A 57,465-nucleotide genomic window follows, 5' to 3' on the forward strand; every position below is an offset into this window, starting at 1 on the left:
GTATAACATTAGCATTAAAACAAATATCTGTACAAAACTCTTTCAAAAAATGTTGGTTAAAAATTTGGATAGTAAGTAAATTGTCCAATAGAAAATTTATTAATTGCTATAAAATTGGTGACAGCTTATCTTGACAAAGTTATAAAGTTTTGGTGATTTGTTATCTTAACCTGATGACAATTTAGCCTTCAATTTATAAACATGTTTAATTTTACAACATTAAGTCTATAAAAAATAAAAAAGTTTTGTGAGGTAACTTAGTAGTTTGTTGATATAGCTGGGTATCTAGAATCGAACTATGGAAAACATAAGGGTAAAATTATGGATAATGTTAGATGTGTTGTAATTAAGGGATCAATATTTAACAGTACAAAATTGAGGTAGTACAAAAATTTAAAAAAATCTGATATGGACACCATATGACTTCCTTTTATGCTTTTTAAATTACATACACACATTTTTTAAAATGAAAAGTAGATAAAATTTTATTTCATTAATAGATTCTGATATTTTTCATATTTTTTTTTTTTATTGTTTATTGAATTACTATTTATTGTAATTTTTTTACAACCAGAGGTTAATAGTTATTAATAAATCAATATATTTAAATTACAAAAAAAAAGTTAAAAAAAATGAGATTAAGTCTAATTCGAACCAATGTGCCTGCCCCTTGTAACATCCAAATATTTCATTAATTAAAATTTTATTTGGCTATAACGCTGGAACTAATGAAAGTAACTACCACCTACAATATATCGTTGAAAAGCTCTCAATGAGGGTTTACTAATGCATTTAAGAAAAAGTCAAAATCCAACTTTTGGGCTTTTTTGGACACTTTTGGTTCATTCGATTGCAATCAAAAGGGGAGGTGTGTGCACCTCCCCTATGGGCACCTAAATCCATAATTTCAATATCATACATCTAATCGTTTTTGAGTTATGCGAGGTGCATACGTACGTTCATACAAAGTCACGCCGAAATTAGTCAAAATGGATTCAGGGACAGTCAAAATTTATATTTCCCTTGAAATCTCAAAACCGAAATTTTTTGCGATCACAATACTTCATACTAGGAAGTAAATATATGAGTGTATGAAGTCCTACACAAACAAAATTAATAAAAAGCATCAAAGCTTTTTGAAGAGACATATAGTATAATAAAGAAAAACAATATTCAGTTATATTTAGCTTTAATTTTATTACTTTTGTTGGAAAACGCCAAGTTACATATACTTTCTTTTTCCTTTTTAGCCTCCGGTAATTACCGTTCATTTAATACTTCAGAGGATGATAAGTATGAGTGTAAATGAAGTGTAGTCTTGCACAGTCTCAGTTCGACCATTCCTGAGATGTATTTCTAATTGAACCCCTAAGTTACATATACTGAGAACGTAATTTTTATACATTTTTTTAAATCGCGCTGAGTGAAGACCAAAAAGGCGACTAGTTTAGTTGAGCTCTTGGTGGAACGTCAACACAGAATAAATTAAGAAGGCCGAATGGGAAACATAACCACAAACGTAAACAGTTTTGATTTATCTTCGTGTCTTAAGGACGTTGAGTGGTTCACGTTGTCGTTCTTTTTTAGAAGAAAAAATGTTGAAAGCCATAATTTTAATCGGAGGACCATTAAAAGGTTAGTTTAACTATCATAAATTTACTGGATTAGGGAATATTTGTTTTCTTAATCTTTAGCGTTAAATTCAAAGCAAGCTTGATGTAGATTTTATATTTTTAATGTATTAACTTTAAGACTACTTAATAATCAGTTACACAGTCGTTTCATTTGTGCGAAAAAGCGAAGGGTGTTTGTAAAAACTAGGGAACAGCATTATGTATATCTTATGTAAATAAATGAGATAAAGTATTACTTTATGTTAACATACATTTGTGTGTTCTGGTAATTAATTATTGGCTGACTCTTGGTTAAATTGGCATTTTGCTTGGTAGGATGAGAGATGATGAATATTCACATATCTTATAATGTTTGAATGGTTAAAATGATTTTTTTGTGTATGTATACAGTGTCAAGGTTGCTGTCTGATGAATATGTGATTTTCATTTGTGAATTAGTTAGCAAATGTGGAACCTGTGCTGTTATTGAGTGTTTTTATGTATTTGTTTGACATTACATTTTGTTTTCATAATACAGCAATGTGGAATGCTCTGACTAGTTTATTTATTAAAAACCTTTAATGTTTGATGATTGTGTTATCTACGTATTGGTGTTTAATATTTTGTTCTGGACATAATTTTTATTTCGAACTGGCATTGGAGAAAAATCACAAAATATACAAATAAATTTTAATTATGTTTCTTCCAAACTCAAAGGAAAAAAAAGCTTAACCTAAAGTGCAAATCAGCAGAGCTGTTGTCTCTGAAGATGATCTCAAGAATAATTAAAGATATTATGATCTCGGTTAATAAAATAATCATTTGCATAAATTTATTTTGGTGTAAGTCATGAAAAATTAATTATTTGTGATTATAATCCAATTAATACAACTGTCAATTTTTTGTTTTGTTTTTTAAATATTGTACAAATGCATATTTATAATTATATAATTGTATTTGGAAAATTTATTGTATTTTTTCTTTTTTTTTTTTTTGTCTTCAGTCATTTGACTGGTTTAATGCAGCTCTCCAAGATTCCCTATCTAGTGCTAGTTGTTCCATTTCAGTATACCCTCTACATCCTACATCCCAGAAAATCAATTTTGATGCCTTGAAATAAAAGTAATATGTGGATTTTCTTCTGTCCAGAAATGTTTGTTATAGAAATAGTTTATTTCATTGCAAGTAAATGATGCCTCATCTCTAAATAAAATGTTAAATAAAAACAGGTTTATGGACATGGTGGTTCATTAGCCAGTGACAAAAATCAATCCTACTTAAGAAGTTGGCCAGAAAGAGAGCCAACTTCTGGCCTTGATCATGCTGAGGGTGATATGGATACAGCAATTGATTAAGAAGAATATTCCATATGACATAGTGTCTGAGAATATGTTTCTGATAAATGGTTCTTTTGGATGATAATCCTGTAGGATCCTCCATGTGCCTCTTCAGTTTTGCCCAACATCTAATCTCATGTTTGAAGACAAATTTCAATCTACCATAAACATCTATCAGCATTTCACATTTATCAGTCAGATACAACTGGTGAATTTTAATGAAACGTTTTACTGGATGACTGTCTACAGTTTGGATAAACTTTGAGGTAAAGAGGGGCTCTTCTGTAGCAGATATACTTTTCAGATATTACTTTTCTGTGCATCAAATGCATGGTAACCATTTCATAATTTATTTGCAAACTGTAGGAAAGTAGTAATACTTCTAAAATATTTCATTTCAAAAATAAAATTTGTCAGCAATGATTTTGTTACATGATCAATATTTACTGAATTTTACATATTTTTGTGCACTGATTTTGGATATGAATTCAGAATTTCCAGATATCAGACTCATTTTTTTTACAATTGCCATTCTTACTTTCCAGTAAGTAATATATATTATTTATTTATTTTATTTTTGTAGCAGTTAAGTTGTTAAATAAACTATAATTTATTTGAGTTGATAAATAAGAAAAAAAAGTAATACTGTGAAAAATAAACTGTATCATCCTGTCCAAGAAAAATCTCAACTATAGCAGTCAAATGCATGCTTTATGTGTGTTACATTTAATTGTGCAGCTACTTTTCCTACCAATTTATGATTTTATTTTTCCCTATAAAGTCAGTGTATGTACTACATTAACATGTGTGTAAACTGTTCAAGTTTTGTAATTTCTGTTTGTGAGTACCATAATTTGTAAGACTTTATAAAATACAAATACAGAACTTTACTTAATTGGTCAGAATTAAATGATGTCATTTGTGATGAAAATTTATCTAAGAATCAAGCAGAATTTCTCGCATCACAACTGAAAGGATGGAATTTTTTACAATACAATATTAAAATAAGTACTTTCCATGACAGCAGTATGAATTTGAATGTTTCTTCTTCCTGTAGCAGGATTTAGTTTATTGTAATTATCTGTAATATTTACTAGTAGCTTTGGGGCCTATGCAGCTTATCGACAAATGGTGTCTTTTTTATAGACTCCTCAAAGCAGTTTAAAAGCACTCCTTCATGTTGGAAATAATATCCCATCAATCTCTTTAGCTTATGCAGCTCACATGGAGTCATATTAAAATATGAAACTTGTGATAGATATGATTCAGTATTAAAAACATTTATGGCATATTTATGAAGATGTGAAAGTAGTAGCACTTTTACTTGGTGTACTACTTAGATATACTAAATTTTTTTGCTTCTTGTGTGAGTGGGATGGAAGAGATAGAAAGAATCATTTTGTTAAATCCGGTCCAGTTGCAAACCATTGTGATGAGACTGGATTTCACTTCCTAAAAAACAAGTTCCCTAATAAGAGATGCTAAGATAAAGGGAGGTATATTTTTTGGACCATAAATAAGAAAACTAATGAATGATGTACAATTTGAAGATAATTGGAATGACTGTAAGGTTGCTACATGGAAATCTTTTAAAAAGGTTGTAAACAACTTCCTTTTAAATCATAGAACAGGTAACTTACAAAGCTTAACATACTTATAACTGAGGTTAAAAACTAAAGCACTTTGATCTAATATTTCATTAAAGATCTACTTCTTAGATTCTCATCTGGATTTTTTTTTTCTACCAATCTTGTTGGTGTGAGTGATGAACATGGAGGATGCTTTCACTAGAAAATATCTACTATGATGGAAACATGCAACCAAGGAAAGTAGAACCAAAGAATGCTGGCTGACTACTGCTGGAATCCCAAAATTGATTGGTGTACATACATTAAACTAAAACAGAAAAATCCAAAAGAAGCAGATTTTAGGCATGTAGAAATTGCATTATATTATTGTTATACTACCATCATAATACTTTTTTTTATAACAAAAAATTGTAATTACAATTATAATTGTAAAAAAAAATTATGCCTGTTAGAAAGAAACCATTTTCATATTTGAAATCAGCGTCAAAAAGATTAAAGATTCATCCATTAACATTCTTGTAACAAACAAAAAATGAAATTTTGTTGTCCAGTGTAATTATAACAATGTCTTTTTCAGTGTGTTGTTATCCTTTTAAGATCCAAGATCAGGAGTTGTTAAAATTTTTAAATCTGCAAAACAGCTGATTGGAGAATTTTTGATTAATTTTCAGTTAATATGTTTGATTAAATTGAGGACATGACATCACTGGTTTAGTGATATTTGACCAATATCAGTTATTTGGTGGTATTGATTTCTATTATCAAAGTGGAATAGTTAAAAACTGGCACAAATTTATTTTGTAACTTTAAGAACAGGCTAAACATTTTCCATTATAACCCAGCTATTGAAATGTTATTTGCAAAATAACATGTCATCCTGTTCATAACAAAATGTTTAAAATTTTAGCTAATAATAATTACTTTTTAACTATTTATTAAGCTATTCAAGAGTGACAAATAAAAATGGCAGCAATTTTTTAATTTAAAATCATAAAATTTACAAATTTGTTTATTTTTAAAATTATATTAGTTTAAAAAACATGTCAAATTTACGCAAAAATAACTCATTCCATTCTGGAGTTACACATTTCCTTTTAAAAAACACAAAATGGCTAAGATAAAAAATGTTTTTAGACCTACATATATAGTAGTTTTTTCTTGGGAATACACTATCATATTATTGAATTATTTGCGCGTGCGCGCACAATAGTTTTATTTGTGTTTATCATATTTTGGTTTAATAATTTATTTGAAGTACTTAATTTGTAACAATTTGATTGGTAATATTTTTTTTTATGAAATTAACTTTGTTATTTTCTAGGTACTAGGTTTCGGCCTTTATCCTTAGATATTCCAAAACCTCTGTTTCGGGTTGCTGGATTACCTATGATACAACATCATATTGAAGCATTGGTCAATGTTGCTGGCTTAAAAGAAATTCTTATTCTTGGTTATTATCCAACTAGAGATCTAGAGGATTTTGTAACTGAAATGATTCAAGAATATAAAATAAATATAAGGTTATTTTATACATTTTTTAATATTTGTTTGAAATATTAATTAATAAATAATTTGAAATGATTATTAACTATTGTCATTATCTTACTCATAAGCTAAAAATTTAATTTTGTTTTTATCAAACCTAAATCATATTCAATCTCATTTCTTTGTTTATCATTGTATTTTCTTCATAAAAACTTTATTATGTAATAGCTGTTAAAAACACCACCTACTAAACAGAGAACTAAACAAAAGCTGACATCAAAGGGAATTAAATAAAAAGTTGAACTCCTAAAAAAAATGCCTTGAAAAAAGTTAGAATGTCAGACAAAACTTGCAGAATGTGACCCATTACCTGGAGCTTCTCAGGATAGTATTGGTAGTTTAATTTTGGTAATATATCCCACATATCGTCCATGAAAATGATCAGTGTGTCAGATGGTCACAATAGCTGCCAAATAGGAGAGAAACGAGATGAAAGAAGAAAATGTTGAATAACAACTTCCAAGAGTGCAGCATTTCAAGAAAGAAGGAAAAACTAACATTAGAAAATTTAAGAAAAGAGAAAGAGAAAACAGAAGAAGGAGAAAAATGTAGAGCTGGGTTATTCTAAGATAGCTTTTCTGGCTAAGTGAAAATATATTGGTAAATATGTTTCTATTGTTTTTAAAAAATTTTGTTAAAGGGTTTAGAAACTCTGGGATAGTTTTAACTTAACTTCTAAATAAGATATCTTAATGATTCTTTTTGCAAATTGTACAAAATTTCTGGATCTATGATTTGAGAGTATTTTAAAATGCTTAGTATGAAAAGCGTTAAAGAGTGAAATATCAATAAAGAAGAAAATTTTTAACAATTTTTAGATGTAATTTTATTATGAGACTTTGAAAACAAGCAAATAAAAACCCTCTTTACAAATCATAGTGCAGAATTTTCTGTTTCTGAGAAATATATATTTTGAAAAATAAATAGTTTTTGAGAAATATTCGTCCCCATGAATCACTATTTTTTAATCCTCAACCTGTTTTTAGGATTTGTAATGAATTTATATGCATAATAAAAATTATGCATATTTCTGTATGATAATCTAAATTTATATATTAATTATTGTTAGATGTAAAACAGCAGAATATCTGCAAAACAAAAGAAATTCTTTTTTTGGGTTGAATATCCCTTTACTTGGTTTATTCCTTTTTCCCTTAAATTAGTTTTCTTCTTTATGTTGGCTCTTCATGTTTGTCAATAATTTATTCACTTGGGGAATACTGACTTCTTTCCTGGTTGCATGACAATATTGCTCTGATATACTCTTTCAGCTCTTTTTTTTTTCTTCCATGACCTAAGGAACTAGATTTTTCAAAAAACACTATATATAATGTGTTCTGACATTACTAACGTGTATTAGCGAATTTACCAACAATTGTTTGTTTACCATATTTTCTCATATTCTTAACCTCTACTGGATGACATGATAAAATTGATAAATTTAAAGTACAGTAGTTCCCGTGATGGACACAAATAGTCTGGTGGCAGAACTACTGACTTGGTAGGGGGATGCTATTATACAACTGATAGGATGATACGTGCATGGTTGAAGCAAAAACCAAGATGTTCTAAGCTTTAAGATGTAACAACCATACTAAGTTTTCCAGATTGGAAGGCTACAACTATCTAGACATAGTGTATGTTCATTCACATCAAAATTATATGATACTAAGTTTAGGCACTAGATACTTCTAGTGCCTAAACTACTTCTAGTTGCAGATTCTACTTCTTATACACTTTAACCATTGAAGCATCTTTCTGAAAATGTGAATCTATAATTTATAATCAGTATATTCTCGATTATTAAAATATATACTTGACTGCCTTTAAACCTGACTAGAATGTCTGTAATAAAGTCTCATTATCATGTATTAGTTTTTGTTTTAGAGGTTCTAGAAACTGTTCCACACATCGATTAAATTTTTTTAACTTGTAATGGATATCCACATCTCCAACATGGGAAATCATATATAAGAAACTTTAAAATGTTGATTTCAATATCTTGTTATTTAATTCCATTATATGCTGTTTAAACAAGAAATGCCATTGATATTTTTCTGTAGTTGGTATTTTCAGAGAGTGTCCACCTTAATGAAACTTGTAAAGAACCTAACAAAGAGAGGATTTATTATCAAAAAAACAGTTATCAGCCTGCATATTGGAGAGTATATTAATTTTCTTCATTTAGTAATGGCTAAAACATCAAAATTTCTCTTTTATGACCAAATGGCATTATCAAAACATTGGTTGATTATTACAGGTGACATTATAATTGCTTTGTCAAGCAACTGTCATTCTGTGATGCTACACAATTCTGGACCTTGATTCCAATTTAGTTAAAAATAATTATTGTAACCTAAATTTCAACCGCTTTGTAGTCAGTTTACTTTAAGCTATTGGAATCCAGTTAAGAAAATTATGTTGGGAATAGTTAGATATTATTGTACAGACAACTTAGATGTTGGTAATCTCAAAATAAATAAATAACATAATAACAAAATCATCACCTTTGTGTAATTCCATATCAACCATCTCTGACACAATTTGCATTATTTGTTGTTTGATTACACGTTCTGAGTCATTATAAATTAGGTGGTTCTCCATTCAATAATTGTTCATATATTATTAAATCCGTTAGAAATACAAAGTACCTCAGTACTAAATATCCATCTATTGGTTTCATTTAAAAATCAATATACACAATATTATATAATATTAACAATGTTAACAATATTTTATAACATTTATTTATTTTTTCTAAATCTTACAATATTTAGAAAATTAAAAACTGATTATTTCATTTTTAGGGCGTTCATATTTTTTTGAGTGGCTATTTTACATAAGTTTGTCGAACAGTTTAGCACATTTTAAATATTGGCAGAAACTTTAGTAAGATTAACAATCAAGTTTATGATAAAAGTTTACCTATAAATAACTCCAAAGAACACTCCATTTTGAAAAAAACTACATGCTGCATTAGAAATGTTACATAATGCAACCATTCACTCTACTGAAAATCCCCCACCAAGGCCTGAATCAAGTTAGGGGAAGTGTCAAGGTGGATAGCTTCATGTTCAAATTTGATGTTTGCTTCAGTTTCTGCAGATTTAGACATGAAGTCAGGTCTCGGAAAAACTGTTTAAACAATAATTATGTATATCTATGCAAAATATTTATTTTAATTTATTTATAGCAAGTTTAATATTAAGACTCATCATTATTTATTGATATTTGTGTATTAACAAGAACTTAAAAAAAAAACGTGGAAAAAAATAAAATGCCTAAAAATATAATAAACCCTATTTTCAACTCTCAATGTGGTAAGACTGATAGAAAGTAAAAAAAGAATTTTACGACCACGTCTTTTGGTGGCTGATATAGATTAACCCTCATCTAAAAATTTTATATAATGCAGAAAAGGAAAGTTCTAAAAATAAATAAAATAGAATATTAAACATTTTTAAGAAATTTAAAATAATGAAAAAATTTGTGTAAATATGGATGTAGTAGAAATGCTTTGTTTTTCTTATGAGTAGTCAGAATATCTCCTCACCTCCTTTTTGGCCTTTCTGTTCTCCTATTTTTAGTGAATGTAATTTATAATGGTAAATGTATGATTTCAGACATAATTATACTGTACTTAAATTTTTTTTTTGAATTGGTTGCAATATAATGGAATTAATGAATTATTGAATCAGTAATATAATCAGTTGTAGGCAGACAAATATTCGGCCAGATTTTTTGTATTATTGTTTTTATTGAAAATACAGCTCACTTATTCTTGTGGAATATTTTCTGTTGACCTTTTTTCAAAAATTTATTCTGAGTTAAATAACTATAAGATCTGTAGAAAAAATTTAACAATTTTTAGAATATTTGTAATTTTTCATATAATTCCAAAAAGTAATGAAATTATCTGAACTAAAAACAAAGACATCTTGAACTTACGTACCTAATGTGTTGAAAAAGAAAAAACTACATTGTTATACAACAATAAATATCATGATTTTCTAGTCTATTAGAATTTTTTATTTGCATAATTAGATTGTAAATCTATACTAGCCATTCAGAAAGTAAAGTGTTCGTGTAGGTGACCTTTTGTGAATGAGTAGCCATTTATTTCACCCATCTTAGGCAAAAGTTAGGGTGGAATATTCACAGTGAAAGTTGTTGACAATTCTTTGTTATGATAGAAGAACTGAGACAAACAATTGTAAAATTTGTAGGGATAAAAAATTTACTGTTGTTGGATTCTTATTTCCTCAGATTTCAAGATCTTCCCATGAATTGTTTGTGAACATCTTTGACACTAAAAGAATTGAGCTACATGGGTTGTTGGATTTTGTCTGACAGAGACAAGAAAAAAAAATTCCATTTGATCTTCACATTTTTTTAAAAATATGAGCAAGAGATGATGAATGGATCTGCCATATAATGACTAAAAAAAAGTCAGTCAATAGTAAATGGCATCATAGGAACTTCTTCAGAATAAAAGAAAATTAAGCAAGCTTTAAGCAAAAATGTAAAGTAATACAAGCATTTTATGAAATTAGAAAGGCTTTTTTCTCATTCCTTTGGTGGAAAGATGAACAAAAATAAATTGATATGTTTTCTGTGAAACACTTAACTAGTTCTATTTCATAATATAAAACAAATGATGTGATCTGTTGTCAGTCAGCATTTTGTTTTGTTGCATAATGAAGATTATGCTTTTTTAAATAATAACCAGAAAATAGTGATTTACAATAACAGATCTTTTTGATAAACTGTAAAAATCTAGACTGTCAGATACCATTAAAGATTCATCTTTCTTCTACAGTCTCATTTCAACTTTTCTCTGCAAATTTGGGTTATTAAATTTTTATCAGTCTTTTTTACTAAAACTGTGTAATTAGTTAGATGTTACTGAATCCGACCATGATGGGTGTTTCAAAGAGTCATAAATAAAGAAGAATGTATTTTTTTAGTTCAGTAAACTCCAATTTATAAAATTTAAAAGTATAAATTTTTATATAATATTAACATTTTAACTCCTACCTTTAAAATCTAGTAAATACTGATTATTATATCATGTATGGGTAGTGAGTTATACTAGTTACATTGAACAGTATAATATTTAGATTTTTTAAAATTTGCATTTATAGTTAGGATCATAATTAAAATATTAAAAAAAACTGAACGATAAAGGCAATTTTTTTTTAGATTCAACTTAGAAAAGAAAGAAACATTCACTTATTTATGTCTCTGTTCTGAAGAAAATTAAATTTGTAGTTAATATAATGATGAAAGAATCTTCTTGTAAATGTCTACTCGTCTTTTGCATGGTGGCATCTGTATATTTTGTCACATAACGTGTGTCTTTTTTCATTGGGTTACTTCTCTCAAAATTTATATTTTGATACTTGTATATATCTCTTTATGGATATTTCTTATATATTAAAATTATCAATTTGAGAAGTAATATTTTTCAAACTTTTTCTAAAAAAAGAAGGATTATGAAAGCAAAGAAAAGAGAATGTTCTATTTGATGATTGATTGTTGATTTATTCTATGATATTCATTTGTTAAATAGATAATTGAAATCAGTCTAATAAATTTATTAATTTTTAAAATATGATTTATTTTCATTTCTTTTCAGATATTTACAAGAATTCACTGCTCTGGGAACCGCTGGTGGAATGTATCATTTTCGTGATCAGATTCGTAGTGGTAATCCTGAGGCATTTTTTGTATTAAATGGTGATGTGTGTGCTGATTTTCCCTTAGAAGAGATGCTTACATTCCATCGATCTTGTGGTGAACAAGCTCTTATAACAGTTTTAGCTACTGAAGCAACTAGACAGCAAGCATGTAATTATGGTTGTATTGTTCGTGATAAATTAACTAATCAGATTACACATTATGTTGAAAAACCCTCTACTTTTGTTTCAACTCTAGTCAGTTGTGGTGTTTTTGTTTGTTCGCTAGAAATATTTCAGACTATGGCAGCTGTATTTAATCAGAAGAATCAAGAATATTACACGTAAGTTTTAAAATCATAATGAATGATTTCATCCCATTTAAAAATATTGCTAAGAAATTATGCAAGAAATATAATGTTACCATGTATTTGTATATAGTTTACAATATAAAATATAAAGAAATCGCAATGAATTATAAGTATTCAATGAATCTTAAAATTTGCTTGACAATCAAAAGGAAGTGATTGACACATTTATTCATATACATATGTGGTATATGAATTCATACCACAACTCTCCAGATATCTAGTGTAATTTTGTTGATAGAGTGCCTTTATATATCTGTATTCATTGTTTGTTTATGAATTTTATTACAAATTTGGATTTCTAGGTGAGATATGTGTTGATTAGAAACCAACATTCAAGAATTAGTCAGGTGATATGTCATGAGCTAATAGGATTAAATTATAACTTAGCTGGGATTCAAACTACCTATCCTGCTTAGCAAGGCAAGTGCTAACCCTTTTTGCCAATTTGACATACATCAAAAGGAATTAATATTCTGCAGCTAGAGATAAAATTCCTTGGTTGAGGATAAAATGAGTTTTATGATAGTATCTGAAAATTAACACACAATTAATAGTTTTTTAACTTATATTGAATAGAAAGTGTTTTGTGTTTTAACTGTGTTGTACAATTTTCACCACCTTTAACAGCATTCTGCAATTGTAGTGTACTGCTTCTTTACTGAAAATTAATGAACTAATTAATCTGCTTAAGATCACAAATTAATGAACTAATGTCAGTCAGTACAAAAATTTGTTTTCATGCAGGATGTCTGTAAATATATGAGAATGTTTAAAAAAAAACATGAAATATTGAATAGGGGATATGTCAAAAACTGTTGAACCAGTTTCTAAGGTTTAGCATCATATTATTATGTTCAGTGCTTGGATTCTCTTTAGGAAAAATGTAGAGCTTATTTTATAATTTTATTTACAAAATCTGTAAATATTCTGATGATTGTGGTAGGCTGTGAATTATATAATTAGATAGAAAACAAAATGGTTCTCCTTTTGTCTTTTTCCATCATATGGCGGGAATGAGATCATCTTTAGAAAAGAAGAAAGTTTGAATTTGAAATTAAGAATTATTATTTATGTTTACTTAAATTTGTAAATCTTTTTTTTTGTAATTCTTCTTTTATGTAATGTTCAGTAATAATTGTGGTGGTGGTGATGATGGTTTAAATGGAAATAGTAAAGAATCTGCATTGATACAACTTGAACAAGAAGTGTTGAGTCCACTTGCTGATACTGGTCGTGCTTTTGTTATGACGACAACGAATTGGTGGTCACAGCTGAAATCAGCCGGTTCTGCTATTTATGCTAATAGACATTATCTTCAGTTATATCGTACTAAAAAACCAGAACGCCTAGAAAATCATACCAAAGCTTTTATCATTCCTAATGTATCTATTCATCCAACTGCTACTGTTCATCCTACTGCTGTGGTGTGTATTATACTATAAATTATGTATTTTTAGATTTAAATTGATAAAATTGCATCTTTTCTTCTAAATAACTCAATAAAATAACAAAAATTATAACAATTAAAGCGTGGCTAAAGATTATTTAACATTATGTGGTTTTACATAAAATAAAATTCCACCTTAATGAAAGCTATTGATAATAACTGTAGTTGCTGCTGTCTAAACTGAATATGAATGTTTAATTTATCTAGTGTGTAATAAGTACATAATTTTGATCTCTTCTTCGGACATTTTTTTAAATGAAAGTCAAATTACAGTTCTTGTATTTTGAAAATATATGAATGTTAATGTTTTAAGTATTTAGTGTGTACCAATCTTTATTCTATTATTGCCAGAAAATGTCTAAATTTACATTTAGAGATAATCTAATTTACCTCTTTTATAGAAAAGAAGGAAGTTAGATTGTGCAGTATGACATGAATTTTTTTTGTTGAGTTTTTGATGTATGATCACTTTTTGTCTTCAGTCATTTGACTGGTTTGATGCACCTCTTCAAGATTCCCTATCTACTGCCAGTCATTTCATTTCAGTATACCCCCTTCATCCTAGATCCCTAACAATTTGTTTTACACATTCCAAATGTTGCCTGCCTGCAGAATTTTTCCCATCTACCTGTCCTTCCAATATCAAAGCGACTATTCCAGGGTGCCTTAAGTTGTGGCCTATAAGTCTATCTCTTCTTTTAACTATATTTTTCCAAATGCTTCTTTCTTCATCGATTTGCCAAAGCACCTCTTCATTTATCACTTCATCCACTTATCTGATTTTTAACATTGTCCTGTAGCACCACATTTCAAAAGCTTCTAATCTTTTCTTCTCAGGTACTCCGATCGTACAAGTTTCACTTCCATATAAAACTATGCTCCAAACTTATACTTTCAAAAATAATTTCCTGATGTTTATATTAATTTTTGATATTCATCAAAAATTAATATAAGCAAATTATATTTCTGACTGAAAGGTCATTTTGCCTGTGCTATTTGGCATTTTACATCACTCGTACTTCGTCCATCTTTAGTAATTCTACTTCCCAAATAACAGAATTCTTCTACTTCCATAGTCTTTTCTTGTCCTATTATTATATTCAGTGGTCCATGTATTTTATTTCTACTATATTTCATTACTTTCATTATGTTATTGTTTTTTTTCATGCGGTAGTTCTTGCATAGGACTTCATCCATGTCATTCATTGTTTCTTATAAATCTTTTTTACTCGGCTAGAATTACTTTATCATCAGCAAATCATAGCATCTTTATTTTTTCACCTTGCACTGTTACTCCGGATCTAAATTATTCTTTAACGTCATTAACTACTAGTTCTCAGTAAAGGTTAAAAATAAACAGGGATAGGGAAAATCCTTGTCAGATTTTGTTTTTTATTACTGCTTCTTTCTTATGCTGTTCGATTATTACTGTTGCAGTTTGGTTCCTGTAAATGTTAGCAATTGTTTTTCTATCTCTATACTTCAACCCTAAATTTTTTAACATGCTGAACATTTTATTCCAGTCTACTTTATCAAATGCCTTTTCTAAGTCTATAAATGCCATGTATGTTGGTTTGTTTTTCTTTAATCTTCCTTCTACTATTAATCTGAGAGCTAAAATTGCTTCCCTTGTTCCTATACTTTCCCTGAAACCAAATTGGTCTTCTAACACTTTTTCCACTCTCCTCTCAATTCTTCTGTACAGGATTCTACTTAAGATTTTTTATGCATGAGTAGTTAAGCTAATTGTTCTGTATTCTTCACATTTACCTGTTCCTGCTTTCTTTGGTATCATCATAATAACATTCTTTTTGTAGTCTGACGTAAGTTCTCCTTTCTTATAAATATTACACACCAGTTTGTGTAATCTATCTATTGTTTCCTCACCTGCACTGCGCAGTAATTCTGCAGGTATCCTGTTTATCCTAGAAGCCTTTCTGCCATTCAAATCCTTTAAATTCAGATCTCTGTATTTATCTCCCATTTCATCTTCTTTGACTTTCTTTTCTTCCTCTATAACACCAGTTTCTAATTCATTTCCTCTGTATAACTCTTTAATATATTCCACCAACCTATCAGCCTTTTCTTTCATATTATAAATTTGTGTACTATCTTTATTTAACACATTAGATTTTAACTTATGTACCAATAAATTCTCATTTACATTCCTGTATTCTCCATCTATTTTGCCAATGATCTTTTCTCTTTCCACCTCTGAACACTTTTCTGTAATCCACTCTTCTTTTGCTAATTCTAATATCTTTTTTATAGTATTTCGTAATTGTTGATAGTTCCTTTTACTTTCTTCATCACTAGCATTCTTATACTTTCTATGTTCATCTATCAGCTGCAATATATCCTCTAATATCCAAGGTTTTCTACCAGTTCTCTTTGTTCCGCCTAAGTTCGCTTCTGCTGATTTAAGAATTTCCTTTTTAACATCCTTCTATATTTTCTACCTTATCTTTTCTACTCAGCCTTCTTGCGATGTTCTCCTCAAAAATCTTTACTTTACTTCCTCTTCTTCAAGCTTCACTAAATCCCACCAATTCATCTGACACCTTTTCTTCAGGTTTTTAAACCCCAATCTACACTTCATTATCACTAAGTTAGGGTTGCTATCAATATCTGCTTCATGATATGCTTTGCAGTCAAGTTGATTTCTAAATCTTTGTTTAACCTTGATATAATCTATCTGATACCTTGCAGTTTGACCAGGCATTTACATGTGTATATTCTTCTATTATGACTTTTAAGTTGGTTGTTGGCAATTACTAAATTATACTTCATGCAAAACTCAATAAGTCGGTCTCCTCTTTCATTCCTTTTTCCTTTTGCCCAACACATATTCACCCACAATATTTACTTCCTTGCCTTTTCCAATGCTTGTTTTCCAATCTCTAACTATTATTAAATTTTCATCCCCTTTTATGTGTTTAATTGCTTCATCAATTTCTTCGTATACTCACTCTACCTCATCATCATCATCATAATCATCATGGGTACTTGTAGGTAAGCAGACGTTAACAATCGTTGTTGGTTTAGGTTTCGACATTATTTAAAAAAAAAAAATGTAAGGCACTTGTAACAAGATGATCAATAACCTTATTATTGTATTACTATAAGACAAACGTATAATAAAGGGCAAGAATAAGTAAGAGTAAAGTACTTGTACAGGAAACAGATGTCATATATTTTGACCACGACTGAATTCTGGATTCATATTTTTTTACCTCACATAATGTGTTGCCCTACTGAGTGGAGAAAGTTGTTTAATACATTGTTTCCCAAAGGGAAAGATTTATTTGTTGTTTTACGCTATTTATCAGTCGTAGTCTTTCTTATGATTGCGATCCATAGTAAGTATCTGAAGTACAAGTGGAACTAATCAGAATTGGTTTCTCTAAGAGAAATGATGTTCATTATATAGCCAGATCGTATAGTGAAAGATTGGAGCTGCCATAGGGTTGAATATTACCTGCATTTCAGTGAGCTTGACATGCTGATATGGATTAATATAATCAGCTCATAGAAGAAGAGAATGGAAAACCACTTCTTACCTCTCCTTTCCCTTTCTTTGTCTGGCATGGGATGTTGTTATTCTTGGGTATAGCTATGCCATTTTTGGGAGTACAGTGGCGAACAAATTATTCTAAACACAGAATTTTTAACAAAAAATTTTATTTTTAAAAGAAAAAATGTTTAGTAGCCAAATTTTTTATTTCTTCATATCGAAACCAAACCTGTATCACTGAACTAATAAGGTCAGTTTTTGTGCTGCTATTCATTTTCCCAAGTCTTCTTTTTAGTATCGACTATAAATTTTCAATGGAATTCAGGTCGGGGGAATTCCATGTTTACGAGAGCACTCGAATTATTTGATTTTTGAAGAATTCGTTTGTTTTCTTTAACGTGTGACATAATGCAAGTTTGTGTCGGAAAATGAGTTCTGGTTTCTTCTGCATAAGTGGGACTATTTTGCTTTGGCATATTTTAATGTATTGGTCTGGTTTTGTCATCCATTCCACAGACATAAGTGCTTCTGGTCCTTCATGTGTAAAACATCCCCTAAACATCTTTTTGGCTGGATGTTTGGGAGCTTGTTACAGGTGTGCCGGCATAGTAGTCTTCTCATCTGCTGACTTACAAATGTAGACTACTCTCTCCTGTTGGACAAAGAAATGAGTCTCGTCTGAAAAAAATAATTTTTTTCCACATCTCAATAGTCCATTCTTTATGTTCCTTGGCCCATTGAAGTCGTTTTGTCTTCATAACCTGTGTCAGTAACTGCTTCTTTTTAGGTTTCCAAGCAATCCTTCCCACTGCTAACAGTCTTCTACGAACTGTCATATCAGAAACATTAGTCTCACTAGCTCTCAAGTCCCAATTAAGGTCAACAGCTGACGACAATCGTGAGTTAATTTTGCCTTTTCTTATTAGTAATTTATCCTGTGTAGGCGTGGTTTTCTTTTTCCATCCACATTTTCCTTTTCTTTTTGAAGAGACGGAAGCTGTTTTCCTAAACCTTTTCACGATTTCATTTACAGTACCTAACCCTACACTAGACTCACTGGCAATCTGTCTTTGAGTCATTAGTATGTGTTGTGACAGATCTACAATTTTTTACTGCTTTTGTGGGGTTATATCCATTATATTAACTAGAAACAAATAAAAAACTTATAACAGAAACTCATAAGGTCACCAAAAACTAATTGACAATGAATTGTAAAACCACCAATTCTGTTTGTATATGAACTAACAACATAATCTGAAACACCAAACATCAAGAAGTCTGCCACAGAATGAAAATTCCCTACAGCAGAACTAAAATTCCCTTTGGTTAGATTAATTTGTTCGGTGCTGTATATTGCCTTGTATAACCACTGTGATTATGGAGCCAAATGTGCTTGCAATATGTTACTGATACTTGACTTCTTATAGAGAACAGGGGTTCTATACTCCTTCAGTCAAAACTAATTTTTGTTTAATTACTAGCTAAGGATGCATTTTTATAAGAAAATTTTAAGAAAATAAAATAAAAGCTAACAAGCTAACAAAATATTTTTAAACATCTTGCATAATGAATTTTTTTTTTATTTCAAATGGTAGTTCCTCCTATCTGTACGAAAACTTTCATGTTTTTCTTAACCATGTGGTAATTCTATTTCAGCAAAAAATCTGAGAAAAAGAATTAAAGCAAAAAAAAATTTAACAATATTTTTACAGTTTGAGATAATTTTCATACTCTAATTTATTTATTTTTTTATTTTCATCATGAGTCATAACCAAATAATATCTTGTTTCACTATACCATTTTCAGCCAGTAGTGTTTTTTCTTTGAATTTGGGTGCAGTTGTGATGGTCGCTAGTAAAAAGGAGTCTTGCATTTATATATTTTACTTGCAAGATGTCTTTAAAAATATAAAAATCAAATGTAATATATTCTTTCTGCTAATTAGATGGAAAGTAAATTATGTTTAAAAGAAGTGTTGTTAATTTTATGACAATTTCTTTGAGTATTTCCTTTAATAATAACTCAAGAATGGTAGTTAGCTATCATGGAAAACCTAGCAAGGTCAGACAAGCACTTGCAGAACTGAAAAAAAAGGATTAAGGATAAGGAAAGTGATGATTGATGAAAAAGGATAACTTATCTTTGAGATCATAGTATACCATGATCTACCCAGACAATCTGTGGTAGAAAAGGTTGATTTTTGTTTCTTGTTGATAATATTAAGAGTTATGCAATTTTAAATGAGCCTTAATTTTATAAAAATGTAGCATATAATAAAGTAAAAAAAAATTGGCGTAATTTGAATGGAATTTAAATAAATGTAATTTTTAATGGTCAGGCAGTGTAGTTACCTTAATATAATGAAATATGATAACAATTAGAATGTTGAAGTTAAGAAATCCATTTATAGAAAATCCTTGTGTTGCAAGCTCAACACAAGATGCATTTAATAAATGTTTGTTATTAAATGCATCTTTATAAAATGTAAAAACGGAATACTTATTATTAAAAAAAATGAAGAAGAAAAACAAAATATTTATGATTGTGAAATTATCTTAGCTGGAATCCCTTTAGGAATTTCACAGATCTTAAATAATATCTTGAAAGTATTTTAAAATTTGGTTTTTAAATTCAACTAGTATCCACTGTTATTCACAAGATTCTCAAAAAGAGCCAAAAATACATGCTTCTGATGGTTATATATATATATATTTTTTTTTTACTGTTCTGTTTGTAATAATACAGGAAAATTCAAAGTTTTTAAAATTTGTTAAAATGGACATTTTTAACTGAGCAATAACAGAAGGAAATTCTCAGACTCATATGGTACTTTTTTCTTGTTCATAACTTGCTCTTCAAATTGATCAATTTTGAAGATCCTTTTTTATTTTATAGTGGGAATTACTCTGGTGATCCTATTATAAATTTTCCCTTGTAACAAATGGAGAATCCTTTAAGCAAAAGCTTGTCTGCACATACAAAATTAAGTTAATTAAATGTTTATGTCATAATATTGATTTGCATTGATGATTACATAAAAATTTAATTAATAATTAATTTTATATAAAAGTTTAATTATTGTAATACTGTAAAGATCTATAACATGGTGTTATTTTGTACTACTCTGGTATTTAAAGTGTTATCTTGTCAAAAATTGAAAAAAGTTAGCTGGAAGTATGGTTAAAAAATCTGATGTGGACACCACATGACTTCCTTATTGAATTACATATACACATTTTTTTTTTTTAACTAAAAATTACATAAAATTTTATTTTATTAATAATTTCTAAATATATATATATATATATAGTTATTGAATTATTATTTATTTTAATTATTAATAAATCAATATATTTAAATTAAAAAAAAGAAAGTTAAAAAAAAGGAGATGAAGTCTGATTTGAACCAATGTACCTCTTTTAAGATCCAAATATTTTATTAATTAATATTCTATTTGACTATAACTCTGGAACCAGTAAAAATAAGTATCACTTATGATATATCATTGAAAAGCTCTTAATGAGGACTTATTACTGCAGTTAAGAAAAAGTCCAAAATTAAAATTTTTGGGGATTTTGTGCTTTTTTGGACACCTTTGGACCAGTTGATTGCAATCAAAAGGGGAGGTGCACAACTAGATGTTACAACAGTCCTAAATCCAAAATTTCAACATCCTACGGCTAATTGTTTTTGAGTTATGTGAGATATATATGTATATACAGATGTCACGCCGATCTAGTCAAAATGGATTCAGGGATGGTCAAAACGGATATTTCTGTTGAAATCTGAAAACTGAAATTTTTCATGATCACAATACTTCTTTTACTTTATATAAGGAAGTTACTTCCTTATACGAAGTAAAGGAAGTAAAAAATACATATTTCTGCATTTCAGGAAGTCTTTTCAAGTATGGTTAAAAAAAGTAGTACATATTCTGTATACCAGGAAGCATTTTCAGTAGTCTTTAAGTTTTTTTTTATCTTCACTTTGGTTTCTCATATTGCATTTCTTACGAATAGATTTTGCATATTGGAAATTGTTTTTTTTTGTGGCTCTATTTATATTTTAAATTAAAAAAAATTTTTTTGTCAACTTAAAAAAAAATAGTACAAAATAAAACTAGCTTAAAAAAGCCTTAACAAAAAGAGAGAAGTAATACTTTTTAAATTCTTCTTAAATTTCAGCTTTTTGATGTTTGTGCAAAATCAAGGGTTAGTAATTTGTCAGTTGTTATATTTAGCTTGGGACAGATTTATAATCAAAAATAATATTTAAGAACTAATTGAAAAGCTATGTGTTTTTTCTCGATTTCTAGTGAGGATTATTTTGAAGTAGGTTTTATTATGTTTTTCTTCAAAAGACAACTCTCTTGTGTTTGTGTCAGTTTTAAACTAAATTTTTGAAGGATTTATGATAACTGAGTTAATATTTTAATACCTTTTTAGAAATATCTCTATGGTTATGTCTACTAATTATTACTTTTTTTAAGTTGTATGTGGATTTTTTTCTATATATGATATTTTATATATATTTATGATATCATCTGCACAAGCACTTTTATTTGATATCTAACCCCTTAAATTTCAAACAGTTGTGGTTTTTTAGTTTGGGAAGAATAACATTATTCCCTACATTGAATCATTTGCTACACATTTGATAAAATTTATTTTGCTATCCTGTATTGCAATATTATGAACATACATATAGATTTTTCAACCATACTACTCTCCTTCTATAATAAAAATATAATAAAAAAACTGAGTACTGTTTTTTTTTCAGTAGATGTGAGTAGTAAGTAGAAGCATCTGCTTCAGCTTAAACCTACATGTATAGATTTTTGCATGTTTATTATCATGTGTTTTAAAATTTTTTGTTTTAGCTTGGACCTAATGTGAGTGTTTCTGCAAATGCAGTCATTGGACCTGGAGTTCGAATTAGGGAATCCATTGTTCTACAAGGGGCTGTTGTAGGTGATCATACTCTTGTATTACATAGTATCATAGGGCGACAGGTTCATATTGGGAGGTGGACAAGAGTTGAAGGTACACCATGTGATCCAAATCCAAATAAACCATTTGCAAAAATGGAAAATCTTCCCCTCTTTAATTCAACTGGAAGACTTAACCCATCTATTACTATATTGGGTTAGTAAAATTAGTATTTATGTATTTATATATTCTTTATAATTTTATTATTATTACTTGACATTAGCAAAATTCCAAAAAACTTATGTGTTATCCTAATTATTTGTCTGACTTACCAGTGATCAGTAGTTAATTAGTTCTGTTATTAAGCTCTATTAGCACTAAGTACCAGCAATTTTTGTGAATTTCCTAGAGATTTATAAAAGTTGATTGTTTCATTCCCATATGTGTTTAAATTTAGTTTTCTGTGAATCTTTATTTTTGTTTTATCCTTGTACATCTTGTGGTTACCTGATGTCAGTTTGGTAAGAATTTAAGCGTACTATGAAATCAAATATGGAAGGATGTGTTATTGCATTGAAATGAGAATAAATGATTCATATGTATTTGTTTTCTGTCTATTGGACGTTTAGGTTGCCCTTAAGAGGAAAGAGGAAACCCCAACTTTATCAGAGGTTAGGTACATCAAACTAAAGATTTAGTATTGCCATTTTCCTTTAAGGGATTTCCTAACTTTAAATTTTCATATAAGACTAAATTGTTGAATTTTTCTTTACTACAATTTGTTAAGTGATACCTGCAAAGAATATGTTTAAGCTAAATGTTATTAAATTTTTCTTCACAATTTTGACGCACTCTGTGCATCTTTCTTTCATATAATTATTTATTTTTATTAGGGAGCAAATAAACAACTAACGGTACATAATGACTGTTCTTACTATTGTGAAGTGTGAATAGTTATAAAAAAAATATGTGGGTTGTAAGTAAATGTTCTGTCCTCATATACTGTATGTCATTAAACTAACAGAAGTAGATTGATGGAAGAGGTAAAGATTATTCTTTCACTAGCATCATTATAGTTGTAGAACAAAATTTTTACCCGGTTTTTTTTTCATGTCTAATTGCCTTATGAGTTCTACCTAGTTATTAATTTAGAGTAGTTGCAACGCTTTATGTTGTACATATTTCTTTTAATGTATGACAAAATCATTCTGGTTGAGAGAACTGCAATCTGTTTTGACCAACTGTTTTATATCCCAGCAAAATTTAATCATAAAAAATTCTTGTATTGGTGCAATTTACAAAGAGTTCATTTCTGATTTTTTCTTTCTTTTTTTTTTAAGAATAAATTGTTTTTTAGATGTTAAGAAATAAAAATTTAATAAAATTTAATTTTGTACTAAGCGTTTCAAAAATATAACTGAAGTTGTTATAAAAACCGTGTGACAGTAAATGCATATTGTGCATTCTCACTTACTAGTCAATTCTTTCAGTTATAGAATAATTTTTTCTTTTGTTTACTATTAAACAGATAATAATGGTATTACTTATGATGTGACAGGTAATTGCTTGAACATATAATTATTATTATATTGAAACAAACCAGATTCATTTGTAGTTCATTAATTGTAGTAATTGTTGTTTGGTTGGCAGTTTTCATTTTCTCTTATGCTGAGATTTCACCCTGTTATTTAATTTTTTCGTAAGCATTAATAATTTTGAATACCTACATTAAGCAGAAGATATCTGCATTTTATAATGTGTGGTTCAGGAGACCAAAAAAAATAGATAACATTTTCAAACAGTGGAAGATTTCTATACGTTATTATTATAAGAATGAAATTAAAATAATAATATGGCAACACTAATGATTTTTCTATACAGTAATATAACTAACAAATTTTCTCCTGATACACTAATCAGAATCAGAATTTTATTTGTTAATTAACTTTCTTTCAGAAAGTTTTCCAAAACTTGGTGAAAGATGTATTTACATAATGTGTTAGGGGTTATCACTGTGTGATGGATGGATGGACGAATGGAATCAGCTACTGTTAATTATTGCATAAAAACAAATCAAACATGTTACAAAGATATTAACCACAACCAGAATATAATATATGTAGCACATTAGAGCCACAAATTCAACATAGAGAGCAGTTTGATATTTTAAAACACTAATTTGACAAGACAACATATTAAACGAATGAACTCAATGCAGATCAAACATTTTATTTGATTGCATAACATTATCACTGGTAACTCAGCTGATGATAGAGTTGTGTAAAAGCTCATACAATAGTAGTCAATAGGAGTTAAAAAACATTGCTCAGCAAAGTTCTTGAATTATAAGTCCTTGTATTTTAAGGCAACTTATTTTGTATGAAAAAGAGTAATAATAAAAAATAATAATTATAATATAATGCTAACAAATAATTATATAATAATAACAATAACATACTAATTTTATAATATATTAATTTTTTTAATAATTTTCTATACAAGGTTGTCTTTATTTTACAGGTTGCAGCGTAACTGTGCCTTCTGAAGTTGTTGTTCTAAATTCAATTGTGTTGCCTTATAAAGAATTGAATAGGAGTTTTAAAAATGAAATCATCTTATGAATTGATGTAGTAAGTATGCTTGTATTCATATAATCTCTCGTTTGTACTAATTATATATATATATATATATATAGTACTGTTATTAGATCAGCCAAAGGACAGAATAAATAAAGTAGGATGGCACCTTATTCCACTATATATGCAGGAGCGCTTTTGCAATTTACTCGCATCATCAGCTGCCTTATATATTCATCTCAAATTACATTACACACTTTTGTAAAATATAATAATATATCATGCATTTATTTAAAATTTAAAACGTTTAATCTTTTTATTTAAACATTTATTCAGTTAAATTAAAAATTAAAATTATATTTAAAATTAATTTAAATTAACATTACGAATTAAATGTAAAAAAATGATGTCAAGGCATAAAATAAAATTAAAATTTCAAATTAAAATCAAATAAAAATAATTTTAAGTAAAGCAGTTATGCATGTTGTTCCATTTAACTGAACATACTTTACCATAGTGATTGAAATATATTAAATTATACATCACTATCAAAATAGATGGTGGTGTCATCTGCTGCAGCTTTCAAAGTGCTATCATCCTTATATCTGTCTGAAGGCATATTAAATTTATCTTTATTTATATATATATATATATATATATATACAGAGTGTCCCATATAAAACGCAATCCAACAATCACTCATCCATGAAATTTCAAAACTCAAGCTTACTCCCCTACTCTTTACTGAAATGGACTCGTCCAACATCTGAACATCGCGGCGACGCAGTAGAACACTACCGATACTACCGATAGTAACAACAATACAATCATAACATTCAGTGTATTGCTAGAGACAAGATGGTATTTTCGCTAGATGAACGTGTTTTCATTGTTGAGTCGTACTTCAGTACGAAATCAGTAGTTGCAGTGCAAGATTTGTTTCGCCATAAGTACCCAGATAAACCAGCTCCTAACAAAACATCAGTATTAAGGTTAGTTGCTAAATTTAGAGACTGGTTCTGTTAATAACAAGGAACACAAAAGATCTGCGTCAGTGTTGAATACAGATACAGTCACTGAAATCAAAGACCGATTACTCGCCTCGCCAAATAAATTGATCAGACGTTTGTGTGCAAACAATTACAATTATGACCTTATCGCATTCAAACAGTTCATCAACTTCTTGAGCCCGACAAAGAAAAACAACTACAATATTGTCAATGGTTCCGTCGATTTCTGCGTGAGGGAATTAATGTTATGGATTCGTTATTTTTCACAGATGAAGCACAGTTTCATTTGGATGGCTACGTAAACAGCCAAAACAGTAGAATTTGGAGTGCTGAAAATCCCCACGTTTATCACAAAAACAATTACACCTGCAGAAGTTGGGCGTGTGGTGCGCGATATCGTGGAAGAAAATAATCGGTCCTATTTTTTTCGAGTACACCATTAATGCAGAACGATATCAGGATATTTTATTTCAGTTCATTGCACTCTTGGAAGAGGAAGACAGACACAGCTGGCTACAACATGACGGTGCGACATCGCACTACGCAGGTTCAACTTCTGATTTCGTTGAGGAATTCTTTGGTAATCGTGTTATCGGTCGAGGCTTGTGGCCACCAAGATCTCCAGATTTGACTGCGGCGGATTTTATTCTACAGGGTTACCTCAAAGAAAAAGCCTACAGCAACAAACCACAAACACTTGAACAATTGAAAGTCAATATTGAACAAGCTATATTAAATATCCAGCCACAAACTTTGAAAAAAGTTGCAAGAAACGCTGTAAAAAGAATTGAAGCTTGTATTCAAGAAGATGACGGACACTTCCAACATTTACTCTAAATGTAAGGTAATGGATGGTAATAATAAAAATTACATTTACATTTACACATGCCTTTTTATTATTTCAATACCTACCAATATAAGGTTGGGTTGCGTTTTATATGGGACACCCTGTAGTATCTTTCTAAAATGTCTAATCTCTTAATATTTGTATTCATATAATATTTTTTAATTTCTAGTATTTTTAAATTTCTCCTCGTATCACTTATTGTATGTTTATTCTTAATCAGATGATCACATACATTACAGAAACCCAGTTTACCTTTTTTATGATTTCTAAAGTGTTCCAAGAATCTAGCCTTAAAGGATCTAGTGTTCTTTCCTACATAAATATGGTCACAATCATTACATACAAATTTATAAATACCACTCAAATTATATAAAACAGATGAATCATTATGTTTATTAGTTATTAGGTGTTTTATTATGTGGTTGTTTGTTTGGTACACGGATTTAAATTTATTATTATCATAAACCTTTGTAATATGTTTAACTATTTTATCAGTATATACATATTTTAAATATACGTTGTCAACTTTTTGTGTGCTGTTTAATGATGTTAAATGTGTATTATTTTTAATTTTTTACATTTGTTTATTATATATATATATATATATTACCTACTAAAGAATTATCATAACCATTATATATGGGAATTTATTTTATAAGACCTATTTCTTAATTTACTTTTATTTTCATTATACTTTGTATAATTAATTGCTCTATTTACCATGTTTTTGTAAGTACTAATTTTGTGTGACCACAGGTGATTTGAATATCTAAGTATGGTGGTTTTATTAGATGTGGGTTTCCTATATACTAAGTTATACATTGATTATTTTGATTATTAATTTCAATATTAGCATCTACATAATTTTTTTTTTTATTATCAATTTCAAAGGTAAATTTCAATCCACTATTGTAGGAATTTAATTTGTTCAAAATTATTAAATGCTCATTACATATAACTGGATTATAGATTACAAAAATATCTTCAACATATCTAGTCAATAATAAAATATGTGTCTGAGTTATCCCGTAAACAACTTTACTTTCAAACTCCTGTAAATAAACCTCAGATAAATGGATGACAAAGGAAAACCAATAAAGAGCCCAAAAATGAAGTAGAGAGTTCCGATATCTTTGTGATTTGTTGAAAATATTCATTTATTCATTAAGAATGGGATGGCTGATTTAGGTGATAAATTGTAAATTTATTTAAGGTTTTAACCTCTCATTATTTTGTCTTGTATTCAATTATGATGCTATATTGCAATATAGTGGTGCATTTATTTGCTAAGGCTTACTTATAATAATAATTTTAATTTGAAGGTTAATAGTTTTTTTAACTTAAATCCTTCTTTTTTAGTTTAATTAAAAAATTATTATTATTGGAATTCCTATTAGGTTTAAGATGATTGGGATAATTGATTATTTTTTCGTTATTTTTTTTATTTTTGATTTGGTTATTGTAGGGATTATTATGTTTAAGTATTATGTTGACATGATTGATGAAACTAGTATAGTTAATGGAATTGTTGGGGCTGTTCAAATTGTTGATTTTATAATTATTCATTTTATTAAAAATCCTGTATTTGGGGGTATACCTCTTATTGATAATGATGAGATTATGAGAGATATTTTTGTTAAGTTTGTTTGAGTATTAATTTGATTTAAAAAGTTAATATTATTTTTTTTAAATGTGTTTATTATGGTCAGGTTAATTATAGTGTATATTATTAATAGTAGGATGAATTGTTGTTTTGAAATTATTAATGAAAAGATTATTACTGGTGAGTTTGTAATTGAAGAATATGCTATTAATTTTTTTAGTGATGTTTGTTTTATTCCTGAGATTGGTGCTATAATTATTGATATGATTATTGATATTATTATTAGTTTAATGCTAGTTATTTGGGTTGCAATAATTGTAGGAATGATTTTTTGTAAGGTTATTATTATTATACATATATTTCATCTTATTATTTGTATAATTCTTGGTACTCATACCTATTTTTATTAAAATTCTCATTATTATTAAAATTCTTTCATTAATGGGGCAGTTAATGATAGCATTAATAATTATTGAGGTTATTATAATTGATGATGATATTCTTTGAATAATTAAATATTTTATAGATTGTTCATTTATTTTATTTATTTTTTTTTAAAGTGGTAAAAAAGAAATCAAATTAATTTCTATAGATATTCATGAGAATATTATTCTGTTAGAGGATATTATGATAATTCTTATGGTTATTGTTAGGATAAATATTGTTTTTGATAAATTTATTTTAATTAAAAAGAGCATTTATTCATCGATGGGGTATGAACCCATAAGCTTAATTTAGCTTATCTTTTTGTAAAAGGATGTGTGATGCATTAAGAATTTTGATTTCTTTAGTTTCAGTTTAATTCTGGATTTTACAATTTAGCATGAGTGAGCTTTCACTTAATTTACTTCATCAAAGTAATCCTTTAATCAGGCATCTTGCTTAAGTATGAAAATCCATTATTTTTTTCCTTTTTTTTATATCATTTTTTTTACGGTAAATTATTTTATTTATTCAATTTTTTTGCAATTTTTGAGTTTAATTTTTCAACAAAAATTTTTTCGTTATAATAAGATATTTATATTATATCATTCAATTGATTAATTATTATATTACAAAAAAGAAAAAAAGATAGTTATATTATAATATAACTTAATACTATACTATACTATACTATACTATAATATATATATACTATAATACTATACTATATTATATACTATAATATAATATTTCTTTCACTTAGTGTTTTCCTGGGTGTAATATTTGTCATCAAATTTAAAATAATTCTGTTTGCATGTATTTCTTATAACAATAATATTTTTAAAAAATAAGGGACTTCATGATTTTATATTAATTTTTTTCTATCATACTAATAATTTTTTCTATGGGTATATTAGGATACATATTACAAATATCATAGTTAACCATCCTAGTTTTTTCACTAATTTTTAAGTCTTTAATTTATTTACTAATTCGTATCCTTTTTTTTATTATATCTGTAACCTAAATTTATTTTGTTTCTAAGTATTTTATCAATTATTTATTATTTGGAGCAGTGTAAGAAGGTGCAGTTTTGAGGTTAATTAAAGGTTACGTATGTAATATTTTCAAGATTTTATTACTGCTATAGTTTATTATAAATTATGAAGAAAAATTTATGTTAATTATTTTTATCATATATTTTTACAGGTAGTTTAATATAAAAATCTGTGGAAGAAGTTGATGAAGGTAACACATCGAATGTTTTCCATTTGTAAATATATACCTGTACAAAGGTATGGTATTTCTTGTATATATATATAAAACTAAAAGAAAACTAATTTCCATATTGACATATTTTTAAGATTCTGAAAATTAATGACAACATGCTAAAGACATTTTATTTTTTTTTGTGCAGAAAGATATTTTAAAATATAATGACTAAATCACTCTCATAAACTAAAATATTGTGATAAGATAAATGATGGCTATTTGAAAATACACATTATTGTTACTTTGTGGCAAACGGGCAGATTTAAATTAATTCCCTTTGGGCTGCAGCAAGGCCATTTGATAAGAGTGACCTAGATTCTCTAAGTTTTAATGAGATTTGCTGATAATTTTTTTTTTTACCTCGCTAGGACAAATAGATTTTATAGTTCTTTGTAAATATGTATAAAATCTATTTATTAGTTTATATTTTATTACACAAGTGAGATACTTTTGCATATAACAATGTCTTTTTAAGTTTATTTAGATTTAATTTTATAGAGTACAATTTTAAAAGCACTAAAAACAAGTAAAAATTACCTTAAAAACTGTTGTTAATTTTAAAAACATATTTTTATGAGATACATGCATTGTGTGGTTACAACTCACTTTTTCTACTTAAAAACTTATGCTTGTTTATAGTTTTACTTACGAACGAAGTTACATATTAGTTTTAGATAGCAATATTTTGCTATATTAGCAAGAATATTATTAGATGGGTCTGTCCACCTTCTACTTGCTGGCACCACATGAATTCTGAAATAAAGCTACCTATACAGTGTCCTGCTATAACACAATGAATTTCATTTTTCCATTTCAATGAACCCTTTATACTTTCAATAGTCTTTGAATTTACCACAGAATTTGGGTCTGTAAAATTCTATTGTTGGTTAATTTGAAGTGGTGGCTAATAAAAAGCCTTCCCATTTCAATTCTGACAACTGATGTTCCCACCACAAATCAGAACACATATTATACCTGTCATAATGTTATTTGTAATTTTTTGTAAAAAATATTCATGAAAAAATTATTCAGTACTTCACTAAAAAGCACTGCTTTATCTCACAACAAACAATTCCTACCATCCACTATTGGAGGTTAACATGCCCAGGATTTTATTTTCTCCCACTTATTTTTTTCCTGCTAAGGAGTAGTGTCTTGAATGGCTTAGACATGTATTTCTCACAAGTAGTTGTCTAATCTGTAATAGTATATACTGTTGGACATTTGCACCATTCAGAAGATAAGAATTTGAGTCTGTTCAAAAACAAACCAATTCTAGTCAACTACAGCAGACTTGTGAAACTTGCATACAGTTACAGACATGCATACAAACTTTCTAGTGAGCACATTTATTAAAACATTACAGAAATAAAGTATAGATATAGTGTCATTATATTTTATATTCTACTGATGTACATTTTAGATGCAATGTGATGACAGAATTTGTTGGTCAGAGGAATTGATAGCATATTCTACTGTTTGAGGCAAATCCCAAATTTTCATATTGTAGTTTTAACTGCTCAAGACAAAATCTAGTAATCAACTGTATAACCAGGTACATGTCGGTTGCTGTCTTTAATTACTTTATCAATATCAGACAATAAGGTGACCTATGTAAGCCAGATAACAGAAATAATTTAAGCAGATTACACTACTAGACAAATTACTAGATAATAGTTTCTGTCTTAATGTTAATTATAATAATGTTAGAAAGCATTCCATGACTCTTTAAATAAGTTTTGGCAAACTTATTTAAATAGAAAAAAATGAGAGTGGTGCCTACCCCTAATGCAAATGACCTTTTATGAACATTTTTTGTAAACTCATTGTAAGTAAAAATAGCAACACTATATAGCATATATAACAAATTGTCATAAATTAGTTATTAATATTTATTTTTATGATATTTTAAAATTGTTTAATGAATGCTATGAACCAATAACACAGAAAGCATGCAGATAGTTTGACATTTAAAATAAAATTCAAAAGGACTTTAATTTAGATCTGAGTAATTATTTTAATTCTGTGATTATTTTATCTCTGTGATTTTAGTTCCTCAAAATTTTGATGTTTAAAATTTTATGTCAAATAATTTACATTAGTCACACTATGTAGATCATAGACTTGTTAGTTATTAAACCATTGTCATTGTTATTAGCTTAAATAAAGCTATACAGAAAAATGTTTGGTAGGATCCATAAAAAAATTTACGGTAGCTCTAAAAAAATGAAGGGGTGTCATTTCTTCAATTGCTGAAGAAAACATATCTAACCCAAATAGATTTTGGGAAATTCCTAAAAATTGTTATTAGGCAAACTGAATAAATGTACATCTACATTTTCCAGTTTACATATCTATGTATTTTTGTAAATAATATTCCAAATAAAATTTTTCAATCTAGATTCTGTATTTATATATTAAATAAGAAAGAATTAAAATATTGACTTGTCTGATTTTGCCCAGTAGAAATGGACAAATCCTTATTTGTTTGAATTAAAGGATGTATGATTTGTTTGAAATAAGATTTTAAATTGCTATTATAATACTTATTTACTTTAATAACCTTTTAACATAATGAATTGCAAAACTAAAATTTATTAATTCAAAAAACATAAAAAAGTAAACTGATAGCAAATTAACTTTATTTTCTTGATATTTTTTTTAATGAAAGTTTTACCTAATGTTATATTACATAATATACAAAAAGTTGAAATTTTAGAATGTCTCTAAAGTTCTTTTAGATATTAAGATCACAATCCTCTTCTGAACACTTACATACTTCATCTTCTTGTACAGGTCAGGTACTTTTTCACAAACATCAATGGTTTTACTTCTTAAGATCTGTTTACACCAGTCAAAATCTTTGACATTCTCTCACTCATCACTAAATAAAATATGTATCACACATTCTTCCTCCTTATTTTCAGTAGATGTAGTAGGCTTGTTCAAGTGGTAGCTAGCTATTCATTGGTTTTTAAAAAACCCTGTTTTTGTGAGACCATCCTTTTTTTATAATTTCTCCTATATCTCATGTTTGTCCTGAAAAATTTCCAGGGACTTCATGGTGATCATGTTAATTGAATGATTTTGGTTTGTCTTTTTATTCAGTGAATGAATACTCTTGAGTCTTCTTGATGATTTTTTTATGGCTGATAATGTTTAAATTGTTAAAATGCAGAAGTAAATTTTATCTGTTCATTAGAGGCCAGTGGATCACCAAGCTTTCAAACCTCCACAACAGTTTCATATTCATCGTAGTGCCTATCCCTTGTCAATATTATTGGGGTTTCCCTTAATATCTTCTTAATTCTACAAAAAACATCATCAGCTGGAAGACAGCTGTGACATCAATCAATATATTATCAAACTTTCTTCCAAATCATTGTTTTGGGTTTATAAAAAAATAAATGAATATGTGAATGACTATGTTATTTTTATTTTGGTCCTTTTACCCATTACAGAAGAGTCTAATAAAATTAATGTAAATAAAACATTTATTAAAAATTTATAAAGTGCACAGGAAATTTAAATAGTTCCTCAAGTGGTGATGAATAAAAATGGTCCTTGATCGACGAATAAAAATTGGCCGTTCAAATTTTCTGCCAGCACTACATAAAAATACAGACTGATTTGATATTTGTAATAAGCATCTGAAACTGGCATTTTTGAGTGAGGTAGAACTTACTAAGATAAAAAAAATATTTTAATTGATTTTACATTAAATAAAAATGTAGTTAGTATGGTGTCATTAATATAATTAGTTAACCCATTATTTTAAACTACTGTTTACCACCATGTACATGAGTGTGTGTGTGTGTGTGTTTGTGAGGGAGAGGGAGTTAAAGAGAATGTACAAGTAATATTTATGTTGTATTTCATAACATTTTAGGAAAAAGTTGGTTTTAAATGAATGTAAAATATATTTTCTATAAGTTAATGCTGTTATCATGTAAACCATGATATTGCATTAAAAATTTGAAGTTAATGAAGATTTTATTTGGACTTATTTTCCTATGTTTGTAAACAGATTGCTATACATGTTAATTATTGTTCTTTTTTTAACTCTGGTGTTTGTAGCAAATAAATTTTCTTATTTGAATAATATGAACATGTTGAAGCAAATTTTTGTATTTCACCATAATTATAGTTCAAAATCTTTCCATAACAGTGGAATATTTTCTTTAAGACACTTGATGAATAAGTAAAGTGATTGTAGGCTGTTCAATAGATAATTCTAATAATATAATTAAGACGTGTTTAGATATTTGTTAAGTAATTATTTCCAATTTATTTAAATAAAGTTAAATGTTTCTATATTAATCAACAATTATTGCTGTAAACTTGTTTCAGAATTTTGATTGGTAATACATGAGAGTAGAATGCATCATATATTACAGCAATCATTTTCGTGTGATGATTGATGAATAGCCACTATATGAAGTATTTTACCAGTGACAGCTACCTCCTGTAAGAGTGTAACTGAACAGTTAAAAACTTTATTTGCCACATAAATCCAGGGATGAGCAAGGTTATTCCTTTAGAAATCTTTATTTGTTTTAGGGTGGCCGTTTATTATCTGGAGGAAAAATAAGCTTTGTTGCAGCATATATTTAAAGCAATCAATGCAATTGTTTATCACTTCTGTGCTGCTTCTGTCTGAGTAGAAATTCCTAACTCTTCATGAATGTTGTTTATAGAATCAGCCATTTCTCCCTTGGATGAGGCTTTGAACTTCCTTTGGGTGAAATTGTTTGTCTTTGTTATGGTTCCTCTGAGAGTAGATTGTTGTTTCTCACCTCCCATAACTTTTCCTTAACATGATCTCATCTTCCATTCCAGTTTTGTTTTTATTTGTATAGAGATCTGACCCTGCTAGGTCTATTTTGAGGATATCAAAAGCTGTAGAAACAGTGTAACCTCAGTGTGGTTTGGTAGGGCGTATCTGTGAATCAACCTGGATGCTTAGTTTCTTCTCCAGTAGCTTCACAATAAGTCTGATAGTTGCGGAGCCTATCAGCAAAGATCAAGAAAATCATAAATGTTCCACATGTATGGAACATTTATGTATGATTTAAAATTCATTTCATCTATGGATTCAGTCTGTGATTGTCAAAATATTTCCAGTGACATCATTTATTTTACTCAATGCTTTTGTATGTATGCTTTTTCTCAAATTTACTGAATGTACCTTTTTATGCAGATATAACTCTTCCTCCTTCTCATTCATTGTTCTCTTTCTTTGTTCTCTCACATCATTCATCCACATAAATACTGAATTGTTTCTTGAAATGCAGTTTTCTTTGTAGTTAATTTCATGAATCCAACTTCTGTACTGCCTATTTATTGTTTTTAACTTTTACCTTTGCTTCATATTATGTAAAGAGTTTAAACAAGTAATTGTTAATAATCTTGATTTTTTTTTTTTTTTTTTTTTAGAACAGGTAAAATAACTTTGTTCAAAATAAATCACTTTTTTTTAAATACAATATTTTGTTTGTTGTTACTTTTTGTAATAATATTCTTTGTTCTTATGACTTTGAAGCTGTATAATTCACTTAATAATAGAAAGTCTTGGGGGGTCGATTTTATTTCCCAATTATTTTTATGTAGATTACAGAGTGTCATTCATTGTTGAAATTTTTCATAAAATTTGAGAGTAACTTAGAAATAATACTCCTACTTTGATTATTTTGTAACCTAACTTGGCTTTTTACATTCATAATATATGCAGAACTTTTAAATGTATGTCTTTATCTACTTGCTGACTCTACTTACTAACTTCTTTTTTCATTTTTTTTACAAAATTTTAATTTTTTAAACCAGTAGTTTTCTGGTTGTTGTTTTTATGGGATTATGTAGTCATATAACCCCGTAAATGAAATAATTCTATTTTTATTCATATTTATATTATTGTTTACATATATGATTTTTTTATGATGTGCTTTATAAATATTACTGTAAATAATAATATGTTTTTGAAGATTGTTGGAAAAGTTTCGTAACTAAAAATATACAAATTACAAAGTAAGTCCAGAAGTTTGAGTAGACACAAGCGTCACCTTTCTTTAGTAATGGGATGAAAACAGACCTTTTCCAATCAGTTGGCCATGTGCCAGTTTCCCAGATTTTTTGACATAATGCTGTGATTGCGTTGGTGGAATAGGTCTGAGCAGTTCTACCGGAATAGTGTCTATGCCAGGAGCCTTGTTATTTGGGAGCTGTTTCAGAGCCCAAATCACTTCTTCTAATGTTGATCTTTCCAATTCATATGAGGAACTTATAGCTGATGACTGATGCATATTTGTGTTTGCATATAATTGTTCTTAATTCTTCTACATACTGTCGCCATCAGTCTTTGATATTGGCTTTCTCAATCAAGTCTTTCCTGTTCTTATCCTTGATGGTTACTTTGCAAGCAGTGAAAGAGTTTGTGACTTGTCTTATTTGAGGCAATAGACCTCTGGTGTGGCCTCTAATAAACTTCTCTTTCAGCTGCTTGCATCATTGCTTCCAATATGCTTCCTTGTCTTGTCTAGCAGCACGTTGAAAATCAGCATTTAATCTCCTGAATTCATCTCTATTGCAAACAGATTTTGCTGCTCTTCATTTTTCAGCAATTTTATATATTAGCAATAATATTTTATTTTAATTTGCTAATTTATATCAGCAATAAGTGTATATTAGTTTAACTATAATTAGTTTTAATAATGTAGTGGTTAAGTGCAGCAAACTGTGACAATAACTATAATTGAGGTGTGACATCACGGCACCAGAATTTGTTTTAATTTGGAGTCATGAGAGTAATTTATTACATTAATTTTGTTAAATTGAAAATTAGAAAAAATAAACCAAAATTATGCCAACCTATTACTGATGTGTATGATTAATCTTTTTGTAATGAATAACATGTTATTTACATTTTAAACCTCCCATTTATTAAACTACCCAGTTGATAATATAAAAAATTTATTGTTTATAAGAAGCAATAACAAACAATATGTCACAATATAACCTCCATGCGATGGGCATGCACACCTGTACTTACAAACTCGATTTCAGGAAATTTCATGTGTCCATATTCACATACCCACACACACGGGTATGTAACTTAAATACTGTCATCTTATCTTGTTGATTTGACTAAAAATTTGTTGTCTAACATTGTGGTTGGTTGTTTGTAAAAAAAGAAACCTATTTTGTATGCTTAATTCCCTCTGTTTAATTTGTAAATATTATAATTTTTAAATGTTTTTATATTATAGTGCTACGTTTTATTATTATTTGACATTCAATTTTGTAATAATGGGCTTTATTTTATATTGAAAATTGTAAAGTTTTCTTTAGTTATTGTTTATAAATATAATTAAATTGATATAAAATTCTGTTTATTTGATTTTTATGTTTTAAATTTGATATATTTTTATTGTTACATTTAAATAAATTTTTATGTACTGCTCAAGTTAATGTTAATGTTTACTGTGGTTAATGTTAATTCAACAAAAATAGTTTAAGCTGCTTTGTTTCATGATCTCATACTTTGTAAGTAGAACTTTAACTATGTAACCTTAAAAAAATTTTTCTCTGTAATTAAAAGTAATTATAATAAAATAAGCCATCAATCATTAAACAATTTTATCTGCTACTTGTGTAACACCTAAATGCAGCGTTTTATAACATCTTTTAACTATGCAATAAATTTATAAACATTAAGTGCTTTTATCTGCTGATTTTAAGTTCATGTTTTTTTTTTTTTAATTTTAGTGTGAAATTGTTTAAATTTTACATATTTTTGTTTGAACATCAGATTTTTTAAGTCTATGACTTTATTTGTTTTTTTTTTAGAATTGTGACCTTGAAATTGTTTTATTTTATTCTACATGTGCTTTTATAAAAAAAATGCATACTGTTGCTGTTTTGCTTTTTTTTTTTAAATTACATTGTCCAAATACTTTAAAATTTAAAATAATTATTTTTTATATATTTATATTTATATACTTTGTGTGTAAGTTGGGTGATTTATGTAATCTTTAAATCAGCCAAGAACCATCCGTTTCTTGCTGTCAGAACAACTTCTGTTTATATTGCTTCATACATTTTGTAATTAAATAATCATTTAAACATTATTAATAATGATTGCTTTAAGTTATAGTCAGTTTATCAGGGTGGCATAGATTCTCTTAGTTGGAGTGATGTTAGTGTATTTTGTCTATGTTATATGAGGGGGTACAAAAGAGTTTTTTCAAACTGACAAAAAATCATTATTTATATTTTCTTATGTACATGAGTCTGTATGTATTATTTTAGTTATTCATAGTAAATATTTTATATATATTTTGTAATCATGGAGTTGGTTTGATGGGGTTTATTTTATATTGAAAATTGTAAAGTTTTCTGTAGTTATTGCATATAAATATAATTAAATTTTGTATAAAATTCTGTTTATTTCATTTTTATGTTTTAAATTTGATATATTTTTATTGTTACATTTAAATAAATTTTTATTTACTGCTCAAAATAGCACTTGGATCAATAACCTAACCTTTTCCATATCAATTAATGTCTATTTTGTTAAATATTTTTATTGTTTTCCTTTCTGGTTGGTTCTGCTGACATTCTAGAAATTTAATTCTTTGACATTACAACTTATTCTATTTTTTTATAACCCACTTACATTGCCCTTTAAAAACTGCTGTGTGTAAGAAACTGAATTTGCGGTGATTCATAGATGTTAATCTGTTCTTCTACTTTTATGTTTTAAATGTTTGTATTGTAATATTCAGAAAGTAATGCCTATTTGAATATTACATGAGCCGTAAATATCCTATCCTGTGAATATTCCTTGAGTCATCTCAGTCATGTAGTGAAGGAAAATATGATTACTGCTTCACTAAATAACACTGCCCTGGTCTCAATGTTAATTTTTACTTCAGAGTAACAGCATGTTTATATGAGAGTGCCTTAGTTAATTTATGTCAAGAGATACATTCTTTAATTATGTATGTGTATGAGTTAAAAAATAAAAAGCCCAAGAATTCATGAAACATTTGTACAAATCTACAAATATTAAGTGTGTGCATTGTTGGGGTTAAATGCTCAGTAATGAAGATCACTCATATATGATGAGCCATGTGTTGATAATAATGAGAAATAATTTTTTATTTCTCATTACCCAAGGAATACCCAAATTGACGTTTTTGAGTAAGGTATGACTAACTTTGCTGATTATTATAAAGAAACACTCAGAAATCTTTACTGATTATGGATTGGCATTTCTTGAACCATTCAATAAACTTGTTTACTGCAGCTTTTCCAGTTTTTGTGATTATGTAGACTAACAAAAGTATGTAGATTTCATATTCTTATTGATTTTTTGTATTAGATATCAAATAAATGTTACAAATTGAAAACAAATTTATTTTTTGAACATCCCATGATGTATATTACAAATTGGTATTCATAAAAACTAAATTTAAAACTGTTTATTTTTTTCTTCTAAATGTTGATTTGTTTGTGAGAATGGGTATGACATTTTTAGAAGTGACTAGTATAATGTTAGGTCCTCTTCAACTATTTGGTTATGGCACCATCTGCAAACCATTATTTGATGTGCAGCAAATCTTATACTCTGATCCTGTTGGTATTTCCAGAATTGTACAATGCCTAAAGTCTGACATGATTGCTTTGTAACCCGTGGTTGAATGTGCACCTTATGCCAAGATTGGATTTGTAACTGGTTGAGACTTCAGCTGCATGTGTCAGTATTAGACTCATTAAAATGTTCCTCTTGTAAGAAGGTACAGGAAACTGGCAGTTGATCCAGGTGTGTACTCACTTCAAAGAGCGGTATAAAACATATTTCATAAGTCTGCTTCATAAAACCAACAGGATTCATAAAGCAGAGGTTGTAAGTACTCTGTTCCAAGCAAGGGAAAACTTTAGTCCAGCTTGTGTTCTTTTCAGAGAAAAGATGGAATCTGAAATTGTGTTTCTTCTGCAGCACACTTAGGTGGTAAAACATGATCTGCTAGGTTTTGGAGGTTGAATTAGGTTTTATACTGGATGCCAACCATTCTGTGTAGAAAATCATTAGATTATGTCATCACATGGCAAATTTCCACAACATGCTGTAAGTAAGCTTTTGCCTATAAATAACTCTTTTATTCTGATCGATACATAATAATACACTATACAGATCATGTCAGGAATAGGTAAATATGCTACACAATGAAAAACAAAAGGAACTGCCCTAACAATTGCCAGGAGGTATCGTGTGAAACCACGGTACAGCCTTGATTAGAGCTCTACCATAAAATGAGCTATTATAAAATAAAAAATAGGTGTTATTTAAATGCAAATTAATTATTTAAAATATATACATATGAAACAGTATTAAGGTGATTGTGTAAAGATACTATAAAATAATTACAATTTAGAAGACAATAGTGTAGTTTGGATATATAAAAAATCATGACTTTTTAGGTTTAGCAGGAGCCAGATAACAAATCTGATTCAAAAATCTAAAGAATGTCAATCTAAACAATATATATAATAAGTGGCATACACATCCATAAAATCATCATAATTATAATTAAATAAGTGACAAAGAGTAAAAAATGTCAAGATCAGATCAATAAGTCCAACCCATCGGTTTGGTCTAATGGTGAACCCATCATCATAAATTAGCTGATTTCAAAGACAACAGTTCTAAGGTTCAAATTCTAGTAAACTTTTAGTACTTTTATATGGATTTGAATACTAGATCGTGGATACTGCTGTTCTTTGGTGGTTGGGTTTCAATTAATCACACATCTCAGGAATGGTCGACCAGAGACTGTACAAGACTACACTTCATTTACATTCATAGGCTTGTCAGAAAAAGAAAGAGTAATAAGTCCAGCAAAAATACTGATAGCAGTAGTTAAATATCCTTTTAAAACAAGGATAGTGTTAAAATTGTTGATATCTACACTATATTTAATTAACAGCATGTAATGTCTGAAACATAATCATGTTTTAAATAATACTGTTTGATATTTAGGAATCCATGGACATTGTTTTTTTATGATTCAAGTTGGAAACATGTGCAAACAAAAAGATTCAATCATCCTAAGAAAATTTGTAATTTAATAAAACATCCAGAAATTTTGCTTTACAGGCAGCAGCAATGGTATCCTATCATTAATGATAATTCTACCCATGCAATTAGAAATGTTATATCTACCTGAGAAGCACATTCCAATGGCTTTATTCATATTTTAATTTAAATGGTTACAATCCATCAAGTGAATCATTTTTAATGGTTAACGTAGAATTTTCAAGTCTTTTTAAATAAATCTTTATTACAAATACACTTGTGTCATCTGCACAGAGGGTAAAAATGAATGGTTCAAGATTATAAAAACCAAGGATCAAGGATACTTCTCTTACACTGCATTGTACATCTTGAAGTAAGCACCAAAATTTTGTGTGTTCTTCTCAAAAGGTGTAATTTCAGTTCCGATTTTACAGTTTGTTACATTAAACAATTTTAAGAAGCTTTTTTGATACTATAGCTATAAGTTTCAAAAGCAAAAATGTGGAAGTAAATCAAATGCTTTACTGAGATCACAAAAAATTGAAAACTCAATTTTTTTATTAACTACACAGTTTAAAATATTTTCTAAGAATTAAGTAATTGACTAAGCCAATTGACAATTATTTCATAATTCAAAGTTTGTCAGTACATTATGTTTTTTTAAAGAAATATTAAAAGTTTGTTTCTTATAATTTTTTCTAATTTTTAAAAAAATACAGACAATAAAGTGGATATTTTTTTAATTAAGTGCCGAACCTCTCTTTAAGAAAGAGAATAACAATGGAAAACGTAAGGCAGCTGAAAAATACTCCATTGTCAAAAGATTCATTAATTAATTTTGTAAGGACATGATAGAATTTATTGTAAGGTCAAATAGCAAAGTTTAACTTTTTGAGTCATCTTACGTGGGCCAAACACATTAAACAGTAAAGGCGAGATGTTTAAAAATTCTAGATATGCTACGAGTCCTTATCAACACCGAGTGGGGAGCTGACCATTCGTGTATGGTCATTAGTCCAATCCTATTTACATTATTGTATCGTCTACTCTTCATCGTTCTATCTTCTTATGGATTTAAATAGTAGATGTCATATCATGCTTAAGATGCTGGATGCTGTACACCAACATCTTTTCTTTGTCTTGCCACTAGTGCGTGTAGATCAAGCCCTGTGCAAGCATACTTGTTGATTGCATTGAGCCATCACTTTGGGGTAGATGGGATCAGCTGCTAGCATCTTACTCTAAAAGACAACCAAATCACCCAGTTCTTTAAGCAGTCCTCACACACCCTTATTTCCAATATATGAAAATCACCCACATAATACAGCACCAATGGGTGTCTACCGGTGTTTAATGCACCTTCTATTTTCCCAACCTATCCCTGTACATATCCTCCGTGGAGATTTGACCCCATTAATAATAATTACGACCTTACCTATATAATAAAAAATTAACAACTACTGCCTTCTTTCAGCAAACATCTTACCATTTTCTATCAGACAAACCCAGACACAGATGGGTCAGAGAAGAATGATACCCTTGCATGCGTTTTTGTTGTAAATGACACAACTTATGTGTTTTGTTTATCTGGTATTACAAATGTCTACAGTACTGAACAATATGCCATCAAGATGATCTTGAATATCATTAAATCAAAATATCATCGCATCCTTATTTGTAGCAATTCATACAGTGCTTTCCAGGCTTTAGAGGATTTGTATTCCAGACATCCTTTTGCTACTGAAATACATAATACAGTCGTTGAATTAAATTTTCACAATGTATAGATAAATTTCTGCTTGATCCCTAGCCATGTGGTAATCCTGGGTAATGAACATGTGGATTCTGCTGCTAAAGATGTTTGTAGCCAACTGTCTTTCAGTACTTGAGTTAGAACTACCGATTTTATTAATTCCATTAAACTATACTTCAATGAAGGTGGCAAGTTGACTGGACCACTATAGTAGATTCAGACACGTAAGAGATATGGTTTTACCATGGAACTCTTCATGCAAAAAGATTCACCGAGAGGAAGTGGTCCTGTGCTGATTGCAATTAACACATACCAGAGCTACTCACGGATACTTGATCTTAGCAGAGAGTGCACTACTGTGTGTCCAATGCAACTGCCGCTTGATTGTGCACCACATTCTTGTGGGCTGAATATGTTATGCAGCCTTATGTCACAAATTAAATTGCCAAGGGACATACGTCGCATCCCAGGAAATGACAAGAATGTACTACACCAGTTATTGTTAAAGAAAAATTAATATACGTAATAAGATTTAACCCGTCATTAATTTTGATATTATTTGTTGTTGTTACATATATTATCCCAATTGTTGAATTTCTTTTACTATTTCACTTTTATGCCTATTATTATCTTAGTTTTCATCATAGTTTTAATTCCATTTTACTAATATTATAATATCTGAGAAGGAGTCTCTTGTTATTATTTTGACCTGGGCAATGATAATGCAAAAGCATTTTTCACCCCAAAAAAAAATCCTTTAAAATACTGGGTTGATTTTCACAATATTCCCCCAATACTTACTCTTTAAAAACTGTTCAAGATGAAGTTTGAAATGGATTATTTCAAACACTGGAAGAAAATAATTTATTAAATTCCTCTGCTACATCAATAGGTAATTTGTAGTCTTGGACAAAATAAAGCTCCCCCTTGGGGGGTTTATCACTATGGAACTCTAAAGTATCACTATGGAACGTCTTGCCCATTTTTTCAAATTCTGTGCTCACACATTGATTAGGGTTTATAATAGAATGCTTCTGCTGGTTATTTTCTTCATCACTGAAAATGATCCAATTTAAAATTTCCTGCCAAAGGTGTAATAAGAATCCAACCCAAAGTCCTTTATAAACTTTTTGTGAATATTAAGTGAAAATCTAACAGATGTTTGTGTACCATCATATTAATGAGAGATTGTTTAAAAGGTTACTTAATAAAAGGCTGATGAACTTATGGTTTTCACACATGCAAGAGCATAGAGGATGCTATTCTCAAAGTTATGCTTATTGCCTCTTCTAATTTATCTAAATATTTGAGAGCAATTTTTCCTGTGTGTTACCGGGCTTTCATCATCTCAGGTGGCCATCTGCCTTGTTTCAATTTCAAAAGTACGGTTTCACACAAGAGGAGATTAGTGTACTCTCAAGGTGTTTCAACAATTAACTTGTTGTACTTAGTAACAGTAACACTGAGGTAGGAAAGACCCTGTTAAGGTTATTCATAGGGCAGTATGTTACACCTCCTTGTCTGGATTGTCGAATCAACCCTCTAAAGAGGTTGAAGCGTTATGCTCTTGCAAATGATGGGCTGCTGTTGATTGAAAGAAACTCAAGAAATGAGTTGGAGTTCAGATTAATTTAGATATGTGAAATTCTAAGGTTGTGAAGTCTTCAGCACAAAATTGGTCTTTAGTACCATAAAGACCCCTATGTCTTTATGTCTTTTATTCAAAAGTTCATTAGGTGGTACTAAGGAAGCTTGAGGATCATTGATGGACCTTTTCATTGGGTGTGTCCTACTTTGAAAGTATTTGGGAGTTATCCTTTTTGAGAAATTTTGATTCAAAAAGCATCTTCAGTTTATTGCGAAGAAGGCATGTGATGATGTATTTTATGGCATTTGTAGATCCCGATTGGGGATTAAATTTTAGAACCCTGCATGTTGTATATAAAAGTATTTATGAGCTTATAACGCAATATGGTTCACACATCTGGGTTCGTCATATGTAATACAAAAGTTATAGAGACATTTTTGTTGAGAACCCAGCGTCTTCTTTTGTTATCAGTTATCAGTGTTTTCAAGATGTTTATGCTAGAGACAGTCTCTGTGATTTAAGATATAAACTACTTGATCTTTTTTCCTTCGAGCATGAGTTGCACAACATTTATAAGAATGTAGGCTAACTAACTCCAGGGAACAGATGAGATAGCAAAGACCAAGGATTTGAATCTTGGCAGATTAGATGGGATGAATCTTCTAACGAATGTTACACACATAATTTTCCCTCATGTGACAGCTACTAGGTGGGTTTTCCAGTCGATATAGCACTCAATTGTTGACTGGGCATGATGCAGTTAGGAACAAATCAACTAGGTTTGCTTTAGTTTACTAAGACCTTTGACAGGACTGTAGAGTCAAGGATACTGTGAACCATTATATTTGTCTTGTATGTTTGTTTCTGGTTAGAGGCTAAACACACCAAAGTAGTTAGGGAATTTGTAACTGAATTCTTTTCTTGAGCTAAAAGTCAACTTGTAGCTCAAAGACTGGAAGGCTTGTGAATGACAGGTAGTAAAATTGCTTTCTGAGGTTTCTAACTGAGAACTGCTGAAGGGATCTAAAAATAGATGAAATTAGAGTAGAATCCCAGGTATCTTGAGACCCATTTGAGCACATAGTTGGCTGAAGTTAGGCGTATCAATACTGAGCTCCAGTTAGAATAGGTTCAGTATCATATGTTAGTTTTGTATTTAATTTAGAACAGAAAGTGTAAAGGGTCTGCACTTCCGATGAAGACCAGAATAAATTTGTTTAGTTTAATTTAGGGAAGTTTGGAATGCAACTGGGGTGGAAGGTTGGTGTTGACCACAAATTAGGCTAAATTCCATTACTGTTTTGTAAAACAGTTTTGTGTGGTATTGTCTAAGATCCAGATACTTTAAGTTAAGACTTTTAGATTGTAAGTTAACAATATACTGGTATTGTAGTCTTAAATGAATATTAAGATAAAGAAAACAGAAGACTTCTTTGGTGAGCAAACAGTGTTAAGCATGGGATTCATGTTTATAGCTAATAGTTATGTGAGCAGAAAAGAAAAATGAGTCTGAAGAAGCCTTATTGAGGACAGAAGCTGAGTTAAACCACTAATGCAAATGTATATTGAGGCATTTAGATTGGTAACAAATTTGAAAGAGACCTATTGATAACTCCAAATAGGTAGTCAGTGTTTGAGGGTCAATCAGATCACCTCTGACAAAGCCTCCAGGGCTAAAAATGGAGAGGGGTGGTATGCTTAAAAGGCTTGTTTGATAAATTAATTACTTTTACTGCACTGTTTGTGGTGGGTTCCCATTATTTCTGAACTTGAAAGTAAAAGGTTTGATTCAGCAGAGGAAAGATGCTGGCTTGGCTTTAGAGAAAATGGATGATCAGCAATCTAGCCATGGGATGGTTATCATTGTGTACTAAAATATTTACATGTAAATATTTTTATATCATTATAATGAGATATTAGGTAAAGTGACTAGAAATGAAAATTAATTAGATTTTTTAAAATTTTAATTTTTTGAACAGTTCAGTCACAACCAACAATGACTTTAAACCCTTTACCTCTTCTGAGGTTCCACAAATCAATTTATAAGTAAGTATACATATTATTTACTAACATTCTATATATAATAATCAATTACAACAGCCTTCTGCGACTAGGTCAATCTATATAACTAATTTTTAATATTATTTTATTTTGCAATCAATAAATCTATAGTAATACTTCTAGTCATATCACTCATGCTGAATCACTAATTACTTTATTTAAATTTACTATTTTCATATAACATTACACAAATTATTTATGAATTTTGTGATAAATTCACATCATTTATTTTACTCTGAAAGTTATTTATAATACTCTTTTGAGAGCTGTTCTTAATAGTAGAGTACCATAATTGAAAATACAGAATGAACTTCCAAAATGACAGGAAAACATGAAAATATATATATATAAAAAAATAAAAATAAAAACATCTTCAATAAAACATGTTAATATAAAATTAAATAAGCACCTTTTTATTAACATTATTTTATATTACTTTAACTGAGTGCAGTTTGATATAATGATACTACACTTACACTCTTAATAAATAGTTTTAGGTATTTTTAATAACAGCATTACTTGAATTAATATCACAAGTGACAAACTTGTCTGTAGATAATTGTTTCAATTCATGAAAGAGAGAGAAACTTATGTTGGGGAAAATTAAAACCCCTTTTAAAAACATTTAGATGACTAAATTAATTAACATATATTTATAACAAAAACTTAATGCAATTTTTTATTTAATAATGCTTATTTTCTAATAAAATTTGTTTAATATACTGTTATAAAGGGGATTCCATTAAAATATTCATAAAAATACAATAACTTTTTTAAAATAAATGACATCTATATCTATAAACCAAATTCATTTTTCTTAACAATTTCATAGTGGTAACATTGTATAGATATTTGTACATATAAGTAGTTTCTTAAATAAACTATTTTAAACTTTGTTTTTAAGATAGTAAAACAAAGTTTGATTGTAAGGGTTTGCTCATGTTGTTTTTTAAAATATGAAATTACTGAATTTTTAATAAAATGGCTTATCTTTAGAAATTTCATTATTGTGGAAAGTATTATTATAGTTTATGAATTGCTTCTGCAAATGTATTAGTTAATTAAAATATGTTAAAACTACTTAAAAATTGAAAGTATTTGTGAAAAACTAATTTTAGTTTTTGAAGTCAAAATCTTTTTTCTGTTGGGGATTAGAAAAATAATCCTAGTTAGTTAGACCTGCATTATAAAACTAAATATTGTTACCCATCTTCATATAAACATTTTATTTTCTATTTCTGAATTAAAAAAAAAAAAAAAAAAAATTGTAAAAATGTTTCTTTTTGTGTGGAGATGTTACTTTTTTGTAGTCTATTATGATTAAGCAAGATTTGAATGATAATCATTACCATCAATCATCATTTTTTCATAATGCTGATTGGTTGTGATAGTATGTTGATATTATGGAAAATACCATTGATATTTAACCATTAACATTTCAATGTTTACCTGTGCCACAATAATGATTCTGCTATTACTATAAGTTTTTTTTTTGTAGCAAATGAACTCTTTGTATTTGGACAAGAATCATTTCCTAGCATGGTTGCAGTTTCAAATTAATATGGTTACAGTGCATTAGTCAGTTCTTGTAATCATCACTCACAAAAAAAATATTGTAAGGGAAATTTTGGAAAAAGTATGTTAATTATTGGGGTTAGCATACATTTATGAATAAAGTGCTGAATTTCTTCTTTTTTTTTAGTATTATTTAACTTTCATGTGTCATTTAAATCTATAACTTGGATTTCTTTACAAAAAAATGTTGTAGGAAGTAGTTTTTAGAAATTTTATTTGTTATTTGAGAAATTGTTTTTACTTTATACTTAAATTTCATTTATTTAATATTAAAGAATTAAGTTAACACATTTACAACTGAATTTGATGATGGAGCAGTAAAATACATGTCTTTGACAGGAAAATTAACTAACAATCAATTACAACATAATTCTAAATTGAATGAATAGAAATAAATTTTGAGAATAATTACAAATTACATTTACCAAAACGTAGATAAATAAATGCAGAATTTAAATTGAGAGAACTATTTAAGATTTTAGATTTAGGCTGCAACATTTATGTATAGCGGTTTTGTTGTGCATTTTTTGATAATTTTTTCTAATGTAGAGTCTATTATGACTGGCAATTTTAGATCTTTGTGTAATGTTCATTATTGATATAAAAGAGTGTGTTTATGATAATTCAAAGCACAATCAATTGGTAACTTCTAGAATGTATTGCCAAATATTGATCCACCATATATCCATAATGGTCTGATGAATGATTTATATATAATAAATTTTAAGAGTAAAAGAAGTGTTAATTTGCACCCAAATAAACAATAATTGGCAAGCTCATGAACAAGTGTTACATGTTTTTTTTCATATTCAATTTTTATATAGTTGATACAATTAATGATTGGATTCAGTAGGTTCAAAAACATTTTGATAAAGGGTATTGGAGGGAAAATTAGTGGTGTTGACATTTATTTTCATAGTCGGCAAGTTTGCTCTTAAGTTTTTGGATTTAGCCAATATGATATTTCTTCTGATAGCATTGCTGCCATCTGTATAAGTATTAGGGGATGTAGGAAAAATGCTGGTGTATATATTAAATAATATTGGTCTTATGAGTGAACCTTGTGGGACTTCTGTCATAACTGGTTAATAGTCTGATTGAGAGAAATCCTATGAAATATAGAAAAATCTGTCCTTTAAAAATGGTTTTATTTTTAAATAATATGTAAATTGTAAAAAAACACATTTTTGGTAGCAAACAGTCATGCTAGATAAAGTCCAACACACCTAAAATAGCAGAGGCAATGAGTGCTTTTGTTTCAAGAATCAGTACAATGAAGTCTACAATCTCTGAACTTAAAAATGGTTTAATGTGAAATTCAAAAGCCAAACTGATAATCAGGAAAATGTCAATATCTTTCATTCTGAAATAATAATAATAATTTTGAACACACTACTACCGGATGCTTCCCATCTATGCCTAAATCTCCTTTTGTTTGCATTTATTTTTCATGTGTACTGAGAAAACTAATCTATACATATTGATGTATATTTAGGGTTGACTACACAGCACTGCAGCTTCCTATCTATTGGCCACAAAGGTTTTAAATATTGAAGATCTAATAAGATCTTCAATATTTAACAGTGGGACAGAGAGGTCTTTTGAGATCTAATTTGTTTCAAACAATTTATGTAAAGTTGTCCCAGTTTAGAAGCCCAGAAGCGAAGGATATTATAAAATATAGATATTGAAAAATATAAATTATAGATAAAAAAAATTTTACCTAATTTATTGTTATCAGAATAAAATTTTGACCTCTAATACTTTTTTTTTTTTTATTTATATAATTATTATATATTTGGATAGAACATTATCTTTTAGTCCACAGAAATATCTTGCATTGCTATACCAAAATTTAGATTTAGCACATACAAAAGTTCTGTCACCTGTGCACAGAACGAATGTTATCTGACTAGCTGCTTGTAAAATTGCATGCTTATAAGCAATTAACTTTGTATTCATCATAAATTCTTCACAATTATGTATTTCTGAACAGCCATTGTTTTTACTTGGCACGTATGAATTAACTATTACAAAATATATATATTAAATTTTTAGTAAAATTGTCAGAATTTGGTATGCAATGTAACCGAAACATGGTATTTTAAAATTTTTTCTATACTGTTTAGTTTTTTAAATGGTTGATCAGAGTATAAATTTTCAAAGAAAGAAATCATATGCAACCTGAGGAAAAAAAACAATTTTTATGGTTTTAAAGGGTGTTGTTATTTTGATCCCAAATGAAGCATCCTGTAATGTAGATGTGAAAGCCATGCGTTAAAAAAATAAACGAAGAGGTTGCAGTTTTTTCTGACATGATTCTGAATTTTGTAACAGTGAAGATAAAGTAATAAATGAGAGGCTCCTTGCTTTAAAAAATCAGTCAAAGTACAAATTAAAATACAAAGGTAGGTTGGACTTGGTAATGTTTGTTGACACCTTGTGCTTTGGATGAACAACATGAGTATAGGTAAATAAACAGAGTCTAATTTGAATTCATGGAACTTCTGAAAGTTACATAAAAAAAAGAATTGTCCAGTTGTTATTATCTATAACAATGAGAGAAGACTAATCATAGATTTTTCACTTAATAATATCAAAATTAAATAACTATATTTTATGTATAGTGTCCTGAAATCTGTAGTAGGTTTGAAATTATAGCTGGAAAAATTTATCACCAGATGATAATAAAAATCTCCACTGACGATTTGAATTACTTAACTCAAAAAAACATTTACTGAGTATATCTGTGATAAATTTTGAACCAGAATAATACAAATGATACACAATTGTGTCTGTTTTGTTTGAAACAGACAAAAAATTGTATTGTGGCTGTTTTGTTTAAAATAAATGCTATAAACAAAGGAAATTTACTTTGTAAACTTTAAATACTATATGTTAATTTCAGATTATGTAAAATTACATTGAAATATAGACATTATTTCCTCCTTGATCTACTGATCGCAAAAATTTATTAATAAATTTTTATATAAGTAATTATTGGTTATTCAAAATATTTATATCTGTGCATTTCGGAAGTTTTAAAATGTATATTATAAACATAAATTAATTATCATGAAAAATTATACACAGCATAACAACAAAAGCGTAAAAACAATTTACTAAAAATGTTTAACTAGCAACTAATAAATAATTTTTAACTGTATTTTACTAAATATAAAAGTATTTAATTATCTCCTCTTACAACCGTCACATTATGTAATATTTACACATGCATACACACACTCATACATTCACATACACATGAACAAATAAAAACACTATAAAAATACAATTTATTTTCAGAATAGTTTCTGTAACTACAATATTAAATTAAAGATATCGTAAACACTTTTAATAAGAGTCAAATAAAATAATATTATATAAAAAATATTGTGCCAATAACAATCAGGAAAGAATCTGATTAAACATCAAATATCATTATTTTTTAATTGAAATACATTTATTTATTAGTAAGTAGTTTTCCTACCTTGTAGACATAACTGTAATTAGACTAGAACAGTAATAAATTGAATGAAATAATACTTTAAAAAATTGATAATTATTTCCTAATGAGATCTCAAAAAATGTAGTAGTTCATAAATGACCTACTTATGTAGTTTTTTTGGGGAAAAAATCTGGACATGAAATCTATTAAAATTTATTCTTCATTCAGAATATTATCATGTTTCAAGCCTACCTTTTCATATTTACCCATTTACTATCTTTATTCACTAAACCAAATCATTTATTTCATTTTGATTAACACACATATTAACATTTTTAGCCTGCATATTCATACACTGCATGTTTGTAAAATTTTAAATGTAAATAATTGACTTATTTGTTTATAAGTAAAGTAAGATTACCACACAGTCTTTCAATTTTAATTTAATAAAAATTGAGGATGAACTGTTTACACAAAATAGTCCTTTTTATATTGCAAAATAGAAGTATATGTGAAAAAGACATAGCACCTATAGTTTGCAGATAAACTTCAGAAAGGAAATGAATAAAAACAGATTAGCAAAATCTTCATTATAAATTTTGTAGTTACAAGCTACACGCTTTTATTTTAATCATGGTTCTGCTTATAGAAATTTTAGCCTAGAGTAAACAGTTAAAATCACTATAATTTTGTAAATATAATCTAATTTAATCTGGAAGTGTATAAAATTATTAATTTTTAATGACAAACTGAAGTGTATTTATTTCAATACAATTTTAATTATTTTATTTTAATTTTTTCTTGACGATTTTAGTTGCCTTTCTGGCTGTTTTCAGTGACAGGTGCTTTTTTCCATCCTGGTCGGCTGATACAATTGTTGTAGCTTTTCTGAGTCATGAAGAGTGGGGGGTAGAAAGTGTGTTTAAATTTTGGTTTTATCTGATCATTTAAAACCACATAAAACTGTAGTATGTGTATGTATCTGAATATTTTCATTAAGTTAAAGTGTGTTTAGATGTGATTTCTTTTTTTATTAAAAGATATATTTATTTATTTAATATAGCAAAATAGCAGAAGCCATGATATGCTAGGTTAATAACTATACAACAAAGTGGCAAACAGAGCATATAAAGCTGGGCACACCTAGACATTTCATAGATATTCTCTGAAGTAGTGTAAATTAGAGAAATTAGAATTATTGAATTTTCAATTGTCATATTTGGTTATCTTAATTTTTGTATAGGATATCCTTGAATCTAGATTTAAATTTCTTGATCGACCTCAAAGAAATCAATCACATTCCAAAATTTAGTCACCATTGTCTTATATCTCATGTAGGAAGCCAGAGATTTGTAGCAAGAGGTAGGAAACACGACAGAAATTTTTTATACTACTAGGAACTCCAAGTGATACAATAATATAAGGCCAAAACCATGTATATGTTTATGTAATCCAGCCAGATCAAAGAACATCACAAGAAAGTTTTAGAATCCTAAGACAAGAGCAGATCTCATTTGTTATTAAATGATGAAAATTGGGAAACTTCCATCTCAATAAAGACAAGAAACTTGTTTGAACACTTTCTAGTTCATTACTTGTACATGTTCGATCTCTATTCCAGATTGGAATAGCATATCCCCGGTGACATCGAACTAATGATTTGTTTAGAGTGAGAAATGAATGGACATTCATAAATGGTTGGCAGCTTCATTTAATTATAACCAGACTGCATTTTGCTTTACTTATGGTTGCATCCACATGGCTAGTTATCAAGTCATCATCCAATAAGACATCTAAGTATTTTACACATTTTTCTCTTTTAATTAAATAATTGTCAGTGGTGTAGCAATATACTGAAATATGAGTCTTGCAGGAGAAACAAGCAGATACTGTTTTGCTTAAATTAAGAAGTGTAAAATTATATTGGGACTACTCCAAAACTGCTAAGATGTTATATATTATGCGTGGAATATTATAATCGTCAGTAATGTTTGCAGATTAAGATTTATTTTTATGGTCGGGAGATTTGTTTTATGAAGTGACTAGGTGTTGAAATAAATTCTTTTTGGTTTGTCATTATAAGTTAATAACATGTATAACTTTCATTGTCAATTGTCGCCAGCAAAACATAGCAGATTACAAAACAGTGTTTTATATTAAGGGTTTTATTTTATCTAGGAAAAAAATAAATTGTAAAATAATTTTTTCTTTATCATAATAAATCATAAATCTTTTATGCTTTTATCAGTAGTCTAATTTTTGTTACAATTACAAGAAGCAAAACATTTTGCTTTTGTTGTTTTTTCCTACAAAAGTTTATTTATTGTTAAAATATCAGTAATTTACTGGTATTATAACAGGTATAACTGATATATATTTATTACTGGTATATTATAACAGTAATCTATTCTACTGATTTTTTAGCTTGATGGTTGAACCTCTGTAAATAACTATTACAGTTTTTGTATACTTAAGTTAATCAAATACTTATAGAATAAAATATTCATAAAACTTGTGATCTCAAAGAAGTTGCTCTCATTTTTTACATATAAACTCTTAAACGATTTGCCATATTATTTTGCAGTTAAAATAAATTATGTATGAATTTACCAGAGTAATTTAATACAGCTATCTATAACATTATAGATGCTTTGGTTAGTTTAGGCCTTATTAACAATTTCATTTAAGTTAATACTTCCCTTTTTTTACATATTAAACATTTCATTTCTAAATAATATCATCTGTTGATGGAAAACATTTTTTTCAATACAAAAAAAATTTTTTAAATGTTAAAAGTAAGATGTAAAATTCTTACAGTTACAGTCTACATAGTAATATTACTATTAATTTTTTATTTAATTTAAAATCCTTGCTGTCTTTCCCAATATTTTGATCAGTGGCAAATTATTTATAAAAAAATTACATTTGTAAGTCATTATACCTGTATAAACTATATACATAGTATATTTTTTGACAAATTAAGTGTAAATAAATAAAAAATAATTTCTTGTAATAGATAATTATTAAAGAACAGTAAGTGCCATATTTTTTTTTTTAAGAAGAAACATGTTCAATTCAATGAACCTATTTTTACAAAAATGTAAATGTTACATTATGTAAACATTTCAAGTTTTGATTCATGTTCCTTAGTTGTTAAGATACACAGTTAAATTTCTTATTTTATATAAATTGATAATTTATTATAATAATTTTAAATTCTATGGTGCTGAACTGGTTGCTGAATTTACATATGTGATAGGCTAATCAAAGAAGAATTAATATTATAGGAAAATGGCATTTGCTTTTTGCTATGGTTTTCATATTTAGGTTGTAACACTCAGAGAAAACATAATTAAATAAAATTTAATTAAAATAATTAAGTACTTTTCACTTTTCAGTAAAATTTGTATAATACTAAATAATTGTGTTTGTATCACCTAATTAAAATCCTACATTCTGACTAATGTTTATACTGGCAAAGTAAAACATAAATAGATTAATCAGTAAAATACAATAATCAATAATATTTTAAAATGAAAAAAAAATAATGATTTTTATATAAACATGAGGTTTACATCTTTGAAAAATAATCTAGTCACTTGCTAAGCATTTGGAAATATGTTTTTAGATGATCTATTGTCTATAAAACTTCATTGAAAAAATGAGTGGATTATAGTCCTGAAAAGAACTCTGGAAACATATTTCTAGGTATTTTAAGTACTTAGTAAGTATTTTATTTAAAAAAAATTTGATGTAACATTTAATTACAACAAATAAAAACAAATCATTAATAAATGGTTGTGGTATTGCCTAAGGTCTATTAATGGCCATATTTTATACTAATTACTTTTATGTTCAACATAATAAACTAATAAACAATTATTTTAATAATTCTTAATTAATTTTGATAATTGTTAAATTTGCCATTTTCATCAATGGAAGAAATCATTTCTGGTTTTGATTCCTAGGAGAGGTCTATTTTTATCAATTAGTTTATTATTATACAAACAGTATTGTGTAACTTGGAATACAACATATCTAATTATATATAGTAAATAAAGACTTTGTATTTTGTTTGTAATAAGATATGACTGTGAACTCATTAAATCTCAATAATGATATCACTGCTGTGACAAAGCCTATGGTATTGATGAAGAGCAATAGGCCACGAATTTCAGCATGAAAGCTGTTCTCTTCCCTTCGTCAGTGGTTTTCCTTGTTCTACACTGAGAAGTTATGTAACAGTTAATTATTAATAACTATAGTAAGGTAATGATAATAATACTGTACATAGCAAATTATGAAATAAATAAAATTTCATTTCAAATTTTAGGGTTCATCCATTTTTTTGGTTATAACAAACGTATGGCATCCTTGCACGAGTTATTAATTTAATAAGTACCATGCTGTATAATAAGAAGTATCAGTCACTGTTTTGAAAGATTGTACTTATATTTGTTTTTTAGGAGGGATTAGGAGATCCAACTTTACCCAATAGGAACTTACGCTGTTGGTTTATTATATAATTACTAGGTAGGAAACTGAGTTACTGATTCAATTCAATCTCCACCAGACCCCTTCAAAAATTCACTGTTATATTAGTTCTGACATCCTTAGAATGGACCTTGCAAGTTCCAATCCACATCTACATAACTCAGTGCTGGGAAGAAAGTTCAAGGTTAAGGAAAAATGTAGATGATGAGAATGGTCTACAGATGCAACATGAAACAAATGACCCATCCAGAGGACAGCATAAACCACCATTAGTCAGCACTAGTGCCACTAGGCTGCAGGCACCTGTACAATTTACAATCTTTTGGTAGAAGGCATTTTAAACTAGGCTATAAGCAGCATGTATGTATATTTATCAGTAATTTCGGGTTGACTAATAAAATATATTCTACAAAAAAAAATCCTGCAAAAAGTAGAGTTACCTGAAAACGGTACAGGATTCATAAAAAAATCTTGCCTATCTCTGCAATTATATGTTATGTGGAAGTATACAATTAAACTATGAATTATTTAGCCAGATTCCACTAGTGGGTATTTAAAATTTTATTTTGGAAGACTAATTTTATAATCTGATTTATTATATTGCTTTTGTTAAAGATATTAAATAGGATGATTTTATGAAGTTTTATTAGGTAATCAATCGGTTTTTTCTGATCAAATATGAAAGAATTTCATGCCTGTTAGTCTTACAAAAAATACATATCTTCAGTACATCAAATTAACATCTTTTATAAACACATCTTCAGTGGTTTCAACTTTGCTGTGCATAGAAGAAAGTTGCAGCTAATCTGCCTATCTTAAAAAGTCAACTAAATTCTACACCAATCATATCTGAATGATGTTTATTAACTGTTCTTCACTACTTTAAAACAATTCATGTTGACATGAAACTGTTGATTATCAAACTTATTATGCAGCTCCGGAAATGCAATTTGAATCGATTAATAGTATGATATTGTAATTGATTGTTCATAATTCATTAATCTCATTGAAAACAACTATTTTAATATGATATAATGTATTTTCATTGCAAGTTTTGAGTAGAATATGTAAATTACTTTTCTTCTTTAACTGCAGGGGTTTGATGAAACCTCTTCAGAAGTTTCTGTACTTTATGGATAATGTATTCTGTTAATCAACTTTCTTGATATCTCTTCTTTCTTTAAAGAAAAAGAATACAATGTTTTATCTATGTCTGACCTGATCATAGACAATATTATTAAATTTTCAAACAAGTTTATTACTGTTTTTTTTTTTTTTAGTATTGGCACACAGAGTAAATTAATTGTATAAAGGCACCTACTTTATTTTAATCTATACATAGTTAATATTATATAATAAATGGTATATTTTGCCACTGATACATCTAATACTGTTATTAACTGTTATCACCAGTTAATTATTTATATACCATAATCAATAGCATTATTATTACATTGATAATTTATTACATTATATATATATTTTTTTAACATTAAACTGTTTTGAACAGCATTATTTTAAGACACATCTATTTTAAAGCATTTCTATTACTGTATATAATAATTTTTATATTGTAAATTTAAAGAATTATTATATCTATAATTATATAGATTATTTTCTATAATTATATAGAATTATTGGTAAGAATTTACAATAATAAAACTACTAACCCGTGGTAATTACCATGTAACATTTACATCTACAAATGTAACTAACTAC

The 57,465-nt window shown here is 28.2% G+C and overlaps 1 protein-coding gene across 3 annotated transcripts; it reads left to right on the top strand.

Annotated features, from left to right (window-relative positions):
- Positions 1-1,500: 1,500 nt before the first annotated feature.
- On the top strand, positions 1,501-38,262 carry Gmppa (GDP-mannose pyrophosphorylase A). Of its 3 annotated transcripts, none has more exons than XR_012755708.1 (8): positions 1,501-1,635; positions 5,861-6,059; positions 11,723-12,106; positions 13,263-13,557; positions 21,974-22,238; positions 24,543-24,652; positions 29,691-29,776; positions 32,956-38,262. XR_012755708.1 is itself a non-coding variant. In XM_075360041.1 (7 exons), exons 1-6 carry the CDS (start codon positions 1,596-1,598, stop codon positions 24,641-24,643), a joined length of 1,284 nt encoding a protein of 427 aa, XP_075216156.1. In that variant the 5' UTR covers positions 1,501-1,595; the 3' UTR covers positions 24,644-24,652; positions 29,691-32,129. The 3 variants fall into 3 exon arrangements, 1 of the variants encoding a protein (XP_075216156.1); XR_012755709.1 differs by having other exon boundaries at positions 34,104-38,262; XM_075360041.1 differs by lacking the exon at positions 32,956-38,262 and having other exon boundaries at positions 29,691-32,129.
- The last annotated feature ends 19,203 nt before the right edge of the window (positions 38,263-57,465 follow it).

The sequence above is a fragment of the Lycorma delicatula genome, chromosome 1 (genome assembly GCF_047948215.1).
Source record: "Lycorma delicatula isolate Av1 chromosome 1, ASM4794821v1, whole genome shotgun sequence".
Taxonomy (NCBI): domain Eukaryota; kingdom Metazoa; phylum Arthropoda; class Insecta; order Hemiptera; family Fulgoridae; genus Lycorma; species Lycorma delicatula.

Bases quoted from the DNA above. Each gene is read 5' to 3' on its own strand.
- Gmppa (XM_075360041.1), top strand. From the start codon at position 1,596: ATGTTGAAAGCCATAATTTTAATCGGAGGACCATTAAAAG. The intron at 12,107-13,262 runs GTAAGTTTTAAA...TGTAATGTTCAG, and splicing joins AAGAATCAAGAATATTACAC to TAATAATTGTGGTGGTGGTG. The intron at 22,239-24,542 runs GTTAGTAAAATT...TTTATTTTACAG, and splicing joins CCCATCTATTACTATATTGG to GTTGCAGCGTAACTGTGCCT.